Here is a 72,089-nt window from a genome sequence, read left to right on the forward strand (position 1 = left end):
TGAAAGTTTGGGAAGTAGATCTTCCAATCTAATTTGCTTTACCAATGCTCCAAATCATTACTGACTCAGCATCATCAAGCAAATAGGTAAGATCATTAAGGGTCATGTCGTGATCTGTCATAAGGGAGTGATGTGACATCCCCAAAATCACGGCCAGAAAAGACCGATTTGTTTATGCTTTATAAAAATCAGAGTACTTCTTTAATAAAAGTGTCGCGGAATTTGTCCCTAGAAAAACATGATAAATACGTTATTAAAACATTTTCGAAGAAACGTATTTTATTCATTTTAAAACGTTTGGGATGTCATCGTCAATACAGGAACATAAGCATAAACAGAACTTACATTCATTTACACTAATGATTTACATCTCCTTTATTCTCTCAGTGAATTATGTCTTCGTATTGATACCTGTGATAAAAAGAAAACTGAGTGGGTCAGGCTTGGGAGCCTGGTGAGCATATAAGGTTTTCAACCCACAATAATACATTTATTATATTCAATTACCAACAATCGACCCAAATACCCATCCCCATTATCTTCCTTAAGGTTTTACCCTAAGAATCGATTATACTTTCTTTATTCATTCCTAAGGGTTTACCTGAGGAACTGGCTCACAGTCCATTTGCTACCACGGTTCATACAATAGGTACTACGTCGCATAGTCACCAGGGTTCATACAATTGGCACTACGTCTCATAGTCACCAGGGCTTACACAATAGGCACTACGTCTCATAGTCACCTGGGTTCATACAATTGGCACTACGTCTCATAGTCACCTGGGTTCATACAATTGGCACTACGTCTCATAGTCACCTGGGTTCATACAATTGGCACTACGTCTCATAGTCACCTGGGTTCATGCAATTGGCACTACGTCTCATAGTCACCTGGGTTCATACAATTGGCACTATGTCTCATAGTCACCTGGGTTCATACAATTGACACATCGTCACCAGAGTTTATCAAATAGGCACAAAGTCACATCGTCACCAACTATTCCATCTACCCATGTTCTACCCAACATTTTTATAGATATAAATACAAACACAATTTAAATCTTTTAACACCCGTATAAAAACATCAATTCCAAATCTATCTCAAATAGATATATAACACCTAGCATGTATTTCATAGCTAATACTTTATATTTATGTATTAGAAGAAAGTGCTATGCACTCACGCATATAAACAACAATATATATATATATATATGTATACACATAACACGTATTTTATAAAATACTTCATATTTATGTGTAAGAGGAAAGTGACTATACACTCACTTGCTCAGAAGATGATCCGACAGCACTACGGCTTGCAGATGTAGCGCCTCTCCGCAGATCTGGAAGATCTTCACAAAAACCGGGCTCCTCGCGGGCAGGGCTTCGGCTCGGGAATAACGCTCTTCGGGATTCACGGGGCTTCGGATCTCGCTTCGGGGCTCGGGAATAATACCGGGCCTTCGGGGTATAAATGGTACGCAAATCGAGGCAAAAGATGAGAGAAGATGAAGAATTTGTAAAAGAAAAGAAGCTGGCCTCGCATCCCCTTTTATAGTTGCTGACCCTCGCACGTACGCGGGGCGTAACTTCGGGGTACGCGGGGCGTACTCTTCGGAGGTCGTCAGCGCTTACGTCATCGGCCCTCATACGTCATTGCATACGACTCTCGACTCCGTAGAACTCGAGTGCCCTACGCTGTACGCAGGGCGTACAGCAGTATGCGGTGCGTACTTCGGATGGACCGACTGATCTTCCTTCGGATAATATCGTATGTTAATTAAAAATAAATATTAAATATTTATTAAACTTCAAAAATTCATATCTCCTTCATAAGAACTCCGTTTTCAACGTTCTTTATATCCACGCGAAGGTGAGACTACGCTCTACAACTTTCATTTAGACTCCGTCGGCCAATTTTGACTTTTATTTTTATTAATTATTTTTAGGAGGTCGGGACAGAAAATTTCGTTATAAATTCATAACTTCTTCGTCCGACGTCCATTCTCGCCTAACTTTTCATCGTTTCGCTACTAACAACGAGATCTTCGATTCTCATTTAGATTGTTTCGGCTAAAAACCGCTCGATCTCAAATCGAGTATTCGGGCTGCATACTGCCACGTCGAAACTTCAGAAAATCATAACTTCCTCATACGAAGTCAGATTTGGGCGTTCCTTTTATGCACGCTCTCAGTTTAATGAAATCTACGACTTTCGTTTAGATCGCTAAGGCTAAATATCGCTCTAACTTAAATTCATATTTTACGTCACTCGGCGTCGTGCCCAATCTAGTCTTTGCTTAACTCTATGGCTTTCTTGACCGCAGAAGATGCCCAATCTAGTCTCTGCTTAGCATACTATGTTGTACTTTCAATCGTAACCTTCAAGTTACCAAATAAGTCCTTTATTGTGGACTCCTTCTTCTTCTCAGGATAAATACTTTCATTTATCTATTGTAACAAACCGATGGGTCGTGCTCTACTGACCTCTCATCGCACGATGCAACGCTTAGACTCGGTCTTTAGTAAAGTTATATTTCATTAATGGAATATACCTTCCTTCATATTCTAATGTGATATAATCACATTTCAGCATGTAGCATTTCTACCTGCAAACTTCTTTTAACAACGAGAGCGACACTATCAATCGCATTAACTTCAACCTTCTGACTTAAGTCAGATGTTACATCTAACTTGGTCCTCTAGACCACGTAACATACTCCTCGTAGTCGAACTCAAATTTAAATATGACCGCTAGGGTCGGAATAAGAACCATCTTACTAGTCATTACCGAAACAATGGTAATGACATACTAGAATAAAGTGGAATCAATCACTAGCTTCTTGGTAACCTTGTGACTTTCCCTGATCCAAGTGCGAGTCCTGTGCTTCCGGTAGTATATGCATCTACTACCTTTCACACCTACTCATACTCGTCCCAAGTATTGTCTCTTAGTCGAACCAAGTCACTATACAAAAAAAAAAATCACACAATCATTTAACACATCAGGTACTAAAACCATAAATATCACATAAATATCAAAACTAGGGTTTACAATATAACTTGAAATGATTACACAAAAGCTCAAGTTCACCCTATACTATGCCTTTAATTGGCTATATCATAAGTTGATCCTTGGATATAAATTCCTCATTCTTGATTTGCTTCGTCGAGGATCATGTGGAATGCCTTTGGCTGTGGTGGTGCGTTTTTCTTTGGGCAGTCTCTAGAAATATGCCCTTCCTCGTTACATCCGTAGCACACCCTTTTGTTGGATGCACACTTGTTGGCGTAATGCCCCGTCTTCCCACATTTGTAGCAAGTCATATCCTCGCTACACTTCCCGAAGTGTTTCTTTTTACACTTCTCGCACCACTTAGCTTCATCTCTCCCTCCATATTTCGAGAATTTGGTTTCTTTGTTGATTATTGAAGATCCTTCATGTTTCCTTTTCTCTCCAACTTCAGCTCTCTCCAGACCCTTTTCTTTTACTTGGGTTTCAATATTTTTGGCTGCCCAGATGGCGGCTTTCAAAGTGGTTGCTTGCTTGACTATCGGACCAAAGTCCGCTGGTAATCCATTGGCAAACTTGTTGAGCTTGGAAAGTTCAGTTGGAACTAGGTATGGAATAAGCTTCATCTTTTCCGTAAAGCTTGTAGCATATTCAGTGATGCTCAATTTTCCCTTCTTCAGATTCTGGAACTCGTTGTTGATTTCCAGGAGATCCTGCTCAGAGCAGTATTGCATTCTCAATTGTACCACGAACTCCTCCCAAGACATCTTGCTAGCTTCCCCCTTGGGCATCGAACCGGCCAGTAACTTCCACCAGCTCAGTACTCCAGATTTTAATAGTGGAATTGCAAGAGCGGTCTTCTGCTTGTTGCTGCATTCGCAACTTTCAAACATAGTCTCCATTTCGGAGACCCAGTCCATAACTCGCACCGGCGTCGGGCTTCCGGATAGACATGGTGGTTTGGATGCCATGAAATCCTTATACTTGCACCCACGACCATCATTTCCTTCATACTGGTTATTGCGTCTAACCACTGGTTGTTCGACTTGACCAACGATCCCACTAAAGTTTTCTCCTTCAGACTGCCCTCCATTCTCCTCGGGCTCTTCTGCTTGAATTGACGGTTCTTTACGATTCTGCCTAAGCAGGCGTCTTGTTTCTTCCATCTGACGATCCAACATCATTTGGATCATCATTTGTACACCAGCCATTGTTATCGGCTCAGGTGCATCAGCTACGACAGGTACTTGTTGAATTACAGGCGGTTGATTCCTGTTTTCATCAGCATTTCCAACTCCACTTCTTGTTCTCACCATTTTTGATCTACACACCGAATAATTTCACCTTATTACTCCCAACGATTACATGCTAGTTCTAATATCGTATACGTACGCTTAGAATCCTAAACACATAAACCTTTAGATCCGGTTGGCAGCAAACCGTAGATCCGAACAACAATATCATATATGGCAACATATAACATTTAGCACATAAAAGTATTTTAGGCAATTTTCCTAAAATAAACTAGTGCTCGTGTCTAAAATTTATCAGACACACATCTCACAATCTCCACTTAGCATCTTAAGTTTAAGTCTAGAAATCCTACAAATTCCTAGTTCGCTTAAACTAATGCTCTGATACCAACTGTGACATCCCCAAAATCACGGCCAGAAAAGACCGATTTGTTTATGCTTTATAAAAATCAGAGTACTTCTTTAATAAAAGTGTCGCGGAATTTGTCCCTAGAAAAACATGATAAATACGTTATTAAAACATTTTCGAAGAAACGTATTTTATTCATTTTAAAACGTTTGGGATGTCATCGTCAATACAGGAACATAAGCATAAACAGAACTTACATTCATTTACACTAATGATTTACATCTCCTTTATTCTCTCAGTGAATTATGTCTTCGTATTGATACCTGTGATAAAAAGAAAACTGAGTGGGTCAGGCTTGGGAGCCTGGTGAGCATATAGGGTTTTCAACCCACAATAATACATTTATTATATTCAGTTACCAACAATCGACCCAAATACCCATCCCCATTATCTTCCTTAAGGTTTTACCCTAAGAATCGATTATACTTTCTTTATTCATTCCTAAGGGTTTACCTGAGGAACTGGCTCACAGTCCATTTGCTACCACGGTTCATACAATAGGTACTACGTCGCATAGTCACCAGGGTTCATACAATTGGCACTACGTCTCATAGTCACCAGGGCTTACACAATAGGCACTACGTCTCATAGTCACCTGGGTTCATACAATTGGCACTACGTCTCATAGTCACCTGGGTTCATACAATTGGCACTACGTCTCATAGTCACCTGGGTTCATACAATTGGCACTACGTCTCATAGTCACCTGGGTTCATACAATTGGCACTACGTCTCATAGTCACCTGGGTTCATACAATTGGCACATCGTCACCAGAGTTTATCAAATAGGCACAAAGTCACATCGTCACCAACTATTCCATCTACCCATGTTCTACCCAACATTTTTATAGATATAAATACAAACACAATTTAAATCTTTTAACACCCGTATAAAAACATCAATTCCAAATCCATCTCAAATAGATATATAACACCTAGCACGTATTTCATAGCTAATACTTTATATTTATGTATTAGAAGAAAGTGCTATGCACTCACGCATATAAACAACAATATATATATGTATACACATAACACGTATTTTATAAAATACTTCATATTTATGTGTAAGATGAAAGTGACTATACACTCACTTGCTTAGAAGATGATCCGACAGCACTACGGCTTGCAGATGTAGCGCCTCTCCGCAGATCTGGAAGATCTTCACAAAAACCGGGCTCCTCGCGGGCAGGGCTTCGGCTCGGGAATAACGCTCTTCGGGATTCTCGGGGCTTCGGATCTCGCTTCGGGGCTCGGGAATAATACCGGGGCTTCGGGGTATAAATGGTACGCAAATCGAGGCAAAAGATGAGAGAAGATGAAGAATTTGTAAAAGAAAAGAAGCTGGCCTCGCATCCCCTTTTATAGTTGCTGACCCTCGCACGTACGCGGGGCGTACTCTTCGGAGGTCGTCAGCGCTTACGTCATCGGCCCTCATACGTCATTGCATACGACTCTCGACTCCGTAGAACTCGAGTGCCCTACGTTGTACGCGGGGCGTACAGCAGTACGCGGTGCGTACTTCGGATGGACCGACTGATCTTCCTTCGGATAATATCGTATGTTAATTAAAAATAAATATTAAATATTTATTAAACTTCAAAAATTCATATCTCCTTCATACGAACTCCGTTTTCGACGTTCTTTATATCCACGCGAAGGTGAGACTACGCTCTACAACTTTCATTTAGACTCCGTCGGCCAATTTTGACTTTTATTTTTATTAATTATTTTTAGGAGGCCGGGACAGGAAATTTCGTTATAAATTCATAACTTCTTCGTCCGACGTCCATTCTCGCCTAACTTTTCATCGTTTCGCTACTAACAACGAGATCTTCGATTCTCATTTAGATTGTTTCGGCTAAAAACCGCTCGATCTCAAATCGAGTATTCGGGCTGCATACTGCCACGTCGAAACTTCAGAAAAATCATAACTTCCTCATACGAAGTCAGATTTGGGCGTTCCTTTTATGCACGCTCTCAGTTTAACGAAATCTACGACTTTCGTTTAGATCGCTAAGGCTAAATATCGCTCTAACTTAAATTCATATTTTACGTCATTCGGCGTCGTGCCGGTTCTGTCGCGAAACTTCGACAGGTCATAACTTCTTCGTTATAACTCAGATTTTGGCGTTCTTTACATGTACGAAATCCTTGTAACATATACTATAACCTAGTTAAGATTATTCATTCTAAATAATCTTCTATCAGAAACTCATTTTTGACGCTTATCGTCTTTAAATTGACTAGCCCTGATCTACGGGCGTTACAATTCTAAAAGTGGGTTAGATCTGATCCCACATCGGCTCGGAAGGAGAACTAAGCATTCCTTATAAGGGGTGTGGATACCTTCCCTATCACAACGCGTTTTAAAGCCGTGAGGGCAGTAGATCCCATAAGAACTCTGCAGTTAAGCGTGCTCGGGCGGGAGTAGTACCAGGATGGGTGACCCCCTGGGAAGTCCTCGCGCCGAGTGGCCCAAAGCGGACAATATTGTGATACGTGCCAGAGGGGGATGTTACAAATGGTATCAGAGCCAGGGCACGGGTCGATGTGTTCGACGGGGACATCGAACCCTATAATGGGGGTGAAAGTGGGTTAGATCTGATCCCACATCGGCTCGGAAGGAGAACTAAGCATTCCTTATAAGGGGTGTGGATACCTTCCCTATCACAACGCGTTTTAAAGCCGTGAGGGCAGCAGATCCCATAAGAACTCTGCAGTTAAGCGTGCTCGGGCGGGAGTAGTACCAGGATAGGTGACCCCCTGGGAAGTCCTCGCGCCGAGTGGCCCAAAGCGGACAATATTGTGATACGTGCCAGAGGGGGATGTTACAAGTGACTGAAGAACTAAATCAACAGCCAGCTACCTCGAGACTTTGACACCCGACTCTCCCGGCTTGTCAATATGTGACTTAACCTCTAAGATGTAAGCACATATATACTTTGCTTGCCAATAGGGATTGAGTGACTTAGAACTTATCAAGTCTTGAAACTTGTGGGATAGAGAGAATTATTGAAGGAGGTTGAGGAAATGAAGTATGATTTCCAGTCCCATTAGTGCTCAATAAAGGGATTAGTCTTTCACCTTGATTGCCTTTTGGGATATCATCTTCATTAGGAAGCTTGTTCCTAAAGATTTGGGAAGACCATAGATGTCTGAAGGAGACATCCATAAGGGAGAAATTCAAGTTAGTTGATTTAAACTCCTTAACATAACACCTAATATGAGATATTAAGGATAGGACCCAACAAACTATTTTATAACTTGGATGAGGGATGCCGCAATCCAAGCTATAGAATATTTGAAGGTAGGTAAATGACGATTTACCAATTTCCACCATGAAAAACGAAATTACTCATTAAGTTTTAATTGGATTTGAAACTCCTAGATCTTTTGAGATACATTGAACTTTCAATGGCATGTTTGAATCTTGATTGTGCCCTCTCAAGTTTGTGACTGGGATGCCGAGGATCACAAACAAGGTGTGGATAACCATGCAAATTGACTTGGTACCCTTAATTTTATCACCTAATCGATGTTTCCGTTAACCACACACGCTCCACCGATCTATCATAAAACTGAAGTCACCCCCTTTGCCACACATTGTCAGTCCCATGTTAGTGTGCCGGTTAACCACACACGCTCCACTAACGACTTAACAAAGGTGCAAAATGTAATTTCATGGGTTAGCACCATTTCACATTTTCCTAAGTAACTAAGATTGGGAATTTATAAGTGTTTAGTTACTTAGTATTTATCATTATACTTTTAATGAAGGGAGAATTATAGTCCTTTCGTACCCGTTCGGCTAACGACCCTCCACCATGCAAATTAGTGTGGTACACTCAATGTTACAACCACCTAATCAATGTGTCGGTTAACCACACACACTCCACTGATCTATGATTAACATCAAGCTACCATTTTCCATGCACTATCAGTCCCAGATTAGTGTGTTGGTTAACCACACACGCTCCACTAACGACTTAACAAGGTGCAAAGTGCAATTTCATGGGGTAGCACCAAATTCACATTTTCCAAAGTAATTAAGATTGGGAATTTATAAGTGTTTAGTCACTTATTATTTCATTATAATATTCATGAGAATTTAAATGTCCTTTCAAACCCATTCGGCTAACAACCCTCCACCAGTCAAGGAAGCGGTGGGTGAGAGTGGACACTCATTAAACTGCCAGTTTATAGGCAGTAACCTTATACCCCCCTTATAGACTGGCTTCGTGAATGAGTATTACTAACGGTAAGATTGACTTTCTCTTATACATACATATATATATATATATATATATATATATATATATATATTATTAACTTATAATATTATAAAGTATAAGGGTTGAATTTTAACTTTTAAAATTTTAAGGGCGTAACTTGGAATTAAACTGTACATGGGGGGGTGACTTTACAAATTACAAAACTTGAGGGAAAGTTTTGAAGCTTTTCAAAACTATTCAATTTCATAACATATGAGTTTAATATAGGTTTTCAAAACTTTTAATGAAGAGACTCTTGGAAATCCATAACTTGAGGACAAGTTATGGAGGTCATAAAACAATTTATGGTGAAAAGACTTTTCAAGTTCATAACCTATGTTTTTTTAATAAAATTCATTAATGAGAACTTTCATGTAACTTGAGGACAAGTTACAAAAACACATTTTATGAATAAATTTTAGATCAATTTGGATCAAAAACAACTATCACAAACATATATAGCAATATTCATAATCTTGATTAAACTCATATGAACAAGACAATTCGAATCAAGCAATTTTCATGTAATTAGCCAAAACATTAAACTAATACAAAACATGAAACTTTTGACAATTATCTTAGAAATTTGATTAGAATGAACATTACCACATCAAAAACAGGTTTATAGGTTCAAAAACAGCTTAAGGTAATGATTCTAGTCCAATTACAACCTTAAAAGTTGAAAATATGATGTCTGGGGCTCCTACTCGTCGAGTGTATCAACCTACTCGACGAGTAGGATGATTTTGTTCATGGACTTGGCGAGTCCAGTGCCCAGATCGCCAGAAAAATCGATTTTTGCAGCATTTTTCAGCAATTTGCATCAAGTATAATTGAAAACAAGCCTAGGCTTTGATACCACTATTGGGTTTTGAGCATTCTAACACTCCTAAGTGTACATGCAACCCTAAATACCTTGGATCTATGTTTTCTCTATTATACATGAAAATATGATCTTTCCAAGGTATTCATCCTACCTAGCATAATAACATTGATTCATATGAATATATCAAGTTAGAATTACATACCTCTTTGATGTAGAGTGTCTTCATGAAGCTTGAGTGCCTAGTGCCCCAAGTGTGACACCTCAAATGGTTTACACAACATCAAGTGCATTTGGAATAACTTAGAGAGAAAATAGAACACTTCAAAATCGGCTTGCCCTCACTTGTTTAACTAGTGCCGATTTCTTCAATAATAAGATCATTATATAGTTAGTCACAATTAGGGTAAACCCTGATTGTCATGGCTTTCCATTTCCTTGGATCCATGGGTTCAAATGCACCATGGAGCATCCATGGAGAATCCTATGGGTTTTAGCCTAACTTGATAATCCATGGAGCATTAGCCCACTATATAAGTATGGATGATTTACACAATCAACCCATATATTTAATTAGTCTTCTTTTGAACACTTAATTAATTCTAGATTAATTCTTAATCAATAATAATTAAATAATCTTATTAATATATTAGAACTTATAATATATTAATAAACCTTAAGTGCCATTTCTCTCATTTTAGTCTATCCAAATGCATGATGCCATACAACCCAAATGGACCATGCCGGGTCGGGTCAAGTATATACCAATTATAGTTATGGAATTAGACACTAATCCAACAGTATGTTAGTTGTAGGTTTAATGCTTGGGAATCAATATTACATGTATAATTATAGAAAACATAGATCCAAAACATTTAGGGTTGTATGTGCAGCATAGGATGTTGTAGTATATTAAAACTCATCAGTGGTATTAGAGCCTAGGATTGTTTTCTATTATATTTTCTGCAAATGTGATTTTCAAAGTTAAAAAATTGATTTTCTGCATTCTGGACAGTGAACTCATCGAGTCCACTGGGGGACTCACCGAGTCCACTCAGAAAAAGTCCAACTCGACGAGCCCAGTTCATGTACTTGCCGAGTTGGTGCTCCAGTGGGCAGTTTTTCGAGTTTTTTTTGGCCTGTTTTGGATTAGAATTATTACCATAAAATATTTTAGTTCATAAAATTTGATTTTGTTTTTATGGTAATGATGATTCTCATCCAAATAAAAGATAATTTTCAAAGTTTCATTGTTTGTATTAGTTTATATGATTAGGCTAATTTCTTGAAACTTGTTTGATATGAATTATCTTAACTTATGAGTTTAATTAGATCATAGGCAAATTGTTTGATTTTGTTAGTCGGATTTTTTGATCTAATTGTTTTTGGTGAAATCCATAACTTGTCCTCAAGTTATGGAAAGTGAAAAGTCTCAATTTTAAATGTCATCATAAAATGGTTTTAAGTCTTCCATAACTTGTCCTCAAGTTGACATGTTATGGAGCTTGAAGAGTCTTTTACATAAATGTTTTGATGAACTCCATAACTTGTTCTCAATTTATGGAATGTCAAGAGTCTTTTCATAAAACCTATATTAAACTCATAAGTGATGGACACCAAAATTTTTTGAATAGTTCAAAACTTGTGCTCAAGTTTTGGAATTTGTAAATGCAAAGTCTCACTTTGAAACATTTAGTTCCAAACCTTAGCACTTTAAAAGTTTAAAATTTAACCCTTATACTATAATAATTTTATAGGTTTAATATATATATATATATATATATATATATATATATATATATATATATTGTGACATCCCCAAAATCTCGGCCAGAAAAGACCGATTTCATTTATGCTTTTTAAAATAATTTCAGAGTAAATCCTTTTGATTTAAAAGAGTTGCGGAATTTGTTCCCAAAACAAGATATGATAAAATAATATTTATCAAAGCATTTCATCAAGAGATGCATTTTCATTATATAATCAAAACTCGGGATGTCATGTTCCGATATAGACCATAAAGCATAAACGATAACATTACAAGTCATTCAACAAATATATACATATACAGACTTGTAAACAAAACAACTCGGTGATTCATCCATCTTATGCCCTTGCGCCACTTCCTGCAATCCAAATAAAAATGAGTGGGTCAGGCTTGGGGGCCTGGTGAGCATATAGGGTTTTCAGTCCACAATAAATAAATTATATTTAATTTCACCAACCAACAATAACCCGATTACCCATTCCCGTTTATACTCACTTTACGTCCCTAAAACAACATCTATCTAAAGGGACCTAATCTAGGATTTTCATCGGGACGGACATTACTGCTAAGGGGTTTCATCAACAATAGATATCCTAAAGGCAACCATGAGGGAGATAGAGTACACCGGTGAACACATCGTTCACAACACCTACAGGTTATGAACCTGTAAGCGTTCCACAGGACTGTCTAGAAAGAGTCTGTGGTCGTTATCCATACTCCGCTGAATAACTAGATCAACAACAACAACATCGAGGCCTCTCATCTGTTTATCACACATCAACTATCCACCCATGTTCTACCCAACATATTAGTAGATAAAAATATATATTTTTTTACATAGTTTAAAACCTGTAGAGCATTCTCATTCGATACATATTCCACATAACAGATGAGGCACACCCACATAACACGCATTTCATAGAGAATAAATCAGATCTATGAGATAGAAGAAAGTGAATATACATTCACACACATAACAACAAAATTATACACATAACACGTATTTCGTATAAAATACTTCATAATTATGCGTTACAAGAAAGTAACTACACACTCACTTGATCAGAAGATGATCAGACAACACTATGACTTGTTGAAGTAGTATTCTTCGGTAGATCTGGAAGATCTTCACAAAACTTGGCTTCTCGCGGGCAGAGCTTCGGCTCGGGAATCACACTTCTCAGGATCTTCGGGGCTTCGGGACTTGCTTCGGGGCTCGGGAATGATACCGGGGCTTCGGGATACTTCTAGCACGAAAAACGAGGCAAAACGGCAGAAAGAGAAGAGAATTTGGCAAATGGAGTCGGCTGCCCTCGCAACCCTTTTGTTGGAGGTTGAGGCCTCGCAGTACGCTGGGCGTACTGCCTTACGCGGGGGGTACTTCCTCCCAAATCGTCACTGCTTACGTATCCGAAGAACTCGAGTGCAAGCCGTGTCATGCTTCGCTGTACGCTGGGCGTACTTCGGATAAGTCCGGTGACTCCCCTTTGGATAATATCGGAATTAAAGATTAAATAATAAGTATTAATTATTTAAAAACTTCGGAAATTCATATCTTCTTCATACGAACTCCGTTTTCAACGTTCTTTATATCCAAGCGTAGATGAGACTATGCTCTACAACTTTCGTTTAGACTCCGTCGGCTAATTTTGATTTTATTTTTATTATTTATTTTTAGTAGGCCGGGACAGGAAAACTCCGTTATAAATTCATAACTTCTTCATCCGACGTCCGTTTTCGCCTATCTTTTTATCACTTTACTACTATTAACGAGATCTTTGATTCTCGTTTAGATTGTTTAGACCAACAATCACTTGATCTCGAATCGAGTATTTGGGCTGCATACTGCTAAGTCGAAACTTAGAAAAATCATAACTTCCTCATACGAAGTCAGATTTGGGCGTTCTCTTTATGCACGCTCTCGGTTTAATGAACTCTACAACTTTCACTTAGCTCACTAAGGCTAAATATCTCTCTATCTTAAATTTCACTTTTTACGTCATTCAGCGTTGCCGGTTCTGTCGCGAAACTTCGACAAGTCATAACTTCTTCGTTATAACTCGGATTTTGGCATTCTTTATATATTCGGAAACCTCATTTCAACTACTACAACGGTATACATAGATATCAGCTTTATCTAACATTTTATTTTGACGCTTATCTTTATCCTCAATTACATTAAGACACACAATTAAGCACAAACACATAATACTCAAATAATACACTTTTATTATTTCAAAACGGGTTACAAAGGTTAACCTGGACTATTATATCAACATTAATGACAAGCCTAGAAACACAGGCGTTACAATTCTCTCCACCTTAGAATGATTTCGTCCCCGGAATCACACATCAACAAACAAATGCGGATAGCGACCCATCATGTCATTCTCCGTCTCCCAGGCGAGATTCGGCTCATTCGTCTGTTTCCATTGGACAAGCACTAACTCGATCATCTTGCGTCGCAACTTCTTAGTCTTTCGGTCAACGATTGCCTCCGGTTCTTCAATCAACCTTTTTTTCTCATCGATTCTCAACTCCGAAAGTGGAATCATGTCGGGAACATCTCTTGTGAACTTCCTCAAATAACACACATGGAAAGTGTTATGAATTCCATTCAGTTCTTCTGGTAGTTTGAGCTTGTAAGCTTGGTTCCCAATCCTGCAAAGAACTTTAAACGGTCCAATAAACCATGGACTTAATTTTCCCATTTTACCAAATCTTATAAGTCCCTTCCACGGCAAGACTTTAAGCAAAACCGAATCTCCAACTACAAAAGTCATCGGTCTTCGCTTGTTGTCAGCATAGCTCTTTTGACGATCCTGAGCTGCTAACATTCTTTCCCTAATTATTTTCAACTTTTCAGTAGTTTGATGGACTATCTCCGGTCCCATAAACTGCTTTTCCCCAGCCTCAAGCCAACAAGACGGCGTACGACACTTCTGTCCATACAAAGCTTGATAAGGTGTCATCTTAATGCTCGAGTGGAAACTATTATTGTAGCAAAATTCTACCAAAGGTAAATGTTCATCCCAATTACCTTGGAATTCCAGGGTACATGCTCTCAGCATATCTTCAAGTGTTTGTATCGTTCGTTCGCTCTGACCATTAGTCTGTGGATGATAAGCTGTACTTAAACACAACTTGGTACCCAATTCCTCTTGTAGACTTTTCCAAAATCGTGAGGTGAAACGGCTGTCACGATCTGACACAATCGTTAACGGAACACCGTGAAGCCTCACAATTTCCTTCACGTAATAATTCGAAATCTTTTCCATAGACCATTTCTCATTGGCTGCTATGAAATACGCACTCTTAGTGAATCGATCAACGACCACCCAAATCATGCCGTGACCACTTTTTGTTCTGGGCAGTTTAGTGACAAAATCCATAACAATGGCTTCCCACTTACCCATAGGCACAGGCAATGGTTCTAAACTCCCGTACGGTTTCTGATGTTGTGTCTTGACTCTCGCACAAGTCACACACTCGGCCACATACTTTGCAACATGAAGCTTCATCGTCGGCCACCAGTAGTAGGGTTTCAGGTCCCTATACATTTTAGTGCTACTGGGATGAATCGAGTACATGGTCTTGTGAGCTTCTTCCATCAGAAGATCTCTGACTCCTCCTATCTTAGGTATCCAAATCCAATCTTGGAACACCTTCAGTCCATGACTATTTATACCGAACACCAACTTTTTGCCCAAACGTTCCTCCTTTCGGTCATTCTTCTCAGAAGCTTCCTCTTGAGCTTTCTTTATACTTTCCACAATGGTCGAGACAACTTCAATTCTCAACGCTCTTGGCCTTTTCCTTTCAAGATCGACTTTCCGACTGAGAGCATCAACAACAACATTTGCTTTACTAGGGTGGTAAAGTATCTCACAGTCGTAGTCCTTAAGTAACTCTAGCCAGCGTCGTTGCCTCATATTCAATTCTGTCTGATTAAAGAGATATTGGAGAATTTTATGATCAGTGAAAAGTTTTCACTTCGTGCCATAGAGGTAATGCCTCCATATCTTCAGAGCGAAAACTACCGCTGCCAACTCCAAATCATGAGTCGGGTAGTTCTTTTGATGCTCTTTCAATTGTCTAGACGCATATGCGATCACCTTATCTCTTTGGGTCAAAACACAACCCAATCCAACACCAGAAGCATCGCTATAAATAGAGAAGTCTTCAACTCCATCGGGTAGAGAAAGTATCGGTGCCTCGCATAGTTTCTTCTTTAGCTTCTTGAATGCTTCTTTATGCTTATCATTCCAAGCATAAGTAGCTCCTTTGTGGGTCAAAGCTGTTAACGGACTAGCGATCGAAGAAAAGCCTTGGATAAACCTTCGGTAATATCCGACTAATCCTAAAAAGCTCCGGATCTCCGTGGGACTTTTCGGTTGTTCCCACTTCATTACAGCTTCAATCTTTGTTGTATCAACCATTATACCTTCTTGGTTGACCACATGACCAAAGAATTGGACTTCTCAAATCCAAAAATCACATTTGGAGAACTTAGCATACAGCTTCTCCTTCTTCAAGACTTCTAACACTTCTCGCAAGTGTCTACCATGCTCTTCTTGGCTCTTTGAGTAAATCAGAATGTCATCTATGAACACTATCACAGATTTATCTAGGAACGGATTACAAACCCTGTTCATTAAATCCATGAATGCTGCTGGAGCATTGGTTAGTCCAAACGACATAACCAAAAACTCGTAGCGTCCATATCGTGTTTTGAATGCAGTCTTCTCTATATCCTGCTCTCTTACTTTCAGCTGATGATATCCTGACCTTAGATCGATTTTCGAGAAATAGCTCGAACCTTGCAATTGATCAAAAAGGTCATCAATCCTTGGCAACGGGTATCTATTCTTTATCGTTGCTTTATTCAGCTCTCTGTAATCAATGCACATCCTCATGCTCCCGTCTTTCTTCTTTACGAATAACACCGGAGCTCCCCAGGGCGACGGACTAGGTCTAATGAAACGTTTGTCCAATAACTCGTGAAGTTGCATCATCAGCTCCTTAATCTCCGTCGGTGCTAATCGATAAGGTGCTTTTGCTATTGGCTTCGTCCCTGGTAACAAGTCTATTCTAAACTCCACTTGTCTATCAGGAGGTAATCCGGGAAGATCTTCGGGAAATACTTCCGGATACTCACACACGATAGGAATGCTCTGCATCACCTTTTTCTCCTTCTTAGCATCGATCATGAATGCTAGATACGATGTACATCCTTTGGCTAAACACTTTCTGGCTTTCATCAATGAAATGATTCCAGAATTTACTCTGCGTTTATCTCCATACACCATAAACGACTCTTTCCTTGGCGGGTTTACCTTTACAATCTTCTTCTTGCATAATATTTCGGCGTCATTGGCGCTAAGCCAATCCATTCCAAGCACGATGTCAAAACCGTTTAGTTCAATAGGCAATAATTCCTCGTGGAACTTATTCCCATTCAAGTTAATTAAGATGTTTTTCATATGATGGCTAACAGGTACAAGCTTGCCACTAGCAACTTCGACTAATAAGGCATTATCTATTCTATCAACAGGCAAAGCTAGTTTCCTACCAAATTCATGCGAAATAAAGGAGTAGTTGGCTCCAGAATCAAATAAAATTTGGGCAGGCAATTCGTTTACGAGAAAGGTACCTGAAGCAACATCACCTTCATCTTTAGCAGCTTCCAGTGTCATCTGGAATGCTCTCGCCTTCGGCTTTGGCGGAATGTTGGGTCTAGCTGCCTCCTTCTTCTTCGGGCAGTCCCTCGACATGTGTCCCTCCTCACCACAACCATAACAAACTTTCTTAGTGAGGGTGCATTCATTGGCATAGTGCCCTGGCTTTCCACATTTAAAACATGTTGCCACTACCTCACATTTTCCATGATGCTTCTTCTTACATTTTTCGCACCATTTCGCTTCGCCTCCTCCTCCTCTCGAACTAGACTTCGAGAACTTGTTTTTCTTGTTGGACCCTGAAGTTCCATCAAACTTCCTCTTTTCACCAACTTCTATCCTTTCCAGACCCTTTTCCTTCTGCTGGGCCTCTACATTCTTAGCTGCTCGAACAGCTGTTTTCAGAGTGGTTGCCATCTTGACTGTCGGGCCAAAGTCGGCAGATAGTCCATTAGCGAACCTCTCAATCTTAGAGAGTTTCGTTGGTACTAGGTACGGAAATAACTTCATTTTCTCAGTGAATGCAGTAGCATAGTCATCTATGCTCATCCTCCCCTTCTTGAAGTTTTGGAACTCATTGTTCAGATCAATCAGATCTATCTCTGAACAATACTGCACCCTTAACTATTCCAAGAACTCCTCCCATGACATTTTTAGGGCTTCTCCTCGTCGCATAGTATCTGCTAACAACTTCCACCAACTCAAGACTACAGTCTTCAGTTGTCTAACTGCGAAGACAGTCTTCTGTTTGCTACTACAGTCGCAACTTTCAAATACCATCTCCATTTCGGAGATCCAATCCATAATCTCCACAGGCTTCGGGCTTCCAGAAAGACTTGGCGGCTTGGCGCCCATGAAATTCTTATACATTCTCCCATCCTTGTTTTTTCTCCTTTTCAGATCGTTCCTTCGTTCTCCTTGAGTCCCAACTTGACTCACCATGCGACTATGGTTCCCTTCCTCCGATTGCTCGAGAATTAATTCAGGTTCCTCAATAGGTATGATAGGTTCGTCCCTATTATCATGCAACATCTGTTGCATTTCATCCCTTTGTTTCATTAACATAGCCCGAATCATGGCTTGCACCCCAGCCATTGTTATTGGTTATGGTGCTGCTGCTACAACAAGTATTTGCTCAATCACTGGCAGTTGATTCCTGTTTTCATCCGCGTTTCTAACGCCACTCCTTGTTCTCACCATTTTTGATCTACACACCAAATAAGGTGAAATTAGATCCTCATCCATGATAGATATTCAAATCATCCTACATGTTAGTTCTAATACCGTAGACGTACGCTTAGAATCCTACAAACATATGGTTTCCAAATCCGGTCGGCAACAGACCATTGATCCGAAAAAATATTATCATATATGGAAACATATAACATTTAGCACATAAAAGCATTTTAGGCAACTTTCCTAAAATAAACTAGTGTTCGTGTCTAAAACATAACAGACACACATCTCACAATCTCCACTTCGCATTCTAAGTTGAAGTCTAGAAATCCTACAAATTCCTAGTTCGCTTAAACTAATGCTCTGATACCAACTATGACATCCCCAAAATCTCGGCCAGAAAAGACCAATTTCATTTATGCTTTTTAAAATAATTTCAGAGTAAATCCTTTTGATTTAAAGAGTTGCGGATTTTGTTCCCAAAACAAAATATGATAAAATAATATTTATCAAAGCATTTCATCAAGAGATGCATTTTCATTATATAATCAATACTCGGGATGTCATGTTCCGATACAGACCATAAAGCATAAACGATAACATTACAAGTCATTCAATAAATATATACATATACAGACTTGTAAACAAAACAACTCGATGATTCATTCATCTTATGCCCTTGCGCCACTTCCTGTAATACAAATAAAACTGAGTGGGCCAGGCTTGGGAGCCTGGTGAGCTTATAGGGTTTTCAACCCACAATAAATAAATTATATTTAATTTCACCAACCAACAGTAACCCGATTACCCATTCCCGTTATCCTCACTTTACGTCCCTAAAACAACATCTATCTCAAGGGACCTAATCTAGGATTTTCATCGGGACGGCCATTACTGCTAAGGGGTTTCCTCAACAATAGATATCCTAAAGGCAACCATGAGGGGGATAGAGTACACTGGTGAACACATCGTTCACAACACCTACAGGTTATGAACCTGCTAGTGCTCCACAGGACTGTCTAGAAAGAGTCTGTGGTCGTTATCCATACTCCGCTGAATTACTAGATCAACAACAACAACATCGAGGCCTCTCATCTGTTTATCACACATCAACTATCCACCCATGTTATACCCAACATATTAGTAGATAAAAATATATATTTTTATACATAGTTTAAAACCTATATAGCATTCTCATTCAATACATATTCCACATAAAAGATGAGGCACACCTACATAAGACGTATTTCATAAAGAATAAATCAGATCTATGAGATAGAAGAAAGTGAATATACATTCACACACATAACAACAAAATTATACACATAACACGTATTTCGTATAAATACTTCATAACTATGCGTTAGAAGAAAGTAACTACACACTCACTTGATCAGAAGATGATCGGACAGCACTACGACTTGTAGAAGTAGTATTCTTCGATAGATCTGGAAGATCTTCACAAAACTTGGCTTCTCGCGGGCAGAGCTTCGGCTCGGGAATCACAATTCTCGGGATCTTCGGGGCTACGGAACTTGCTTCGGGGCTAGGGAATGATACCGGGGCTTCGGGATACTTCTAGCACGAAAAATGAGGCAAAACGGGAGAAAGAGAAGAGAATTTGGCAAAAGGAGTCGGCTGCCCTCGCACCCCTTTTGTAGGAGGCTGAGGTCTCGCAGTACGTTGGGCATACTGCCTTACGCGGGGCATGTTGGATTAGTGTCTAAGTCCATAACTATTTTGGTATGTACTTGACCCGATGGTGCATGGTCCTTTTAGGTTTCCTTCACCCAAGCAACTTGATAGGATGGATAATGGAGAGAAAGGATTAAATATCATTTATTAATATATTATGGGAATAATATATTAAAGGATAAATCATATTGTTTAATTAATATTAGTCAAGAATTAATAAGAATTAAGTTTGTGGCTAAAAGAGATTAATTAAACTTAAGGGACTAGAACTGTCAATTGTATGATAGTTGAATATTGAGCTATTGGACTCCATATTAAAGGAGTGGACGAATTTTATGGGGAAACCCATTAGAAATCGTCCTAAGGCCTTTAAGGAGGGAGCCCATGGGTTGCTTAGGGCTTAAGCATCCAAATTAGGGTTTCCTTGTTAGATAACCCTAATAGCCTCACTATTTAAAGAACCCTTATGCTTTAAAAACGTGGTGAACTTGTTCTCTAGGGTTTCCACACGTTTTGGGCAGCCTCATTCTCTTCTCCTCTTCATCCTCTTGCTCTTGGTGTTTGTAAACCATTATAGGAGTGACATTTGTAACTCTAAGCTTTCTAAAGTCAATACAAGGAGGATTTGGGATTGTTATTGCTACATAACAATCAAGGTAATAACTTAAACCCATTCTTATGTTAATATGATTACTTGTATACTAGAACCAGGGTTTATAGTCTTGGATGAATTGCATGTACAATAGAGAAACCTAGATCCAAGCATTAGGGTTTGTATGAGCACATAGGATGTTCTTATGGCCAAAACTCATTAGTGGTATTAGAGCATTGATTGGTTTCTATTGTATTGATGCATATTTGATCGAAATCAACACTGAAAATCAAATTTTTTTAGGTTCTGAGTGTTTGACTCGCCGAGTCACTTGGTGCACTCGCCGAGTCAGGTGTACTCGACGAGTCCAAGTCCAGACTCGACGAGTCGAAACGTCTGACAGCTAATTTTCGCGATTTTCTATCTGTTTTGGGTTTGGATAATTACCATAAACATGTTTTTGTTATAAAATCCGAATTTTATCAATATTTGGTGATTATCCTTACCTAAATAGAAGATAATTGTCAAAATTTAGATAATCTTTTGTTTTATTAGATAAAATTTGATTATTTATAATTTAGATTTGAATTATCTTGTATGAAAAGTTTCAATTTCCCCCCTTTAGGTTTTATAGTTTAAATTTGAACTTAAAAGTTTTGTTTTGAAATTTAAATAGTTGAAACCCTAATGTTTTGAAAAGGTTTCAAAACTTGCCCTCAAGTTTTGGAATTTAAATTTTGATTAAAAGTTTAATTTTGATGTATATTTAAATTCTGAACCCTAATGTTTTGAAATGTTTCAAAACTTGCCCTCAAGTTTTGGAATTTAAAAGTTGATTAAAAAGTTTAATTTGGGAATGTTAAATTCTAAAACCCTAGTATTGTTTTGAAAAGTTCAAATCACACCCTTATGGTTTTATTAATTAATTAAGGTGTATAATTAAAAGAGGTTTAATAAATCCATAAAATTTGAATTAAAAGTATAATTATTAAATTAGACCACCTAGTATTTTAAAAGTGTAAAATACACCCTATACTATATATAACATTATTATATATATATATATATATATATATATATGTATGAGCAAAAGTCAGTCTTACCGTTAGTAGGCCTCATTCACGAAGCTAGTCTATAAGGGGTGTTTAAGGAAATTGCCTATAAAATGGCGATTGAATGGGTATCCACTCTTACCCACCGCACTCTTGACTAGTGGAGGGTCGTTAGCCGAACGGGTAGGATAGGACAAAACTTTCCATTATAAGTATATTGAAGTACAAAAGTAACTAAATTTTTACAAATTCCCAATCTTAGTTACTTTAGGCAAAAGTGAATTGATGCAATTGCATTAAATTACACTTTGTGCCCTTGCGAAGACGTTAGTGGAGCGTGTGTGGTTTACTGGCACGCTAAATGGTTCTAAGAAAAGGTAGCAAAGGGTGACTCAATGTTTGTCATAGTTCGGTGGACCGTGTGTGGTTTACCGGCACATCGAATAGGTGTCTGTAACATGTGGGGGCACCATGTAAGTTTGCATGGTTATTCACACCCGCTTTGTGATCCTCGGAATCCCAGTCACAAACTAGAGGGGCATATCGAGATTTAAACATGCCATTGAAAAGTTCAATGAATCTCAAAGTATCTAGGACTTTTCATAGATTTAAAACTTAAAATTTCTTTTTCGTTTTTTCATGGTGAAAATTAGTGAATCGTCATTCACTTACCTTCAAACATTCTGCAACTAGATTATGGCATCCCTTTTCTAGGTCGTAGCGTATTGTGTTGGGTCCTAGCCTTAATATCTCATTGGGGTGATTTATTAAGGACTCAATCAATCAACTAACTTGAATTTGTTTTCTCCTGTTTTGTAGATGTCAAAGTTCGACAACTATGGTCTTCCCAAATCCCGTGGAAGAAGCATTCCACATGAAGATGATATTCCACGATTCGATCGAGGAACAAGAAATCATGCTTCACTTCCTCCTCCTCCTCCAATTATTCTCCCTAACCCACAAGATCGAAGAATTGAAAGGTTCAATGTCACTAAAGCCCTATTGGAAATGAAACATGAAGATGGTAAACCCGTGTGTGGCCACGTTCTAGGAATGAAATCACACATCGATAGGTTGATTATGTTGGGTGCGTCATTCCCTGATGAGTTAGCTATAGGTTGGGTTCTACAATCATGTGACAACCCCAAATCTAATTCCGTTAAAAATCCCATTTTTCACTAACGGAACGTGTCACTATAAGTTATGTTATGTAATATTTGAAATCGTCAATATCCGAATGTTTAAATTTAAACATGGCTGGATATTATTCTAAGGAATATAACTCGTATGTGTAGACCCCGTTTAACCTAATAGAGTTATATTACCATTTCAACCACTTCACCCGGGTAAAAAGTTTTAACCCAGGTAACTTTAAACATCGGGTAGCCGTGTATCGGGTGCGATTCCCGAGACATATGCAATGGGTGTGCACAACATTTGAACACTCATTTGCTACACACTCACTCTCTCTCTCTACTTTCTCTCTCTAAACTCAAAAACGACCCCGATTCCGCTAATTTCCGACTTCCAAACGTAAGTATTCACCCTCTATCTTATTCTAGTCATACTTCATTTAATTTAGGGGCCAAAAACCATAAAAATCAAGGACCATAAAGGAGTTTACGGCCTAAGAAGCTCCTTAGGCCGTAAACCCCCAAATCCAAGCCAAAAACCAAGTTTTTCCTTCTTGTGAGTTAGTATACTAATTAAGACATATATCTAGAAGGGTTTGGACACTAAAACACAAGGAATTGATACTTAAAAAGGAGTTTACGGCCCAAGCATGTGCTTAGGCCGTAAACCCCTCAAACACCCCACAAATCCATGTTTTAAGCCCCAAAAACACTTCTAGGGTGTTTGGTGAATTAGACTTGACTCCAAGGAAGGCTTGAGTGCATTAAACATCAACATTTGAGGCCAAAAAGAGGAGTTTACGGCCTAACATAAGCTTGGGCCGTAAACACCCAAGAAATTGTGTCAAACAAGTCCCTAAACTACCCTAATGCATGAAAGGAATTAATCTAAGGCCTATGGAAGTGTGTTGTACCATTAAACACTTCATTTTGACACCAAATGAAGAGTTTACGGCCAAGGATGTTCTTGGGCCGTAAACTCCCCATAAATATGTACCAAATTGCTCCAAACTCACTATAGGACCTTCTAGGATTTTTCTAAGCCATTTGGGACCATGTTGTACAAGTAAAACCATCATCTTGAAGGACTTATGCAATTGTGATGATACTGTTCACTACGTCATCCACCCCGAAACGTATTCCGCCGTTATCGGTTTTGGGGTGTGACAGATTGGTATCAGAGCATTGTTTATAGTGAATCAAGTATATCAACCTATAAAAGATATACGAACTATAAAGACTTCGGGACTAAAACACTCTGACCAAGAATATATATACTGTTAAGTATCTAAAAGATCTAACTAAGTATATATACTCACATCACTATAAAACACAGGAATCAGTATCATCCTAGAATAAAACAAAAGTATTAAGATTTTTGGACAGCACAATTGGGTTTAGAGACATATAGTCACATTCAGGATGATGTAGCCTGATCAACTACGTTTTCCTGGGAGTGACTAGCATGTGCCTAAATTTAGTTGTGATGTCGCAACAAGTCTAAAACTTACCAACAATACCACAATAACGCTACCATAAGAATACTATAGGAGTATTCTGTATCTCTAGATTATACGTATGTGTTAACAAAAACGGTCATTTCTAGTAGGACAATAGTTGCTAAGTGGATACACCACGATTACATGTGATTAGGGCGCTATAGACTCAGAATCTGCAGCCTTTGCTTCATTCCCTGTTCTTGTTTGATTGGGGGTCTGAAGTTAGGGTGGTTTATTCGAAGGACTATCTTGCTTCGATTACATGTAATCGGTATGCACTACGCAAGTATTGGGTCAACTGGTAATGATTCCTTCTATAAGTATCTTAGAATAGTACGTCTATTAATCTCCCTCCCCCTTTCTCGTGTAGATAGCATGGCTGGCTTCCACCTACCCGGCGATCCGTACTTTCCGAACCAGGGCAATGGAGGATGGCTCGAAGAAGAGTCTGACGACGATCACCCTATTCCTTTGGATGATCATCATGCTGAAGGCTTCTCGGATAGCTCGAGCTCCGAGCCAGAAGTCAACAACCAACCTCCTGAAGCCCCGAACCCTAATCCCCGACCGGCATTTCAGGGCCCCACTCCTATGTGGGCAATATCCTTGCATCGATGGAGCGAGGAGCAGGGTCAGCCCTTGCCTTACAATGGGGACCGAAGCTTCTACAATATAAGCGAGGGAGGATCAGCAGATCAGGTTCTGCCCATCATGATCCGAAGAATTGCCAGGAATGTTGAGCAAAGTCAAGCTGCCATTGGTCGAGTGGTAGAAGTGGATGCCAACTCAAACCTCAACACTGTTCGCATCCGCCAACTCGAAGAAGCCATGGACAGGACAAGGAGGACCAACGAGGCCCTGCAGCATCAGCTGGCTGCATCCCGAGCCGAAGTTAGGGAACTCCGAGCACGCCAAAGGACTCAGGATCGACACCTTCAGGAAGTTATGCGTCAACTGGAGGATCTGAGGATTCGCCCGACAAGCAGCCGTCGCCAGTAGAAGACATCTAGTTACCTCACTCTTTTGTTTAAAGGACTAGCCTTTTATCTCTATGTTCCGTAGGTCCCTTGTCTGTAAACATTCCTAGTTTAAAAGTACTCTAGCTGAACCTCTAAACTGCCAACATTTTCTCTATGGTGTGTTGTAAGACCTACTGCTAGGTCAATTTTCATGAACTTGTGTTGCATCACTAATACTAGTATAATGGCAGTTGATCTCTCTATTGCTATAACTCTTACCCTGATCTTGGGTTATGATGATTTAATCCATGAGACACTCTATTCATGTTCGCAATAGGCTCTTACTATTGCTATCATTTCTATGATCTTCCAGTAAAGGATGCCTCCACGAAAGCGTCCCAGCAGAGGAAGACCTGAAACTCAAACCCCTCCTCCACCACCTCCTCCTCTGCAGTTCGATTCGGTGTTGTTCCAAGCGGCTGTGACTGCGGCTGTAACAGCAGCCATGGCCCAAATGAACTCGGGTGATGCGAGTGGTGGAAATTCTAGATTTGGTGAAGTCCACCAGCGAGTGCAGGGATGCACTTATAAGGACTTCATGAATTGTAAACCTGCTTTCTTTGATGGAACCGGAGGTATTCTGGCATTGTCCCAATGGTTCGAAAGAACCGAAGCTGTATTTGAGATGTGCTCTTGTCCCGAGGAGAGCAAAATCAAGTTCGCTGCTGCTACCCTCACTAACAGGGCTTTGTCATGGTGGAATGGCCATGTCAACGCACTCTCCTTGGTCACAGCCAACGCCATGGGCTGGGACACCCTCAAAGATCTTATGAGAAGAGAGTACTGCCCTAGGGGCGAAGTTCAGAAGCTTGAGGAAGAACTCTGGAACCTTAAGATGAAGGGGACCAACATAATGGCTTATACGGCCAGGTTTTGCGACTTGGCGGCTATGTGTCCCAACATGATCCCCTCTGAAAGCAAGAAGATTGAGCGTTACATCTGGGGTTTAGTGCCCCCGTATCGAGGAAATGTTCTGGCTTCACGCCCTACCACTTTCGACAGCGCCAAGGAATTGGCCCAGAGTCTGATCAATCACGAAATCTCCTCCACTCCAGCAACAACAACCACAACAACCACTGCACCATCCGGATCATCCGACAGGAAGAGGAAACGATGGGATAAGAAGAAAGGCAAGAAAACTCAAACCGCTTCCAAGGACCAGCAAATTGTGGCGGTCCATGCTGCCACCATCCCAGCCGCACCAGCTGCTCCAGCCCCACCGAAAGCTTACAGTGGGAACTTGCCTAAGTGTCCCAAGTGCCCTTTTCACCACAACGGTCCATGCCGTGAATTGCAGTGTTCCAACTGCGGTCGGAAGGGCCATACTGTCCGATTTTGCAAGGCCCCTCCCAAACCTATCACACAGGTTCCTGGTACGGGAGTGACCCCGACGTGTTATGGCTGCGGCGAAGCGGGCCATTTTAAGAAGAACTGTCCGAAGACTGCAAATGCTGGGGGAACTGGAAGGTTACTTGCTATCGGTCACAATGAAGCAGTAGCCGATCCCACTGTGGTCACGGGTACGTTTCTTCTCAACAACTCTTATGCATGTGTCTTATTCGATAGTGGTGCAGAAAGAAGCTTCATAAATCAGAACTTTAAACACTTACTCAAACAAACCCCTCAACCACTAAAAGAAACATTCGTTGTAGAAATGGCTAATGGGAAGACAGAAAGCTCTAATGAAATCTATATAGGTTGTACTCTCACGTTAGATGATCACCCCTTTTTAATCGATCTTATACCAGTCTCAATCAAAAATTTCGATGCCATTGTTGGTATGGATTGGCTAAGCCTTCACTACGTCGACATTCTGTGCTCCGAGAAAGCCATTCGCCTGAACTTTCCGAATCGAGAGGCCCTAGTGATATACGGAGATAAGCCAAGTACAAACCTTCGTATCATCTCTAATATTCAGGCTCAGAAATACTTGCGCAAGGAATATCGCGCCTTCCTTGCTCACGTCGTCGACACTAACCAGAAATCGAAGGATCCAAAAGACATTCCAGTAGTATGCGATTTTCCTGATGTCTTTCCGGAGGATCTCCCAGGCCTACCTCCTAAACGACAGATTGAATTCAGAATCGACCTAATTCCAGGAGCTACCCCCGTAGCTAAGTCGCCCTACCGCCTAGCGCCCGCCGAAATGCAAGAACTATCCGGTCAACTCAATGAACTGCTTAGCAAGGGTTTTATAAGACCGAGCTTCTCACCTTGGGGAGCTCCGGTCTTGTTCGTGAAGAAAAAGGATGGGTCGTTTCGGATGTGCATCGATTATAGGGAACTCAATAAACTCACGATCAAAAATCGCTATCCTCTCCCTCGTATCGACGACCTATTCGATCAACTCCAAGGAGCCAGTTACTTCTCCAAGATTGATCTTAGATCGGGGTACCATCAGTTGCGGGTGCTCGAGGAAGATGTACCAAAGACAGCTTTTCGAACCCGCTACGGGCATTTTGAGTTCGTGGTGATGCCCTTTGGACTGACTAACGCCCCCGCAGTATTCATGGACTTGATGAATAGGGTGTGTCGTCCATATCTAGATCAGTTCGTCATCGTCTTTATTGACGACATTCTTGTCTACTCTCGGAGCGAGGAAGAGCACAGAAGCCATTTACGATTAGTCCTGGAAACCCTGCGATCCGAGAAGTTGTATGCGAAGTTCTCTAAGTGCGAGTTTTGGATCCGAAGAGTTGAATTCTTAGGGCACGTGGTCAGCGAAGACGGAATCCACGTGGACCCCTCCAAAATCAAGGCTATTGAGAACTGGTCAGCACCAAAGACGCCTACGGAAATTCGTCAGTTTCTAGGCCTCGCTGGTCACTACCGTCGATTCATCCAAAATTTCTCTCGGATTGCGAAACCCCTCACCACGCTAACACAAAAGGGCGCGCCACTCGACTGGGAAGAGAAACAGGAGAAGGCATTCCAGACCCTGAAGCGAGCCCTGTGCACCGCACCAGTATTATCCCTTCCCGAAGGGACAGAAGATTTTGTTGTATACTGTGATGCATCCAATCAGGGGCTCGGTTGTGTCTTGATGCAACGAGGAAAGGTTATCGCCTATGCCTCGAGACAGCTAAAGAACCATGAGGTGAACTACACTACTCACGACCTCGAATTAGGAGTGGTCGTCTTCGCACTAAAAATCTGGAGACACTACTTGTATGGGACGAAGAGCGTGGTGTACACTGATCATAAAAGCCTCCAACATATACTGAACCAGAAGGAACTCAACATGAGACAACGCCGATGGGTCGAGTTACTTAACGATTACGACTGTGAAATTAGATATCATCCGGGGAAAGCCAACGTAGTAGCGGACGCCCTGAGCAGAAAAGAATATTCCGGACGAAGAACCAAGTCGCTAACCATGACCATACACTCACATCTATCCACGCAGATCAAAGAGGCTCAGCTGGAAGCTCTAAAGCCTGGAAACGTGACGGGAGAATCCCTGCGTGGAATGGATAAAAATCTGGAGGTTAAGGGTGACGGAGCCTATTACTTTATGGACCGAATCTGGACTCCACGCCATGGAGGTTTCAGAGATTTGGTTATGAGAGAAGCACACAACACTCGCTACTCCGTCCACCCGGGTTCAGATAAGATGTATCTGGATCTCAAAAAGCTTTACTGGTGGCCGAACATGAAAGCAGAGATCGCTACCTTTGTAGGTAAGTGCCTTACTTGCGCGAAGGTCAAAGTAGAATGTCAAAAGCCATCAGGACTCCTCCAACAACCAGAAATACCAGAATGGAAGTGGGAGCGAATCACAATGGACTTCATCACCAAGCTGCCCAAGACAGCAGGTGGATTAGATACCATTTGGGTCATCGTTGACAGGTTGACCAAGTCCGCCCACTTCCTACCCATCAAGGAGACGGATAAGATGGAAAAGCTCACTAGGACTTATATAAAAGAAATAGTGCGATTGCATGGCGTCCCTATATCTATTATATCAGACAGAGATAGTAGATTCACCTCTAGATTTTGGCAATCATTACAAGAGGCGCTAGGGACGAGGCTGGATATGAGTACAGCCTACCATCCGCAGACTGATGGACAAAGTGAGAGGACGATCCAAACATTAGAAGACATGTTGCGAGCTTGTGTGATCGACTTCGGGAAATCGTGGGATACACACTTACCTCTTGTGGAGTTTTCCTACAACAATAGTTATCACACGAGCATCAAGGCAGCTCCATTCGAAGCTCTCTACGGCCGAAAGTGCAGATCCCCGTTGTGCTGGGCCGAGGTGGGAGACACTCAGTTAGCTAAAGGACGAGTTCCTGATAGCGCCCTCACCGGTCCAGAAATCATTCGAGAGACGACTGAGAAGATTGTACAGATACGTGAACGACTAAAAGCCGCTAGGGATCGACAGAAGAGCTACGCCGACAAACGAAGGAAACCCTTGGAATTTCAGGTCGGAGACCGGGTTCTTCTGAAGGTCTCGCCCTGGAAAGGCACGATACGCTTTGGGAAGCGTGGAAAGTTGAATCCAAGGTACATAGGGCCTTTTGAGATTCTTGCCAGAATCGGCCCTGTAGCTTACAAACTAAACTTACCCCGCGAGCTAAGTAACATACATCCGACCTTCCACGTCTCAAACTTGAAGAAATGTCTGTCTGACGAGACCCTCGTGATTCCCCTCGACGAGATCGAGCTCAACGAGAGCCTCAACTTCGTGGAAGAGCCTGCGGAGGTATTGGATCGTGAAGTAAAGCGGACGAAACAAAGCCGCATCCCAATTGTGAAGGTTCGGTGGAACGCCAAGCGAGGACCGGAATTCACTTGGGAGCGCGAGGATCAAATGAAACTCAAATATCCCCACCTCTTCGCTTAGTAGCGTTGTAACATCATATCTGTTTGTATCCTAAATTTCGGGACGAAATCCCCCTAAGGGGGGGATGATGTGACAACCGCAAATCTAATTCCGTTAAAAATCCCATTTTTCACTAACGGAACGTGTCACTATAAGTTATGTTATGTAATATTTGAAATCGTCAATATCCGAATGTTTAAATTTAAACATGGCTGGATATTATTCTAAGGAATATAACTCGTATGTGTAGACCCCGTTTAACCTAATAGAGTTATATTACCATTTCAACCACTTCACCCGGGTAAAAAGTTTTAACCCAGGTAACTTTAAACATCGGGTAGCCGTGTATCGGGTGCGATTCCCGAGACATATGCAATGGGTGTGCACAACATTTGAACACTCATTTGCTACACACTCACTCTCTCTCTCTACTTTCTCTCTCTAAACTCAAAAACGACCCCGATTCCGCTAATTTCCGACTTCCAAACGTAAGTATTCACCCTCTATCTTATTCTAGTCATACTTCATTTAATTTAGGGGCCAAAAACCATAAAAATCAAGGACCATAAAGGAGTTTACGGCCTAAGAAGCTCCTTAGGCCGTAAACCCCCAAATCCAAGCCAAAAACCAAGTTTTTCCTTCTTGTGAGTTAGTATACTAATTAAGACATATATCTAGAAGGGTTTGGACACTAAAACACAAGGAATTGATACTTAAAAAGGAGTTTACGGCCCAAGCATGTGCTTAGGCCGTAAACCCCTCAAACACCCCACAAATCCATGTTTTAAGCCCCAAAAACACTTCTAGGGTGTTTGGTGAATTAGACTTGACTCCAAGGAAGGCTTGAGTGCATTAAACATCAACATTTGAGGCCAAAAAGAGGAGTTTACGGCCTAGCATAAGCTTGGGCCGTAAACACCCAAGAAATTGTGTCAAACAAGTCCCTAAACTACCCTAATGCATGAAAGGAATTAATCTAAGGCCTATGGAAGTGTGTTGTACCATTAAACACTTCATTTTGACACCAAATGAAGAGTTTACGGCCAAGGATGTTCTTGGGCTGTAAACTCCCCATAAATATGTACCAAATTGCTCCAAACTCACTATAGGACCTTCTAGGATTTTTCTAAGCCATTTGGGACCATGTTGTACAAGTAAAACCATCATCTTGAAGGACTTATGAGAGTTTACGGCCCAAGAACAAGTCTTGGCCGTAAACTCCCCTAAAATATCACAAATTTAGATGTTTAATCCTTCCCTCTTGGTCCAAAACACACACCACTAAATCAAGGAAGTGAGATAAGGCCTTAAACACACATTTTGGAGTGTCACAAGAGTTTACGGCCAAGCCTAGGGGGCTTACGGCCGTAAACTCCCAATGGATGGCTTTTAGGCCATAAACTCTAAGAGAGTGAACTTAAGGACCCTCCCGTAAATCATTCATCGCCTTGTACCACTCCCGGGAAACCCTTTCTAGGCCTTAAAACCCCGAAAACGACACTAGAATGTCCAAATACTATAATGAGAAGCATAAGATGATTAACCTCTTGTAAAATACATATTTCATATGACATTAGGGTCCTAAAAGGTGCTCAAGTGGTTATTTGGTACCAAACGCTCAATCGACACTATTACCCGATTTACCCGATTCACCCGATTTCCGCGATTTCAGGTGAGTTCATACCCCTTTAATGAACCTTTCAAGTGTTTTATATGTTTTAGGGGGGAGATACAAGTTGCTTACAAATGTTTATGTAAAGTTTTACAGAACGAATTCCGAGTTACAAGGATTAACCACATGTGATTCGCCACTCTGAGTTCAAATCACATGTGATTTGCCCCTATGCCTAAAACACGGGTTTTACCCTTTTCAAACTATTTTTAAACATTGAACCAGAATTTAAATATTCATTTGACAAAATACTTTTATTTAATCAATTTGCTTATAAAATGTAACCACTCTGATATATTTATATAAATAAGACTTGGAGGACTTAGGACCGATATCTCGCCTTATTTCCTGTTCTTGTTTGATTGTGGGCTTAGGGTAGTAGTTATCCGTCCGACTGTCGTTGATTTCTTACTTGTATAAAATCTGTATATCAGTGTGGGATACGAATATTACTACTTTCACTTAATGCTAAAGTCACTAACGTGCTAAGAAACATCCCCACTAAGATAACCATAATAAGTATGGTTAGGGTCGCTACCGCTACTACTAGCTAAAGCTATTACTAACTACACTATAATACTCACTATCACTAGACGATACACTAGTAAGAGAATACACTATGATCAATACTAAAAGATTACTACACTATAACAACAGAGAAAAACACTAAACAAACAATAATACACTAAACCACTACGAGATACTCTATTCGCTATTCACTACGCCCAGAGTGTTCCAGCAGGAGACGACTCTACATGTATAGATCTATACGGGGGCAGACGCTATTACATCCCGACTGTTAACTCAGTCCGCGCCGTACAGGCCCAGGGATGCCACTACTTCACTACACTGTGCATGACCGGGAAGGTCATGGGATTTTCTATTATTCTCACTAATGGTAAATTACAAGGAATACCCTACAACTACACTAAAATACTACACTAAATGTTAATCCACATCCCGAAGTAAGTAAGTATCTATCACTAAAGGAAGCTCGCACCTCTATCATGGATCACGGGCTTAACTTATCCTGTCACATTTGTTATTTGGAGATTTGCCAAAGAATTTTTACAATAAATTGTTTTCAAAGAGATAAAGAACGCATACTTTTCACAGATGGTCACTTACAATGAAATTCTTGGAAACTATGGGATTTTCTAAATTTCTACTACTTATGAACATAAAGGACACATTTTAACACTAATGCTTTGTATACAAAACTCACACTAAACACTTATGAACTCACCAGCTTTATGCTGATAATTGTTTTCAAAATAACTTGTATCTTCAGGTCAAAGATAGACAGGTACAGACGCAGCATTTTGGAGAAGGTGGAGTACACAAGACCCATCTCTTATTTTTGAATTACTTTTGAGTGATTGTTAAACATTACAAAACACGCATGTAATTAAATTCACTATGTAATACTATGGTTGTATGATTCTTGTTTCTACTATTATGCAATTGTGATGATACTGTTCACTACGTCATCCACCCCGAAACGTATTCCGCCGTTATCGGTTTTGGGGTGTGACAAATCACTCCCTGAATCATATAATGAGTTCAAAAGAAAGTATTATATGATGGATCATGACGATAACCTCACTGACCTAACTTACATGCTCATTGCTGCTGAATCAGAAATGATTTGGCAAAGCAATGGAGCATATTTGTTGGGAAAGTCAACCAACCATGCTTTCGAGGACATTCTAGGAGAACCGACCTGCGTTTGCTGCCAAGAGAAAGGGCATTGGATACAAGCCTGCCCTAAGAGCCTGAAGAGTCCAGAAGATGGGAGAGTCAAAAAGTATGGTTGTGCTTCAGTTAAAATCCACTATCTAATTCCATTAAGTTCCTATTCGTTGATTCTTAATACATGATGTGATAAGATTGCATTTGAATGTTTTGCAGGATCAGTGAAAAGAGAGGAAGCTTGATGAAAGAACAAGATGAATCTAATCACGAAGAAATGGATCTCTATCACATGGATTTGAAGATTAGATTTTCAGCTTAGAAAGTTATGATAGAGTTGTTAGGAATTTTCTTTTGACTACATAGTTTTCAGTTGATTTTGCATTGTAAGGACAAATGTTTTCCACTGCTTTTATGAATAAAATAAATTTTGGTTTAACTCATTTATTTATTTACTTATTTCCTTGCAATGAAGTCGTTATGAAAAGTTGATGTTTGCATATTTCTACAACGAATGGATAAGATTCTTAATTATGTTAATAGTGGAAATGTCAAGAATTTACCAAATAGGGAGAGTTTCTCATCGCCCAAGTTTCAATTGGACAGAAACTTGGAATCATGCAACTTGGTTGCACGATGAATGAGAAATTTCATATTTGGAAATTAGACTAATTCGTTGACAAAGTGTCAAGTGAAGGACTAGGAGATCGAGTACACAGAGTTGCGTGTTGATCAAGTCCACCACAAGGGTAACAAAGATATTCGTCATGATTTACTAAAGGATTAGTAAATATGATTATACTTATAACAATAAGTGTAATTCTGAATTGATTAAAAAGGTTTAAATCAATAGCAGAACGAATAAGAAGAATCAAACAGGCAGAAAGATAAAAGTTTCTTTATTCTAAGAAGAAGGGATAGTACCTTTTATGCTTTATGATATGACTTAATGATTCAGAACCATATCTCAATTGATCCTCTAAATAAATCTTAGTACAAGTGTATGTATAAGAAGAGGAATCAAGAATTGAAGAAATTGTTAAATTAAGAAGTCAATCATACTTCATTCCAAAACAAGTCTTAGACTTAAGATTGTGACATTAAGTGACAAGTCTTAGGAAGGTTTATAACATTCAGCAAATGTAGAATTTGGAAAAAGGATTTCCTATTCTCACACATTTGAAATTGGAAAGTTGTGATGTCTTGGATAAGACAAAGACCAACTAGGACCAATTTTATGAAATGTTTTGTCTTGATAAAGGCTACACTAACTCTTGAATATTTGTTTGTCAAGAAAATGTTTATTAACAAGAGAATCTTATATGTCAAGGAGTCAGTGGGAGTCTTAATGGTCTTGAAAGGTTTCAAGAACAAATCAAGAATAAACCTTATCGATCATCACTAGCACACGAGTAGAGGTTTACAACCTATCGTGTTGACATTACCTTGTTTCTGTGCCATTCTAATTGAGTTAATTATGCATGTGAGCCCTATGAGTTCTCATTTGAATGCACAAAAGGCAAGGACCTTGATCAATTGAAAGTACATTGATAGGAAAGGGTGAGCTGCTTAACTACTTGGAAGACATGGTGGGCAGCTGTGTTACCATAAGGCAAGAAATCAAGATTAAGAAAGTTCAGTCCATATGAGTTTGAATTTGTCGTAAACTTTGGTTTTGAAAAATTCACATGGATAGGAACACATACACCATTAAAATCTAAGTGTCATAAGATTCCCTCCTTCATGAAAATGATTGTGAGGAAATACTTTCACTAAGGAAGATTATAAGAAGATAATGATTGTGAAAATTGTATTCTCGAATTCGATTATGGTTACGGTATCCCTTTCCATGATTCGAATTATGAGATTTGGCAATTAGTCTAAATTGTTTAGACACACATATGATCTATCTAAAGGAAAGGTGTATAAGCTTAGATAAAGGATTATCAAAGCATTAAGTATTAAAAACATGAACTTAAGAAATTCAATAAGTATTGTTTTTCTGAAAGTTAAGCTGTTTCTGAATACATGTCAAAGCTAGTGGGAGCATAAGTATTATGTTTATAATAATCATCGTGATAGTGGGAGCATAAATGTTATGATTGTATGATTATTAAGGCAAGTATTGCAAGTTAAGCAATATTAATTATAGAAAACAAGAGTCATACTTTGCAAGGTCGCAATGATTGTAAAGTTGTTTTTCTATAATTAAGGGAGAGAATATTATGCTTCATTTCAAATCTAAAGGCTTAGGTTATGGAAGGTTAATAAATTTAGTCAATGAAACATAGTGCGTTCTTAAAATTCGATTATGATTACGACATTCCTCTTCACATTTCGAATTGAGAGAACGTAGCACATAAAATATTATGGCAGAAGTTTGATAAAGTATTAAATCTTCATGTAAGACATTATGCATCGTGTACCATACGCTTCGGGTATAGGATCGATTGCAAATGCTATAATATTTGACCATTCTAAAATTTTCCAAATGTCTAGTGCATTTAGAGGGAAAAGGACAAGAATTGGTTTTGACTAAGATAATTAGACAACTATCAAAGGACAATCCAAAGTTCGCCGAGGATTGGTCGCTTGTGAGTAGTTGGAAGCATGATATTGGATGGACCATATCGACATTATTATGAATAGATAAGATTCTATTGAGAATGAGTTGTCATATGGTAAGTATGGAAAGGTTTCCATATTGGGAATTGGATATTGAGAATCAATGTCTAGATTAGAAATTTTATGCAAAATGATGTTCAAAGGAATGTACTTTGAGTGAGAGAAATCACATCTATGGAATTGTCTTGTAACAATCTCCGATAGAGGACTTTGTAATTTCATTGGCAATAGTCATTGTGACTTTAGTGCAGTGACATTACAAAAGGATCATTGCATAAAATGTTAGAATCTAACATATTCCATAAGTGGCAAGAATTTGATATTCTTTCACTTATGAAAATGGATTAGGAGTTGTGAAATGAGTATAATTGGAAATGTGTTCATTTGATCTATTTCACAAAGTAAGAACCATAGGTAAACATTGTGTGCATGCTAAGAGCATGGTACAAGTGTTGTAATTCAAGTAAGAAGTTGATTACGCGAAACAACAAATAATGAGTAATCGATATGGTGATATATAAAAGGTGTTTTATTTATACTCAAAGGTTTGAGGCGATATGGGATTAGTATTATTCTTGTGTTTCACTTTGCATGTTTTGACTTCCTGAATAATTTAATTGGTTAAGAACAGTCAAACGGGACACAGTCGTTCATATGTTGGAAGTAGATATGAATGAAGATTGTCATGAATTGGTGTGTGGATTGTCTAAAGAGAATTAGACATAAGCAAATGTTTGCTGCAACGTTCATGAGTGCTTATGAATATGATTTGAGAATTGGATTAAACCCACGCTCACTTGGATCACTTCATGGATTTGTATCACGAGTGATTGGTGAGACGATAATATCTTATATTCTTGAAACCGAGATGTGTGAGTTGTATCTTGCGAGTTGGTTGCACATTGATAATATGTAAACGCACCAGTAACTTGGTGTTATAAAACATATTGTTGTGTGTGATTCGGTGAGTGAGTGCAAGCGAGCATTGAGTCAAAGTTTATCCGTTCCTTTTATCCAAAGTAGGATAAAAGCGATATATGTGGGCCCCTCGATGATTTAGTGATGGAACCTAAGTGCTTGGCCAAGCCGAGACTAATTTGATGTGTTCAAATTGTAGTCTGTTGTCAGTCGTCATAAATCTGAATTCAGGAAACATCACATAGACAAAGAGAATGATTTAGATCCATGTCTAAGTCTATACGATATCTAGAATGGAGGAATATATGATCCCTTATCTTAAGGACATGCGTATCTGATAAGATCAGAGTTGACAGTGGCTTTGGAAAGCTACAATTGCAGATTGGGATCTAAAGTCATACGCATAATAGTTATTAGACTTATCCAAGTGGGAGACTGTTGGATTAGTGTCTAAGTCCATAACTATTTTGGTATGTACTTGACCCGATGGTGCATGGTCCTTTTGGGTTGCCTTCACCAAAGCAACTTGATAGGATGGATAATGGAGAGAAAGGATTAAATATGATTTATTAATATATTATGGGAATAATGTATTAAAGGAGAAATCATATTGTTTAATTAATATTAGTCAAGAATTAATAAGAATTAAGTTTGTGGCTAAAAGAGATTAATTAAACTTAAGGGACAAGAACTGTCAATTGTATGATAGTTGATGTAAGTCCCTAATCTGCCCGTGTATCAGTCAGATCCGTTTGATGGTGCGGAATCCCAATAAAACGGATGATGTAAGATCAACAATAGAAGACAAGGAGAAGAAGAATTAATATGAATCTTGTATGTATTGATATGAATTATAATCCGGATACAAAAGATTCACACACACGATTTCTCTCTCTGGCCGTAAACTCTCTAGGGTTCATCAATCATTACTCCTCACCCTAACACCTCTATTTATACATGTTGGATATGGGCCGGAAACAAATGGGCCGTAAATGAGTTTACGGCCGTAAAGTGTTTACGACCGTAAACTCAGCCGTAAACTAGGCCATAAATTCATAAAATATTACACAAAAATATAATTGCCCAGAAAAGTAAAGTATAAACCATATTTTGACCCAACAATCTCCCCCTTGGTTTATAGCTTTCTTTTCTTAATGACCCAACAAGTTCCCCTAAAAGGTAGCTGACTCTTCTTGTCAATCTTCAATGAGAGCTTGGCTCCAGCTTTAACCTTCGATTTCTTCACAGCATCAAGATGAACATATGAATCTTCAATGAATGGCTTCATCTTGAGCACTTGAGGTTTTCTTCAGAATTTCGCATTGAACACACATTGGGTGAGGAGGCTCGACGTACTGATTCTTGAAAGATGGCGCTTTCAGCTTGAGAATCTTCAGAGAGAACAAATCTTCTGGATCACTTCAGCAGGTACAACGATAGCAGTAGACTGATTTAGGAGGCTTCAATGCAATCCGTCACATAATCTTCAATTTCAGCTTCACCTTGCTTTTGGGGTTGAAAGATTGAATGTTGAAAGAATGATCTTCATTTCTTGCTCCTTCGAATGAGAATTCTTCGATGCTCACGGACAAGGCTTTGGCTCAGAAATCTTCAACACAAACTCCATGAGTCTTATCTATACTTGAAATAACTTTTCAAGACAAAAGAAAACTTAGCACACAAATTAAAACAGAAAGAAAAATAGTTTTGGATTTTTTTTTGTTTTTTCTGAACAAGAAATAAAACATAAATAACACTATTTTTGGATTTTTAAATTTTTATTTTTCTTTGATTTTTTTTATTTTTAATTTTTAATTCTCCCCTAATATTTAAAATAGAAGAAACTATGACAAATTTAACAAAAATAAAAATGATATCTAACTTTAAGAGTGATTTGGGATCAAAGTTTTTAGACAGCCTTTATCCACTTGTCGGTACCTTTCATATTCACATCTTTGTCTGGTCGATCGTCGGTATTGTTGTCCACTTAAACACGAAAAATCATGACAAATTTAGGACATACTATTTGTTACAAGACAGGGTGAACTTAAAAACCTAAAATTTATATCTGATCCTAATTTCTTAGATACTATATCTTAAGGACCATTCATCTGACGACGACCAGGGATATTGTTGTCCACCTAAATTGAGCAGCGAGATCTATAGACAATCTGTATGAGTTCAATTTTAAGTGTACTAGAATGTGTTTCCCGCTTCCTGATATGCCCCAACCATCAAGAACTTCCAGAGTACTCCTTACACCGGGTGAGCAGACAACCATTCAGAGAGAGAAGAGACTCAGAATTCTATTGCTAACTACTTTAGAGGGGTTGAGTAGAAGAAGGTTGCATATGCTGTGTACCAGGTTGGATTAGAATTCGCGCAAAGGAGACATCATATGGCTAACAGATGAGAAGTATTTCACACATATATTCCACACACATGTATATATCCTACAGAGAAATAGAGTTGCATATGTTGTGTACCAGGTCGGATTGGAAGTCGCGCAAAGGAGACAACATATGACTAACAGACGGAAAGAAAGAAAATGATATTCTACAGACCTAATTTATCGGAATTTACCAGTTGCCCCATCCAACCAGAATTAAGGACAGAATCCGCACATCGAGGAAAAGTTAAGCCACGGTTCCAAGTACGGGTTCAATTAATGTGACTGGTAGATTCTCATGTATATCTCCCTGCTCAACCTATCCGAGCGTCGTATTGTCAGGCTGAATGGATCTAACTAGGTCAAGATTTGTCAAGTCTATAAATTTCCTAAGTTGAACTCTCCCTAGTCATGTTCATTTAAAAAAATTTGTGCCTACCGACACATCAAACTAGAGCATAGACCCTTCAACTTTGGGTACATTACGCAGACTCAGGTTGCCTGTTATCACTTGATGATATCACTTCCCAATTATTTTCTGATTTTCTAATGTTTTTGGATTTTTTAATTTTTTAATTTTTGTTTTGTTTTTATTTCTCCCCCTAAATTTGTGCATAGGAGAGAAACGAAAGTAAATGCGCAAATTTAAACTATCCTAAAACAAAAATTAGTCTTTAAAGCGAATCAGCTTAAGAAAAACTCAGGAGTAGAGAAGAAAACGCAAACCGTAAGTCACCGATTGAATCTGCATTCAGAAGGTCTGAGAACAGCAAGCATAATCTCAGAACAGATCCGAATATTCTTCATATCATTAAGCACTAACCCCGTTTGATCCCTTCTTTTCTTCCTTTCCCGCAAAAGGACACATACACTCAAACAATGTTCTGAGTGTTGTACAGTTGAGAGATGTCTCCTATCATGTGCCTAGAACAGCCACTACCAGCAAACCGAAGTCTGATGATATGCCTCCATAGCTGCTCCGACACAGAGCGGAACTAGTTGGTCTTTGGAACCCAGTCCATTTTGAAACTGGGTCGACCTTTGTCATCAACGCATGATACTCTCTCCCATGACATATCCTGCTTATCACAAACAGAAGATATAGAAACGTTAGAAGCATTAGGAGATTTGGGAGTTTTCACCTTTGGTACCCATCTATATTCGGGTTTAACCCATTTCTTGTTCGACCCGATGGGTGCCTCGACACTTGCTTTGGAACTTGAAGTCGGCTGCCAAGATGACTTTGACGTAGTCGGTCTTGGTTTTACAGGAGCATCTCTTGAACTGGACTTCTTGGCCAACATTCCCTTATTGCCCTTGCCATTTAGATTCTTGCCCTAATGGGATTGATTCTTGGCCTTCTGCGCGTTCCAATCAGCATTGTCTGAACGTGACCTTGAGGGGTTTCTTTTGGATTATCTCCCTCTTGGCGCGTTCTGCCACCCTTGTGCATAGTAGGGAACGTATGCGCGATTAGGACAATTTCTGGCAATGTGTCCAGGTGTTCCACAATGAAAACAAGTCTTTTTCTTCACTGTGAAGTTATCTCTTCCTGCCCCTGGTGGCGTATCCTTGCCTCGTTTCTTGTTGTTCCCACATGCACACCTACAACAGGCACTTTGTTGCGCTGGAATTGGAGGCCTGTATTTACCAACAGCAGGTTGATTAGAAGCAACAGATTTAGAGTTCAAGGGGTCGTTTGTTTGTTCAGAAGAACTCTCATTGTTCTCATCCTCTGCTACTTTACCTGCACATGTAACAGAAACATCAGTATTTTCAACATTAATAACTCCTCCTGACACAAATCCAGCTCGTTTGTCATATTGAAGATGTGCCTCCCTGTCAGTTTCGTCCTGTGTCATAGGGATGGATGTGTAGTTATGATTATAAGGAGGAGGTACACTATCATACCCTAGACCCTTGTTTTGATTTTCTTTGAATTTTAACTAGGTTTCATATAAGGACTCGACTGTCTGACTTGACGCAGTATAATTTTTGAAACTGACATCAGTTTTTCCACACTTAATTTTTAACGCGTCAAGTTCTTCAGTTACCGCAGCAAGTTGTCTCTTAACATAATCATAATTTTCACACTTGTTGTTGTACTCTTCCTGAAGTTTCCTAAAGTCCTTGGTTTTAGCTTCTAACTCAGCCTTCAGGGGTTTCTGTCCTTTCCTGAGTTGATATCTTTCATATCTCAGGTCCTCAACTTCTCTTTTAAATACATCAATTTGTTCCCGAAGAAATTTAATCGTGGCTTCACAAGCTGGAGAACATGTAACTTCAGTGCCCGGAATATTTTCAGAACTCATTGTTTCTCTACACTTCAAAACATCAAGTTCTTGAATAACATCAACAAGACTAAGATGATTGAGATCTTTTGTCTTCTTGATGATAGCCACGTTCATATCCCACAATTTTGGAAGTGAATTTAGCAGCTTTTTGTTGATCTCGGACTTAGTCAAGAAGATCCCGACTATATTCATCTCAGTAGTGAGTGTAGTGAATCGCTGCAACTGAGTTTCAAGGGTTTCTCCAGGTATAAAATCGAAAAAATTAAAATTTTGTCTTAACATATCCTGACGATTCTCTTTCATGTCTTCAAATCCCTTGTAGACCTTAAAATCAACAAAAAAAACACAACTAGAAGCTAAGATAAAAATTAAACGTCAAATTTAAAATGCGTTTTTTTTAAAGTCAACCTTAAAAGTCAAATTTTAAAAAAAATCAAACTCAAAAGTCAAACCGAAAAGCTAAATTTGAAATTTTAAAAGGTAAACGAGAAAGTCAAAGTTTTTAAAGTCAAAGGTCAAATTTTCAAGGTCAAAGTCAAAAATTTAAGTAAAAAGTCAAAATTTAAAAACTAAAATTTCTGGATTGAAAAAGGATTTTAAAAATAAAATTTTGAATTTTTGGGCTGATTTTGTCAAATTGCGAAAATGGGAACCGAGAAAGACAGGTTTTGAACTAAATTTCAAAGAGAAGTAACGTGAGGGAAGTCAGCTCAGTTGGTAAGTCGCTTGGTTCCTCAACTAGAGGTCCCGGGTTCGATTCCTGTCCGTTGCAAAATCGTTCCCTCCTTTTTATTTGAAGCTGCAATGCGAGTTGCTGTAGTCCACTGCCGAGCCGAGCCGCGATTCGAGCCGTGATCCGAGCCGAGCCGCAAATACCGGAAACCCTAGCCGTAAACGCGAACTCCGCCGCCGGCCGTAAACTCCGGCCGTGAACTGTTTCCGGCAGTAAGCTCCGGCCGAAAACCCTTCAAGATTACGTGAAAAACAGCGATTTTTCGACTTTGAAGCTCCAAAACTCGATCAAAAACCCCTTTTTATGAAAAACAAAAAGAACAAACCCCCTTATTTTTGTGAGATCTATCCAAAAACGCAAAAATATTTCGAAAATAATATCAAAGATTGCTCCAAAATAGAGTTTACGGCCCAAGAACTCGGAGTTTACGGCCGTAAGCTTGGACCGTAAACACCAATTATTCAGATTCCAGACGAAACAATAATCCTTTTGACTGATACAACTAGGCTCTGATACCAATTGTAAGTCCCTAATCTGCCCGTATATCAGTCAGATCCGTTTGATGGTGCGGAATCCCAATCAAACGGATGATGTAAGATCAAAAATAGAAGAGAAGGAGAAGAAGAATTAATATGAATCTTGTATGTATTGATATGAATTATAATCCGGATACATAAGATTCACACACACGATTTCTCTCTCTGACCGTAAACTCTCTAGGGTTGATCAATCATTACTCCTCACCCTAACACCTCTATTTATACATGTTGGATATGGGCCGGAAACAAATGGGCCGTAAATGAGTTTACGGTCGTAAGGTGTTTACGGCCGTAAACTCAGCCGTAAACTAGGCCATAAATTCATAAAATATTACACAAAAATATAACTGCCCAGAAAAGTAAAGTATAAACCATATTTTGACCCAACAATTGAATATTGAGCTATTGGACTCCATATTAAAGGAGTGGACGAATTCTATGGGGAAACCCATTAGAAATCGTCCTAAGGCCTTTAAGGAGGGAGCCCATGGGTTGCTTAGGGCTTAAGCATCCAAATTAGGGTTTCCTTGTTAGATAACCCTAATAGCCTCTCTATTTAAAGAACCCTTATGCCCCAAAAACGTGGTGAACTTGTTCTCTAGGGTTTCCACACATTTTGGGAAGCCTCCTTCTCTTCTCCTCTTCATCCTCTTGCTTTGGGTGTTTGTAAACCATTAGAGGAGTGACATTTGTGACTCTAAGCTTTCTAAAGTCAATACAAGGAGGATTTGGGATTGTTATTGCTACATAACAATCAAGGTAATAACTTAAACCCATTCTTATGTTAATATGATTACTTGTATGCTACAACTAGGGTTTATAGTCTTGGATGAATTGCATGTACAATAGAGAAACCGAGATCCAAGCATTAGGGTTTGTACGAGCACATAGGATGTTCTTATGGCCAAAACCCGTCAGGGCGTACTGCCTCCGAAATCGTCACTGCTTATGTATCCGAAGAACTCGAGTGCAAGCCGTGTCATGCTTCGCTGTACGCTGGGCGTACTTCGGATAAGTCCGGTGACTTCCCTTCGGATAATATCGGAATTAAAGATTAAATAATAAATATTAATTATTTAAAAACTTTGGAAATTCATATCTTCTTCATACGAACTCCGTTTTCGACGTTCTTTATATCCAAGCGTAGATGAGACTATGCTCTACAACTTTCGTTTAGACTCCGTCGGCTAATTTTGATTTTATTTTGATTATTTATTTTTAGTAGGCCGGGACAGGAAAACTCCGTTATAAATTCATAACTTCTTCATCCGACGTCCGTTTTCGCCTATCTTTTTATCACTTTACTACTATTAACGAGATCTTTGATTCTCGTTTACATTGTTTAGACCAACAATCACTTGATCTCGAATTGAGTATTCAGGCTGCATACTGCTAAGTCAAAACTTAGAAAAATCATAACTTCCTCATACGAAGTCAGATTTGGGCGTTCTCTTTATGCACGCTCTCGGTTTAACGAACTCTACGACTTTCGTTTAGCTCACTAAGGCTAAATATCACTCTAACGTAAATTTCACTTTTTACGTCATTCAGCGTTGCCGGTTCTGTCGCGAAACTTCGACAGGTCATAACTTCTTCGTTATAACTCGGATTTTGGCATTCTTTATATATTCATAAACATCATTTCAAATACTACAACATTATACATAGATATCAGCTTTATCTAACATTTTATTTTGACACTTATCTTTATCCTCAATTACATTAAGACACACCATTGAGCACAAAACACATAATACTCAAATAATACACTTTTATTATTTCACAACGGGTTACAAAGGTTAACCTAGACTATTATATCAACATTAATGACAAGCCCAGAAACACAGGCGTTACATATATATATATATATATATATATATATATATATATATATATATATATATATATATACGTATGTATGTATGTATGTATAAGAGTAAAGTCAGTCTTCCCGTTAGTAGTTGTCATTCACGAAGCCGGTCTATAAGGGGGGTATAAGGTTACTGCCTATAAAATGGCAGTTTAATGGGTGTCCACTCTCACCCACCGCTTCCTTGACTGGTGGAGGGTTGTTAGCCGAACGGGTTTGACAGGACATTTAAATTCTCATTAAAAGTATAATGAAATAATAAGTAACTAAACAATTATAAATTCCTAATCTTAATTACTTTGGAAAATGTGAATTTGGTGCTAACCCATGAAATTTCGCTTTGCACCTTGTTAAGTCGTTAGTAAAGCATGTGTGGTTAACCAACACACTAATCTGGGACTGATAGTGCATGGAAAAGGGTAGCTTGATGTTAATCATAGATCAGTGGAGCGTATGTGGTTAACCGACACATTGATTAGGTGGTTGTAACATTGAGTGTACCACGCTAATTTGCATGGTTGTTCACATCTTGATTGTGATCCTCAACATCCCAGTCACAAACTTGAACGGAACAATCGAGATTTAAACATGCCATTGAAAAATTCAATGAATCTCAAAGGATCTAGGAATTTCAATCCATTTAAAATTTAATAATCAATTTCATTTTTCATGGTGGAAATTGGTAAATCGTCATTTACCTACCTTCAAATATTTGGCTATTTGATTACCACATCCCTCTTCCGAATTGTAAAATATTGTGTTGGGTCCTAGCCTTAATATTTTGTTTGGGTGTTATATTAAGGACTTAAATCAACTAACTTGAATTTCTCCCATTGTAGATGTCTAGTTCAGACAACTATGGTCTTCCCAAATCTTTTGGAACAAACATTCCTCTTAAATATGATATCCCACGTGATGATCAAGGTGAAAGATTAAACCCTTTGTCGTGCATTAGTGGAAATGGAAATCATACTTCACGTCCTCCACCTCCTCCACTTATGCTCCCTAACCCACAAGTTCAAAGACTTGAAAAGTTCAAGATCACTCAAGCCCTATTGGATAGCAAACACATGGATGGAAAGTCTGTGTGTGCACATGTCTTGGATATGAAGTCACACATTGATGGGCTGAGAATGTTGGGTGTTGTGTTCCCAAGGAAGTTGGTTGTTGACTGGGTTCTTCACTCACTTCCCGAGTCATATAGTGAGTTCATTAAGGACTACTATATGACAGACCACGACATGACCCTTATTGATCTTACCTATTTGCTTGTTGCTGTTGAATCAACAATGATTTTGTGCACTGTAAAAACAAATTTGATTGGAAGATCTACTTATCAAACTTCCATGGACATTGAAAATCGTAACATTGGAAGTCCAGAAAAGATTTCTCTTCCCAATGGAAAGGGATCAACCATAGTCAACCAGGTTGACCAAATGGTAAAGAGAAAGGATAAGTCTATGATTGTCTCATGTGCCAACGCAAAAGAAGCCATTTGTTTCTACTGCCATTTGAAGTGACATTGGAAGCGAAGCTGCTTTGACTACCTGAAAGATCTGAGAGAAGGTAGAATCAAAAAGGTTTGACTCTGCTTCAGGTAAGTCTACTATCTGACTCTATTAAGTTCCTAATTGTTGATTCTTAATACATGATGTGACAAGGTTTCATTTTGATGTTTTGTGGGATCATGCAAAAGGGAGGAAGCTTAAAGGAAGAGTATGCTGAGTCTGGTCGCGAAGATGGATTTCAATCGCATGGTTCGATGATCGGATTTTCAGCTGCTGCTTAATAGTTATGATAGATTTCTTAGAAATTTGTAATAACATAGTTTTTCAATTGTAATTGCATTGTAAGGAAAAGTTTTTCCGCATTTTATAAATAATTTTTTTTATTTTATTATATCTCTTTGCAATGACATTTGTGAAAATTGATGTTTCTATGTATCTATGTTAGCAATATGAATTTGATTCTTTCGTTTGTGGTAGTGTCAAAATTTACCAAATAAGGAAAGATTCTCATCACCCAAGTTTCAATTGGATAGAAACTTAGAATCATGTAACTTGTAGTGTGTGATGAATGAGAACCTTTGCCTTTAGGAAATTAAGACTAATTCCTTGTTCACATGAATATGTGGCTCAAGTGAAGGACTAGGAGATTGGGTACACTTGGTTGTGTACTGGTCGAGGTCCACCACAAAGATCGATAAAACTATTCGTCATGATTTACTGAAAGTAAGTAAATATGGTTATGCTTACAAGTTTAAGTATAATTCTGAAACATTGGAAAAGTTCCAATGTATGGCAGAACGAATGAGAAGAATCAAATTAGGCAGAAAGATAAAAGTTTCTCCAATCTGAAAAGATTGGAGAGTACTTGATTATCGTGTTTTATGATTATCTTAGTGATTATGAAACCATATCACAATTGATTCTTTAAGGACATCTTAGTGCATTTGTATGGTTAAGAAGAGGAATCGTGAATTGTTGAAATGGTTAAATCTAGAAGATGAGCCATACTTCGTTCCAAAACAAGTCTTAGAGTCATGCTCCAAGATTGTAACTTGAGTGACATAATCTTAAGAAAGGTTTATAACACTTGTCAAATGTAGAGTAAAATGTTTTCTACTCTTGTACATTTGAAATTGGTAATTTGTGATGTCTTGGTAAGGACAAAGGCCAAGTAAGACCAATTATGTGAAGTTTTTATCTTGATAAGAATTTGCACTAACTCTTGAATATTTTCTTGTCAAGGAATGGTTCATGACAAGAGAATCTTATATGTCAATAGGTCAGCGGGAGTTTTATAGATCTTGACAAGTTTCAAGAACTAATCAAGAATAAACCTATTGTTAATCACTAGCACACGACTTGAGGTTTGTAACCTATCGTGTTGACGTATTCTTGTTTATATGCCCATTTCAGTTAATTTGACTATGCATGTGATTTCTATGAGTTCTCAGTTGTTTGCCTAACAACTTGGAAGTAATGATAGGCCCTTGTGCTGCGAGGTGGCAAGAAATTAAGATTGAACAAGTTCAGTCCATATGAGTTTGGATTTGTCACTAACCTTGTCTTGTGATTATGGTTATGACAAAGTCACATGGATAGGAACACATATACCATAAAATATAAGTTTCATAAGGTTTCTCTCCAATTCATGAAAATGATTGTGAGCAAACACTTTCAATAAATGGATTTTAAGGAGATAGCAATTGTGATATTTTCATTCTCAAATTCGATTATGATTACGGAATCCCTCTTCATAGTTCAAATTGTGAGAAATGGCAAAAGGTCTAAGCATTTGAGACTTATTGTTGTAAGTTCTAAAATTGTTTAGACACACGTGTGAGCTATCTATGGAAAGGTGTATGATTTTGAGAAGCCTAGATAAGGTCTTATCGTAGCATCTCGTATCAGAAATCTGAACTTCGGAATGAAAGTCAATAAGTATTGATTTCTAGAAGTCCAACTGATTTTTGGGTACATGTCAAAGCTAGTTGGAGCATAAGTGTTATGCTAGGAAGATAATAATTATTATGCTAGTGGGAGCATAATTATTATAAGTGTTGCGAGTTAGCATTGTTAATTATAGAAAACAAAAGTTTCAATTTGCAAAGATGCAGGGTGCTCCCATTACCACTTCTTTTTCTTATGTCTTTTTTTTTTTTTTTAATTCACGCATTCCGTAAAATAGTTGACGGCTTCATGCATATTACTCGATTGATTAACATAAGAGTTTGAAAAGTTGTTTTGCTATAATTAAGGGAGAAAAATTTATACTTCATTTCAATTCTAAAAGCTTAGATTGAGATTTTTTCATCAAATTTAGTCAAATATATATGAATTTTATGTTAGAATGGTCCAACATAAGGAAATTCTATATATGGAAATGTTAATTGCGTTCTCAAAATTTGATTATGATTACGGAATCCCTCTTCATAATTCAAATTATGAGAACATGGAAAATAAAAATATTGTAGCAAAACACTGATCAAGTATCGTGTATTTATGTTAGACATTATGAATTGTATCCCATATGCTTTGGGTATAGGATCGATTGAATATGCTATAATATTCTCGTGTTCTAATTTTTCAAGTGCCTAGGGCGTTAAGAGGGAACAAGGAATAGAACCGGATATGACTAAAATGGTTAAATAACTGTTAAGGACAACCTAAGGTTTGCCAAGGATTGGTCGATTAAGGACAGTTGGAAGTATAGTAATGGATGGTCCATATTGACATTATTATGAATAGACAAGAGTCTATTAATAATGAGTTGTCGTATGGCAAATATTGAATGTTTCCATATTGGGATTTGAAGAATAGATGAGGAAGTTAGAAACTTTTATGCAAGAAGGATGTTCAAAGGAATGTACTTTGAATTTGAGACTTCACTTCCATGGAATTCTCTTGTAACATTCTCCAAAGGAACATTTTGTAATATCGTTGGTCAAGTCTCTGTGACTTTTGGTTCCTAGACATTACAAAAAAATCATTGCATGAGAGTTTAGAATCTAACACTTTCTAGCAGTGACAAGAATTTGTAATTCTTACACTTGCAATAAGGATTTGGAATTGTGAAATAAGCATCATTGAAATGTTTTTCAATTGATCTATTTCACAAAGTCAGGACCATAGACAAACATAGTGTGTATGCTTGGAGCATGGCATAGCTATTATTTTAATTCAAGTATTAAGTTGATAAATCGAAACATTATACAATGAATAATGAGTAATCAATATGGCATTCAAAAGTTTTGGGGCCATATACGATTAGTATTGTACTTGTGTTTCACTTAGCATGTTTTGACTTCCCGAATAACTAGGTTATTCAAACCATCCACAGTCGATCATACTTTGGAAGTAGGTGTTTGTCTAGGTGTTTTAGACATAGTTGCAGTGTTCATAAGTACTCCTGGAATAAGATTCAAGTATAGGATTCAACCCACGCTCATCTGAATCAATTCAGGGATTTTATCACAAGTGATTGTGAGACGCTATATATTCTTGAAATGGAGAGATGTGAATTGTAGTTGCGCTTCAATTGCACATTGACATATGTAAACGCACTAGTAACTTGGATATTATAAAACATATTGTTGTGTGTAATTTGATGAGTAAGTACAAGCAAACATTTGGGTCGAAGTTTATCCGTTCCTTTTACCCCATGTAGATAAAAGCGATATATGTAGGCCCCTCGATGATTTAGTGATGACAAACCTAAGTGCTTGGCCAAGCCTAAAATGATTTGATTTGTTCAATTAGTTTATCGTCAAAAATCGGAAATCAGGAAACCACAGATGGACAGAGAGAATGATTATAATCCATGTCTCAGTCCATACGATATCTAGAATGGAGGAATATATGATCCCTTATCTAATGGACACGTCATTGACTAGGTCAGAGTTCAACATCGGCTTTTAAGAGCTACGATTGCTAGTCGGGTTGTGGAGTCGTACTTGCAATATTAGTTATTAGACATTTTCCAAGTGGGAGACTGTTGATTAGATGTCTAAGCCCATAAATATAATTGGTATGTACTTGACCCGAGAGTAGCATGGTCCATTTGGGTTGCATGGCACTAGAACAATTTGTAAAGATGGACTTTTGAGAAGAGGATATTCATGATTTATTAATATATTATAAGTTCTAATATATTAATATGAAATCATTTTATTTAATTAGTATTGATCAAGAATTAATTTGGAATTAATTTTGTGATCAAAAGAGACTAATTAAATATAAGGGATTGATTTGATAAAATCATTAATTCTTATGGTGTGGATCAATGATCCATGATTCCTTAGGTTGGGCTAAACCCATATGACAACCCATGGATGATCCATGGAGGTTTATACCCATCGATTCTAGAAATCCTACAAATTTCCAAATTATTGAGAGTGAATTCAAATCCTACCGAATTCAAATGATAGAGAGAGAAGTTTGGAGACTATTGAATGATCGATTGGGAACTATAGGTTTATTTGTAACTACAGTAACAGAGCTATTGGTTCTTTGTTCTTCTTCATGTTTTGGTGAGCTAGGAAGATCTGAACGTTATCCCAGATTTTTAAGTATTTAAAATGTATACATTGTTTTGGGGTTGATATATGGCTTCTAAGGTACTAGGTTTCTGCAGCGAATCTTGAGAACATCCTTCAATCTCTAAAAGTTTCAATCATTGTAGTATGTCAAACTCCTTGCTCAAGGTTGGTTATGCACCAACCCGACCATAAATAACACAGGTTTGTATTAAAAGGGATACCATATGTAAATCCATACTTAAAATAGTTTTGAAAACAACCAAGCCCATGGTTTGTATATATATATATATATATATATATATATATATATATATATATATATATATATATAGAGAGAGAGAGAGAGAGAGAGAGTGATTCTAGTTAATGTTTATAGTGAGTCCAATAACCGAGCTATTGACTGAATGTACCCTTACAACGCTTAATTGTACGTTATAGTAACGATAGTAGACATTTATCACCTGCTTCGATTGATCAGTCGAGGTTGTAGCTAGCAACCATAGGTGAGGATGTCAACCACGTATTAATCTATTAATACATATCTCGCTTTGAAGATTAATGGTTATAGTAGTATGGCTATGCTAAGTGTTTAGACTTAGCTAATGAATATAGTCTCACTAAACAACCCTTAACTAAGGTATGTGAATAGCTCTCAACCCTAAATTATTTGTGGATAAGTCACTAGGCATAATGAATTTCATTATATGAAGTTTATAAAATCTGAGTATGTTTGTTATGTATGTAAAAGTGTAATGTACTCGATTTTATAAAGAGGTACGTTCCAACGTAATGAACATATCTACATGTATAAGCTTTATGTATTTAAACATATAAATATACATGCATAGTAATAGCTTAAACCTTTGAAATACTACAAAGTTTTATGACGTGATTTTTATGACATTCAATGTCACACAACATCATATATTTTTTTAACCATGTAGCATTTGTTGTGTGGACTAGTTATTTCGCGATAAATTAACTATAATATGTATATGAGAAGTTTAAACTAGTTTATTTGTAACAATATGTTTCACTGTCAAATAACATTTTTATAAACTAGACTTGTTGTATTTTCGCATAAAATATTAATTTGCTTGCATAAACAAACTATATAGGCACATGTATACGGTATGCCCTCCCCCCCCCCCCCCCCCCCCCCCCCGGGAAATAATTAAAAATATTAGAGAGGGGTTGTGAGAACTCACCCTTGAAGCGGGGATTTGATTTGTTCAGATTTAGTTTATTTTGATAAGCTTGACATGATAAACCGAAAAAACACAATTCTTGAACTTTGAAATACTTTCGGGACCATTTTGTAACGAATTTATATTATTGGGGTTGTTTGGTAATTTAACTAACCAAAGTAGGACTGCTTTGGTTAAAATAAATCAAGGAAAGGACTGATTTTGTTGTAACTTAAACAAGGGAGGGACTTAAATGGTTTATAAGGAATTAATGTTTGAGAACTGGACTGATATTGATAAGAAATCTCCATGGAGGGGCTGTTTTGTTTTAAATAAAACGAAGTTTTAGGGAAGGGACTCAATTTGAATAAACGGTTCAACAGGAGGGTTATTAGGTCATTTCTTAAAAATATAAAGGATTTAGGGCTTTTTGGCTCTCGTATACAAAAAGATTCGGGGCTTTTGTGCCCTCCATCGTCATTTGTATGATCGATCAGAGGAGCACGAAACGAATGAAAACAGATAGAACACATGAACGAACAACGGCTGGCAAGAAAGAAGCACGAAGGCTCGCAGGCAGATAAGGGATCCGATGCTTGTCGATCTATCGTAAGGAGGGGAGCATCTCCGGTGGTCGACAAGGCCGAAGAAACGGACGGGAACAAGCAGCGAGGCTGCTCTCTTCCTGCTTTAATAATGAGGTGCGAAGGGGGGAGGGGTGAGGTGGTCTGATGGATCGTCGCGAGCAGCAACAGCAACGCAGGCGAGGTTTTCGGAGATATTTACTCGACCGGAGAATGTGTGGGATGCGAGGTTCAATAAGTAGGAAGGAGAGGTTCCGATGGGAGGAAGACGAACAGCTGTAGAAGCTCAAGTGGGAGTGTTTGGCTGCGGTCTTCGATAGGAGGAAGAAGAGGAGGGTGCGACGAGGGCTGCCCTGGTAGCCTCCTTGAAGCTTCTTGATTTTTTTTTTTGAACAGGAACCGTTGAAGGGAAAGGAGGTGTTTTGGTTTGCTGTTTGACAGGGCAAGAGGCAAAGATTGAGAGGCTGTTTTTGGGTTGCTTATTCGACAAAAAGAAGAAGAAACAAATGGAGTTGCTGCCGTTCTTGCTTGCTGGGAAAACACATGAGCAACACCTCCGATTAAGGTTCTTTTGGCTGGAAATCGAGATAGACAAAGGGAGAGAAAAAAGAGTATTTTAGATGTAATTTGAAGTTGTCTCATTTTCATTTAAGAAGCTCCAATGGCTGCCCATTTTTATTTCTAAATTAAGTGTACTTTGGATGAAAAACACAAGAAAAGTCTTGACTTTTTGTAATATTATGAGTGGAGAGGTAGGAAAATGTGCAAGCTATCTATAACTTGGTTGTCACCTGAAACAAAAGGAGTTGTGTGTAATGTTGGGTAAGGTTGAAATGTGGAAGAAACTAATAGTGTCAATTTGTTTTTTTCCCCATAATTGTGTATATATTTGGTAAATTCTTATATAATCTTATTTGTATAACAAAATCAAATATAAAGACATTGCATTAGTTATACACACAAGTATAAGTATTTGAGTTATAAGATGCATACCGTACATGTATTTTGGTATATATTGATATATAGATTTAATTGGCTATGTATTTGTGAGTATTTTGAAAATTAGATGGTTTAGAAAGGGATAAAAATTATGTGAAAAGAATAGGCCGTAATACATGGCGGAATATTTGTGTCAAAATGTATGACTTATGACATTAAATGGGTAATGTCACACTTGTGTCATTAAAATATTACAATAATGTTATTCTTGATTTATGTGCCAGCGATCCTAATATTAAATAATTCTTCTGAAAATGGAAAATGATAGAGTTTAGTTAAAGGATTTCAGAAACCCAAACGGATTAATTTTTCAAGTTGCAGAAATTCAGGAAAATCGCCTTTAAAGATTTGTGTTTAATTAACCTGAAACGTTCGATATTTCGTGTAACAGTCCGGATCTCCAGGTATCTTTTATGCTTATATTTTTAGAGTTTTGTGAGGGGACTCGGCGAGTTGGAGCTCAAACTCGCCGAGTAGGATCGCAGTTCAGGACACGGGTTCGCGGCCGGACTCGACGAGTCCAAGGGATGGACTCGGCGAGTCCTCGCTTTTTAATGAAACCCTAATTTCCCGGTCCTAAGCCCTATTTAAAGGACCTTATGGCCCTTCATTGCGGCTACCTTTATCTTGAGAGCACCAAAGCAGCTGAGGGATTCGTGTGAGTGAGATAAGAGGCTATTGTTCACCAAATTTGTGTGTTTTTGCAAGAAAGGAAGAGGAAAGTCAAGCTAGAGCAGTTTGGGAGCTTGGATCTTCTTTAATTTCATCAGAGGAGGCTTCTTGAGGTATCTTTCAGAGCTTATTTTCTGTATTTTGTTGATATGGTCAAATCTAGGGTTTCTTCATGCCTTATTTGCTTTGTATTGGAAGTGTGAGAGGTCCCATGGGGATATGGTGCTTAGATCTGGACCTTAGCAGGTCCAGAGAGTCCCTAATGTCATGCTTTATGCCCTCTCTTTTGGGTTAGAGGCTAGGGTTGCCATTTTAGAGGTTATTTCTCCAAAAAGAGCCTTGTAAGTGTGTTATGAGCACCAAGATATAGACTTTACGTGGTAAATAAGCTTAGGAGGGCCAGATCTATGGGTGGATGGTGCGGATCTGACCTCAGAAGCTAGTTTGAGTAGATGCATGGCATGGACTCGCCGAGTCTGAAGAACAGACTCGACGAGTAGCATGAAGATTGTCCTTGACCACTCAGTGAGTGGTCCAGCCGAGTTATGAGTTGACTCACTGAGTCAGGGAGAGTTAGCGAGGGTTGACAGGTGGACTGAGTCGAGCTGGGACTCGCCGAGTTGTTCTTAAGACTCGGCGAGTTGAGTCGTGGTGGCCCCGCGATTCATGCCAGGTGGAACCCGTCGAGTCAGGGGTGTACTAGACGTGTCAAAAAAGGAATCCTAGAGAGTTGAAGAATACGTATAGACTCGCCGAGTCGCCCTAGTGCACTCGCCGAGTCCGGTCAAAGTTGACCGTTGACCGTTGACCAGAGTGGACCAGTGTTGACTTGATAGGGATAGTCAACCTTAGTGGTAAAAGTGTTAACTAGAGACATCTGATGTTATAGGAGGATTATAGCTCGGAGGATCGAGCACGAGTGATTTCCAGGATTCGCGAGTTATCGAGATACACAAGGTGAGTCTTCTCCCTATACTTTACCCTGAGTAGGTAATCAGAGTTATGTGTCAGAGTATGTGTATGTTATGTGTATGCTATGTGTTGTACTGCATGATGTCTATGTGATTTATGCTGTGCATGTTTATAGAGTTGGAACCGGAAGGTTCCCAGAGTTAGAACCTGAGGGTTCACAAAGCTTGGGTGCACGGACCCATAGAGTTATAGCCTCAAGTGGCTAATATATGTTTATGTGGTATTTTGGGGAACTCACTAAGCTTAGTGCTTACAGTGTTAGTGTTGTTGTTTCAGGTACTAGCAATGACCGTGGGAAGGCGCCGGCTTGATCTATACACACGCATGGGATTTTTGATATATATGTGAACTTGGGATTTTGTATGATGTGAATTGGGATTTAAACTTGATGTTTTTATGAAAATTAAATGAGAAATGTTTTTATAATTTGCGAAAAATTATTTTGAAATTCACAGTGTTACAAGTTGATATCAGAGCCTTGGTTTGAGGGATTCGAGTACACCTTCGGGCGTATTTGAACTCAAACTGAGGATTTGAGAAGTATTTTCAAAAAGAATAAAAGATTTTGAAAATGCAGAGCAGAGTTGTGTGTACGATCAGTCCGCGCCCGAACGGTGATTTCCCAAAATACCCTTATGTTATGTGATATTGATACTGGTATGATGTATTCGCATGCTAGAGTAGGCTAGGTATTCCTATTAGGACTAGAGTGGCCTGATTTGTGATGCCTTAGCCTAGGAAGAGGTGAGCTGCTATGAGATGCTTGAGAGTGGGTAGGTAGCAGCGAGGGGCTTATGAGAGATCTATTACAGGGAGGTCTATGCATGATAAAGTACTTGGAATTTGGGATCCGAAGAGGAGGACTGGGGTGTATTCTGATACGGTGTGGACAGTAGTATTGGGCCCGTACTACTGAAAGCGCCGGAGCGGTGTACAACCCAAGTAAGAATCTTTGGAATACCAAGAATCAAGGAGGAAAGAGTTGACGAGTGTGAGTATGCTCGTATGGGTTCTAATTTATCGTATGTTGTATTTTAGAGGTAGATCATGGTGAGGACACGCTTGATGCCCGAGAGCAGTGGTACCAGTGATGAGGAGATCCGCCGGATCATCCATGAGGAGGTGGCTGCGGCCATCAGGGCAGAGATACCAGAGATGTTTGGGTCTATAAAGACCACGCTGATCGAGACTTTTGACGAGCGTTATGCCGCTCTTTCTGAAGCTGCTGTTGCAGCGGCTACCGCAACGATTCCTGCTGCGAGGCCACAAGGTGGTGATGCGTTGCTGTTCCGGGAGTTCAGCAACACGAAACCACCAGAATTTGATGGGACCCAGGATCCGGTGGCAGCGATGAGGTGGATATCTGATATTGAGGGGTGCTTCTTCACTTGCTCATCTCCTGAGAATTTGAAGGTTCGGTTCGTGTTGAACCAGCTTCGCTTGGGAGCGAAGGACTGGTGGAAGTTTGTGACGGCGCATTATACGCCTGCTGAGCTTGTGGCAGTGACCTGGGAGAGGTTCACTGTCATGTTCCGAGATGAGTACGTTCCCCAGGTGGAGAGGGATTGTTTGGCACAAGAGTTTCTGACCATCAAGCAGGGTACTGAGTCAGTTACAGCGATCACGAGGATGTTTCATGAGAGGGCGATGTTCTGCCCTAAGCACGTGTCCACTGAGTAGGCACGTATGAGCCGTTATTTGAGCGTTTTGAGGCGGGATATTCGGGAGTTCGCGGCGAACTCCTCGTACCGGACATTTGCTAAGCTTCAGGCAAATGCCCGGAAGAGGGATATTGAGCTAGAGACTCAGGCTAGGGAAGATGCGGAGTCTCAGGGGAGGGATCGGGGACCGGCACAGTCTCAGCCGGCAGCCAAGCGGGCCAAGCCCGCTGATCCCAAACCTGGGAGCCAGAAGGGCCGCACTTGTGGGAAGTGTGGCAAGGGTCACAATGGAGTCTGCAGAGCGGGATCTTGCTACAAATGTGGCAAGGAGGGGCATATGGCCAAGGATTGCCCCAAGGGGTTTGCAGTGTGCTTCCACTGCAATCAGACCGGACACCGGAAGGCAGAGTGTCCGCAGTTGCGAGGGTCATCTCAGGGAGCACCTCAGGGATCTGCCCCTGCCGCCATCAGAGCTACAGAGAGTCGGCCAGTGAAGGCCGAGGCGCCGAGGGCACGAGGGAGAGCTTTTCAGCTGACCACGGAGGAGGTCCGCGCAGCGCCCGATGTCGTGGCTGGTATGTATTCTTTCATGTATTTATTTTGATGATGAGATATTATGCTTATGTTGTGTTATGCGTAGGTACTTTTCTTGTGAATTTTGTACCTGCCTTGGTGTTATTTGACTCGGGTGCGAGTCGGTCTTTTGTATCTTTGGCTTTTAGTCAGCATCTCAGTGTTAGTCGTGAGGCGTTGAGTCGGCCTCTAAGAGTTTCCATAGCTGATGAGAGAGTGATATATGCCACGGAGTTTCTCTGAGGTTGCGTAGTTGAAATTTTTGGTGTTGAGTTCCCGATTGATCTGATTCCTATTGTGATGGGTGATGTCTGTGTCATTGTGGGCATGGATTGGTTGAGCAGATTTGGTGCGGTTATCGACTGCGAGCGTCAGCTGGTGACCATACGAGACCCTAGCGGGGGAGTTCTTTCGGTGTAAGGCGAGGGTACACGTTCAGGATCAGCGTTTTGTTCGGACGCCAGAGCGAGGCAATGTCTACAGCAGGGCTGTAAGGGTTTTGTGGCGTATGTGATGGATGTGCGGGTGGATTCCGAGAGGCCGAGTTCAGTTGAGGAGGTCCCGGTGGTGCGTGAGTTCCCGGATGTGTTTCCCGAGGAGTTGCCGGGTGTGCCTCCTGTGAGGCAAGTGGAGTTCAGCATAGATTTGGTTCCGGGGGCCGCGCCTATCGCCAAGGTGCCTTATCGCCTTGCACCTCCAGAGATGCAAGAGTTATCCTCGCAGCTTCAGGAGCTGCTGGGGAAGGGGTTTATTCGGCCGAGCAGCTCGCCGTGAGGAGCACCTATCCTGTTTGTCAAAAAGAAGGATGGTTCACACTGGATGTGTATTGATTACCGGGAGTTGAACAAGCTGACGGTCAAGAACCGTTACCCGTTGCCGAGGATCGACGATCTGTTCGATCAGTTGCAGGGAGCATCTTGGTTCTCCAAGATCGATTTGTGGTCTGGGTATCATCAGGCGAGGGTGCGGGATGAGGACGTCCCGAAGACAGCGTTCAGGACGCGTTATGGGCATTACGAGTTTGTGGTGATGCCTTTCGGGCTCACCAATGCCCCGACAGTGTTCATGGATCTCATGAACCGAGTATGTAGGCCGATGCTGGATCGGTCAGTGATTGTATTTATCGATGATATCCTGGTATATTCGAGATCTAGAGAGTAGCATGAGGAGCATTTGTGAGAGGTTCTCGGAGTTCTGAGGTTGGAGAGGCTTTATGCCAAATTCTCCAAGTGTGATTTCTGGTTGCGGGAGGTCCAGTTCTTAGGACATCTCGTTAATCAGAAAGGGATATTGGTCGATCCGGCTAAGGTTGAGGCAGTGATGAGTTGGGAGGTGCCGAGGTCACCCTCCGAGATCAGGAGTTTTCTAGGGTTGGCAGGGTATTATCGGAGGTTTATCAGGGATTTCTCTAAGATCGCAGTGCCACTCACCAGATTGACCCGGAAGGGTGTTGCTTTTTCATGGGGCCCCGAGCAACAGGCCTCCTTTGAGACACTTCGCCAGAGGTTGTGCAAAGCTCCGGTGTTAGCTCTCCGGAAGGGATGGAGGACTTCGTGGTATACTGTGATGCATCGATTTTGGGATTGGGAGCGGTGCTGATGCAGAGGGGGCATGTGATAGCATATGCATCGAGGCAGCTGAAGCCTCATGAGTCGAGATATCCCACCCATGATCTAGAGTTGGGGGCAGTGGTGTTCGCCCTCAAGATTTGGCGTCACTACTTGTATGGGGTTCGGTGTATGATATACACGGACCATAAGAGTTTGAAGTATTTGATGGATCAGCCCAACCTAAATATGCGTCAGAGAAGGTGGTTGGATGTGGTCAAGGATTATGATTGTGAGATCCTGTACCACCCGGGCACGGCTAATGTGGTAGCCGATGCATTGAGCCGCAGGGCAGAGAGCACCCCGCTGCGGGAGGTATGCTTGAGATTGGCAGTGATAGCTCCGGTATTGGACGCCATTCGTGGGGCACAGGCTCAGGCTGTGCAACCTGAGATGCAGAAGAGGGAATGGGTTGTTGGTTCGGTTTCAGAGTTCGTTACCGATGGTCGGGGGCTTATGACATTTCAGGAGCGTATCTGGGTACCGTTTGTGGGAGGAACGCGTACCACTTTGATGGAGGAGGCTCATCGGTCGAAATTTTCGATCCATCCGGGGGCCACTAAGACGTATTTGGATTTGAGAAAGGAGTATTGGTGGCCCTGTATGAAGAGGGATGTTGCGTAGTTTGTTGAGAGGTGCTTGACCTGCCGTAGGGTTAAGGCCGAGCATCAGAGGCCGCATGGCAAGTTGCAGCCATTGGAGGTTCCCGAGTGGAAGTGGGAACAGATCACTATGGATTTCATCACCAAATTGTCGAGGACTGCCAGAGGAGTTGACGCAATTTGGGTGATTGTGGACAGGTTGACGAAGAGCACTCACTTCCTTGCCATCAGTGAGAGTTCTTCAGCAGAGAAATTGGCGCAGGTGTATGTGAGGGAAGTGGTATCTCAGCATGGGGTGCCGATCTCGATTGTCTCAGACCGTGATGTGCGCTTCGCTTCCAGATTCTGGAAGAAATTTCATGAGGAGTTGGGTACTAGACTGCATTTTAGTACCGCATATCATCCCCAGACACACGGTCAGAGTGAGCGGACGATTCAGATGCTTGAGGACATGCTCCGGGCATGTGTGTTGGATTTCGGGGGTAGCTGGGATGCGTATTTACCCTTGGCAGAGTTTTCCTACAACAACAACTATCATTCGAGCATTGGTGTGCCACCCTTTGAGCTGTTGTATGGGAGGAGGTGTCGGACCCCTATTTGTTGGGGAGAGGTCAGTCAGCGGGTGATGGGCAGTACAGAGATCGTGCTTCAGACGACAGAGCAGATTCAGCAGGTCAGACAGAGATTTTTGACCGCTCAGAGCCGACAGAAGAGTTATGCGGACAGGCGCCGGTCCGAGCCTGAGTTTCAGGTCGGCGACTTTGTTCTCCTGAAGGTCTCTCCTTGGAAAGGAGTGATTTGATTCAGGAAGAGGGGCAAGTTGGGACCCCGGTATATTGGTCCATTCCGTGTGATCGCGAGGGTAGGCCGAGTCGCCTATCGTTTGGATTTTCCAGCAAAGTTGGGGCAGATTCACGACACTTTTCATGTGTCGCAGCTGAGGAAGTGTATAGCCAATGAGTCGGCAGTGGTTCCATTAGAGGATATTCAGGTGGATGTGAGCCTGAATTATGCCGAGAGACCAGTGGCCATCAGAGATCGGAAAATCAAGGTTTTGAGGAACAAGGAAGTACCTCTGGTGTTGGTTCAGTGGCAGCATCGGAGGGGATCGGAGATGACCTGGGAGCCGGAGCGTGAGATGCGTGAGCAGCATCCTGAGCTATTTGCGGAGCGAGACTTCGAGGGCGAAGTCTAGTTCTAGTGGGGGAGAATTGTAACAGCCTGGATCTCCAGGTATCTTTTATGCTTATATTTTTAGAGTTTTGTGAGGGGACTCGGCGAGTTGGAGCTCAAACTCGCCGAGTAGGATCGCAGTTCAGGACACGGGTTCGCGGCCGGACTCGACGAGTCCAAGGGATGGACTCGGCGAGTCCTCGCTTTTTAATGAAACCCTAATTTCCCGGTCCTAAGCCCTATTTAAAGGACCTTATGGCCCTTCATTGCGGCTACCTTTATCTTGAGAGCACCAAAGCAGCTGAGGGATTCGTGTGAGTGAGATAAGAGGCTATTGTTCACCAAATTTGTGTGTTTTTGCAAGAAAGGAAGAGGAAAGTCAAGCTAGAGCAGTTTGGGAGCTTGGATCTTCTTTCATTTCATCAGAGGAGGCTTCTTGAGGTATCTTTCAGAGCTTATTTTCTGTATTTTGTTGATATGGTCAAATCTAGGGTTTCTTCATGCCTTATTTGCTTTGTATTGGAAGTGTGAGAGGTCCCATGGGGATATGGTGCTTAGATCTGGACCTTAGCAGGTCCAGAGAGTCCCTAATGTCATGCTTTATGCCCTCTCTTTTGGGTTAGAGGCTAGGGTTGCCATTTTAGAGGTTATTTCTCCAAAAAGAGCCTTGTAAGTGTGTTATGAGCACCAAGATATAGACTTTACGTGGTAAATAAGCTTAGGAGGGCCAGATCTATGGGTGGATGGTGCGGATCTGACCTCAGAAGCTAGTTTGAGTAGATGCATGGCATGGACTCGCCGAGTCTGAAGAACAGACTCGACGAGTAGCATGAAGATTATCCTTGACCACTCAGTGAGTGGTCCAGCCGAGTTATGAGTTGACTCACTGAGTCAGGGAGAGTTAGCGAGGGTTGACAGGTGGACTGAGTCGAGCTGGGACTCGCCGAGTTGTTCTTAAGACTCGGCGAGTTGAGTCGTGGTGGCCCCGCGATTCATGCCAGGTGGAACCCGTCGAGTCAGGGGTGTACTAGACGTGTCAAAAAAGGAATCCTAGAGAGTTGAAGAATACGTATAGACTCGCCGAGTCGCCCTAGTGCACTCGCCGAGTCCGGTCAAAGTTGACCGTTGACCGTTGACCAGAGTGGACCAGTGTTGACTTGATAGGGATAGTCAACCTTAGTGGTAAAAGTGTTAACTAGAGACATCTGATGTTATAGGAGGATTATAGCTCGGAGGATCGAGCACGAGTGATTTCCAGGATTCGCGAGTTATCGAGATACACAAGGTGAGTCTTCTCCCTATACTTTACCCTGAGTAGGTAATCAGAGTTATGTGTCAGAGTATGTGTATGTTATGTGTATGCTATGTGTTGTACTGCATGATGTCTATGTGATTTATGCAGTGCATGTTTATAGAGTTGGAACCGGAAGTTTCCCAGAGTTAGAACCTGAGGGTTCACAAAGCTTGGGTGCACGGACCCATAGAGTTATAGCCTCGAGTGGCTAATATATGTTTATGTGGTATTTTGGGGAACTCACTAAGCTTTATGCGTACAGTGTAAGTGTTGTTGTTTCAGGTACTAGCGATGACCGTGGGAAGGCGCTGGCTTGATCTGTACACATGCATGGGATTTTTGATATATATGTGATCTTGGGATTTTGTATGATGTGAATTGGGATTTAAACTTGATGTTTTTATTAAAATTAAATGAGAAATGTTTTTATAATTTGCGAAAAACTATTTTGAAATTCACGGTGTTACATTTCGGCTTCTGCAGATATTTTTGCTAAAAATATTTCGATTATGAAATTAAATATTAGACCATAGTCTGAGTCCAAAAACGCTCTCAGAGTTTCCATCTGAGGTGTTTAAGTCCCTCAACGGATAGAAACTGTTTTAATAGTTTTAAGAAAATCAGTATTATACTGGTTCAAATTCTTAAAATTGTTGTATCTTTTGCATATGAACTCAGTTTTGGATGTTTTTTATATTTTCAGAAATAAGGAAACATTTACTACGATATTAGAGTGTTCGCCTCGCTCACAACTGCTGAATACGAAATTTTTAGCTTCTCATACGCATTAACTAGGGTTGCAGTTTGAGCTATTTGATTTGTTTGCCAGTTTACATATTTGGAAGTAAGATACCATCAAAAATTGTATAATAGTTCAAATGAACTCATTTATTTTACAAAAGATGCACTAAAACTCAATGAGTCAAATTACCAAGATGTTTACTATGAATTGACTGTCCACAGTCTTTAACCTAAACTCTAGGATGTCACAATAGTGTTGTTGAAAATGAAAGTGTAGTGTAACCACCAATTTTATATAAGTATCCTGATAATTATAAGTATGTTGGTAATGATAATATATGTACACATCTTAATGATTTGGGTGAACACAAACCCTAATTTTTGGTGAATATGGTCAATAATGAAACTAGAAATGAAAAGGTTCCATTTCTAAATGATGACAATCTATATGGATACATGGGTTTACAGATGGATGTTGAGATATATCCAACCCAGATAGTAATTCTAATGGAGAAGAGTTTGATGATGAAACTTAACATATGTATTCAGATACCATATTGCATGGTATGCCCTCTTTGTGTTCATGCCCAGTCACTGATAATATCAACAATCCATCATAGAGTGTAGACCAAGTCAAAAGATCGAGCATCTACATATATTCTCAAGAAAATGTGAGCTTAAGGTGGCCATTGGACAAAAATACCTTGAGGGGGGTTCAATACAAGACAAACAGATCGAATAAAGAAGGGTTCAAGGTTGTTTGTTTTTACAAAAAGTTCTTCTTGGTTAATAAGGGAAATGACAATCAAATATTAATATGATCTTTTCCAAGTCACAAAAAATGTTGACTAACACACACGTTCTTAAAGATACTTGCAGCCTCACCATCGACAAGCACACAAAAAGGTGCTCGCTCACTTGATTGTTAAGTTATAGTTGGAGATTATAAAAGATTATATGAGGGAGATGAGATTATAAGAGATATGAAATCCATAAAAAAATTAATATCACATACCAAGAGACTTGGTAGAGAAATTAATATTGAATCCTCAAACAGTATATTTTAGCACCTTATATGTATTTTCTTTTACATAGTCATTGATTTTTGTAACTATCATACTCAATTCTCCATAAATATGGTGTCATAAATAACTACCCCAAGCAAAACTATAATATAAAATATTAAATATTAAATACTAAAATAAATTAGTTACTATTTAATCAATAAATAAATAGCCTTATTGGTTGGATTCTTAGGAACCTGGTTGCTGGGCTAGGTGTGAGACTGGTAGTCTCAGCGGTAGTTCAGGGATATTTATATCCCAGTTTAGTGATTAGATGCAGTGAATCAGAAGGTTTTGGGTGAAATGCAAGTGTTAATCCTTGGATCTCAGGTTATGAGTTATGTATCGAGTTGGCTTATGGTCGAGAATCTTGTGATTATGTTTCAGATTGGTTCCACATATGTAGAGGTTAGGCGAGTGACAGGATTTCAGAATTTTAGTAGTATCGTGTTGGATCGGCAGTTTTGGGATCAATGTTTTATTTGGCTCTAGAAGGTTTTGGTCGAAGATTTGGTTTCCAGGAAGGTGGTAAGGAATGATTTCGAGGAAAAAAAATCTAATTTAAGTGGGGGGGGGGGTGGGGGAGTTGTTGTAACGACCCAAAATCATGACACCAATTTTTTTTTTAAATAAATAAATCGTTAATACAGATTGTTTTAATAAAACCAAAGTAACCAATATTTAGCGAACATCAATTAACCAGAGTAATTCACAATATCCGAAAACATGTGGTATTTGAAAATTGGAGTACCTGAAACATAAACTGAAAACCGTAAGCATAAAGCTTAGTGAGTTCTCCAAAATACCATACCACATACAATCACAGACTATCACACACATACATATAGGTGCCATGGGCTCCCCCATGGTCTTTATCTATTATGCCATGGGCTCCGCCATTGTCTTTACTTGGAATGCCATGGGATTTCCCCTCATGGTCTTGTTGGAATAGTGTCTAAGGCTGCAACTATATTAGGCAAGTAATTGACCCGGTTGTGCATGGTCCTTTTGGGTTGCCTTCACCATAGCAACTTGATAGGATGATTTATTATGAGAGAGTAAATATTATTAGTATATTATGAGAATAATATAAAGAATAATATATTGTTATTTGATTAATATAAGTCATAGAATTAATTGGAATTAATTTGGTGACTTAAAGAAATTAATTAAATAAGAGGGTATAAATTGTCAATTGTTTGATAGTTAAACTTTAGAGTGTAAATCCATATAGATATGGATTGGACGGATTCTAGAAGCTAAAGGATAGCTTGAATCGTCCATTGCTTACCTAAGGAATGGATTTGGATAGCCTTAAGAGAAGATTATCCAATTAGGGTTTAGGTTGTAACCCTTAAGGAGTCTACAAGTATAAATAGACCCTATGGCAAAGGGAAATCGGTACTTCATCAAAAGTAAGAGAACCCTGGCTGATTTCCTCCCCTCTCCTCTCTCTCAAATCATCCTCCTTGCTATTTGGTGTTTGTAAGCCATTAGAGGAGTGACAATTGTGACTCTAGAAGCTCCAAGACAACAAGATCAACAAGGAATTCAAAGGTATGATTCTAGATCTGTTTCAATATTGTTATTACACCTAAATAGTCATTAGAAGTCTTGGATTCAAAACATGTTTAATTAGAAAGCCTAGATCCAAGCATTAGGGTTTTGCATGCGCACATAGGAAAGTTCTTATGGCTAAAACCCATCAGGTCTGACATCCAATTGCTATGGGCTCCCTCTTGGGTCTTCCATGCATGTATCATAGAGACAACTATCATACCACATAACACCTAATGGGCCGGCATTGGTGCCTTCGACCCATGGATATAGTGAGAAGACTCAACTCGATAGCAGAAGCTTACCTAAAGAAATCCCTAGCTGCTGCCATGACAACACCTCCGAGCTATCAGTTCAAAATAACTCCCAATTAGCAATTGGGTTCCATTCTAAGGCCCACCATCCATACTTCGGGTAAACTGACCATTTTACCCCTGACCTAACATGCATCACAACTAAGGCCCAAATCCAAAAGATCCATAAAGCCCCACTAATGGCCCAATTTTCCAAATTGAGCCCAACCCCATATGGGCCTTATCCTAAGCCCATAATACCCTTAATTACAATTCTGATTTCCACAAGTACCTCTTAGAATAACTTGGTCAAAGATAGGGTTAAAAGTTAAGGTCAATGGCCTGAGTTTACCCAACTCGCCGAGTTATCCATCGACTCGCCGAGTTCCTCTCTCAATCCGCAAAGTTGGGGAAAAACCGAGCCAACTCGCCTAGTTAGTCCATAAACTCGCCGGGTTCGCCAGAAACCCACGTCTTAATACATTAAGCACTTAATCCATAAGGACATGGCCCTAAAACATAGATCTGACTTCCTTGAGCTGGAAAACCACGTAAAGTTGCCAAATTTACGTTCGTGCATGTCTAAATGAAGCTCTTAAGCTTAAAATGGACTTAACAATTGACTTCATGCATGTATGAACCCAAAATCCTCATAAAGTTTGCACCTTTAAGCTCAAGGGTACCAAAACCAACTCAGATCTGAAAGAAAAACCCCTTAAGTGACTTCACTCCATCATCATCCCCTAAAAGAGGCCAAAACACAACAAAACCCAAAATGAGGAGATCTAATCATCTACAAATCAAGGTATGAACTTGATACCTTAAAGTGACTACAAGAAATGGAGGGATTCTACATCCAAGACTTCCTTCTCCAAGCTAGAAACTTCTAGATCTTCTCACAATGCACAAAATGGACACCAAACTTCGTTCCAAGGCTCAAAAACTTGACAATGGAGGCTATAACTCGTTTTAGGGTTTTGATAACAATGGGGGATGATAAGGAGGACAGAAAAAAAAAACTTAAGGCCTTTAAATAGGGTGCAAGATCCTAAAAATTAGGGTTTCCTTCCCAGCTGCCAACTCGCCGATTTTAAGCACCTCAACTCGTCGAGCTGGTTCATTAACTTCCGCAGCTAACGCCGTCTCGATACGACGAGTTAGAGCTTCCAACTCGCCTAGTCCCAAAGGAAGATACAACCAATTTGAAGAATAATCTCATACCTGAACCAAGCGTATCTCCCACACTTGAACTAGACTTCATCCTCGAAGTCTGTACTTACTTGTCTTAACATGCCAAATAATTTGAGCAACACTACCACAACCCGAGAATACTATAGCCTTCCAAGGGCAGCTGAAACCAACCTTAGTAGAACTCACCAAGCCTGAAGAAGAAAGAACCTTAAACCCTTATAGAAAAACCACCTCTACCTTCCCTGAAACACGAAACCTCAAATTGATCTGACTTCCTGACAGACCACCCACTCTGATTCACTATCAAACCAATTCCATAAGAAGTCGAAGCTGAACAATATACATCAAACCCATATTATCTTGACGCTGAAAGGAACGAAATCATTGATCATATACAACTATAGATCATTTACACTTAAATTAGATTTCATCACCGAAATCGCTCCTTACTAAAACACATAACAAAACAAAAACTTGAGGAACACACCTGAAAATTCAGTACATAAAATGACCTTCCCAAGACAACCGAACCCAAACAGAAACTGCCAACCTGAAGAAGAATAATCCATTAATCTCATGCGGAAATCCAACCCTACCTTACCCGAAACCTGAATCTTGAATTCTCGAATTGGTCTGACTCCCTGACAGACTGCCCATACTGAAAGATCACTAAATGAAATCCATGTAGAATACCAAGCTAAGACTAAAACACTTCCAGTCCTGATTATCTTGATTTTAGCAACCGAACAAGGTCACTGACCATAACCAGATACAGAACACCTATGCTTGACAGAAGGCTCAGATAATCCTTCAAGTAGAAAATTCATCCCTGCAACGGTTAGACTCAGACGAGAGCTGCACAAAAGAGTCAAATCAACCACTCTGATATTATTTAATCTACTGGAAGCGACTTAGCGTTTCCTGAATAGCAAGCTACTTTACATACACGAAAACTGAATCACTAATACTACTCGAAACATCACAATGCCCTAGATGCTCTCCAAAAGCGACTGAGACCTACCTTGTCCCAACTTGTCTACTAATTATCTGAGACACCAGATTCCTACCCGATTGACGAGTCAAAAGACACCTGCACAGTCACCCCACGTGACTTCAGAACGAAAGCCTCAACTGATCAAAATTACCCGATATGTATTGACACCAAATCCACTGCTAAAAGAATGCCACGAGACTAACTGTAATCTCATAACATAGCCGGTCTCCAATGACCTACCTTCTCCTGATTCCAAACACATTGTGGCCCTCTCGCAGACAGAACAAACCCAAGATACAATGTGGCATCCCCATTTTCACGGGTAGAAAAGACCGATTTGTTTATGCTTTGTATTAAAATCAGAGTAATCTTTTAAAGAAAACAGTTGCATAATTTGTTCCCAAAACAAAATGTGATAAGAATTTATCAAAGCATTTCTTTAAAGAAATGTATTTTCATTAAATAACAAAAATCTCGAGATGTCATGTTCCGATACAGACCAAAAGCATAAAAAGTATAAAACCGCCCTTACAATAGTTATTTATAACTACTGATCTATAATCCAAAATTTCTCGTCATGTCAAGCAACTTATGCTCTTGTGCCACTACCTGTGATACAAAGAAAACTGAGTGGGTCAGGCTTGGGAGCCTGGTGAGCATATAGGGTTTTCAACCCACAATAAATAATTATATTATTTAATCATCAAATAATCAACAAATTACCCAACCCCATTATCTCATTTATTTCTTAAGGATTTACCCTAAGAATCAACTATCCTTCATTCATTCATTCCTAAGGATTGACCTAAGGAATTTATCCAAAGTCCATGGCTACCAAGGTTCATACAATAGGCACTATGTAACATAGTCGCCAGGGTTTATACAATAGGCACTACGTCTCATAGTCACCAGGGTTTATATAATAGGCACTACATCTCATAGTCACCAGGGTTTATACAATAGACACTGCGTCTCATAGTCACCAGGGTTTATACAATAGGCACTAGGTCTCATAGTCGCCAGGGTTTATACAATAGGCACTACGTCTCATAGTCACCAGGGTTTATACAATAGGCACTACCTCTCATAGTCGCCAGGGTTTATACAATAGGCACTACGTCTCATAGTCGCCAGGGTTTATACAATAGGCACTATGTCTCATAGTCACCAGGTTTTATACAATAGGCACTACGTCTCATAGTCACTAGGGTTTATACAATAGGCACTACGTTGCATAGTCACCAAGGTTTATACAATAGGCACTACATCGCATAGTTTCCAGGTTTATACTATAGGCACTACGTCTCATAGTCACCAGGGTTTATACAATAGGCATTATGTCGCATAGTCGCCAGGGTTTATACAATAGGCACTACATCGCATAGTCGCCAGAGTTATACTATAGGCACTATGTCTCATAGTCACCAGGTTCACTCATAATATCTTTCTTCTCACACCAACTTTTTTCATCTACCCATGTTCTACCCAATATTTATCTTGTAGATATCAAATACACATACAGTTTTAATCATTTAAAACCTATATAAAACATCAAATCCATACCCATCTCAAATAAACAAACAATATATAACACATAACACGTATTTCATAGCAAACACTTCATATTTATGTGTTAGAAGAAAGTAACTACACTCTCACTTGTTAAGACGATTGTCGGACAACTCTACGACTCTTAAAATAATATTATTCGATGAAACCGGGAGATCTTCACAAAAACCGGGCTTCTTGCGGGCAGAGTTTCGGCTCGACAACTCTATTTCTAGGGATCTTCGGGGCTTCGGGACTTGCTTCGGGTCTCGGGATGATACCGGGGCTTCGGGGGTATAACTTGCCAAGTAAAAGAAAGTTTAAGGGGTTGAAAGGAAGGAAATTAGCAAACAACTTCGGTTGGCCTCACATTCTATTTATAAGGTGAGACTGGCCTCCAAACACAGCGTGTTCCTTGGACGAACGCAGCTCATTCCGTCGTGCGTCATGGCTTACTAACTTCAGACTTGACATGCAACGGGACAGGCTTTGGGCTCTGAACGTGGGGCGTTCCCCCTTTGGTAAGCGTGCCTAGTACTTCAGAAATTCATATCTTACGCATACGAGCTCCATCTTCGACGTTCTTTATATCCACGGGAATATGAGATTATGCTCTACCACTCTCGTTTAGACTCCGTTGGCAAATTTTGACTTTATATTTATTATATTACTTTTAGTAGGCCGGGACAGGAAAACTCCGTTAGAAATTCATAACTTCTTTATCTGACGTCCATTTTTGTCTGTCTTTCTTCCGTTGCACTACTATCGATGAGATCTTCAATTCTCGTTTGGATTGTTTCGGCTAGAAATCACTCGATCTCATATTCGAACTTTGGGCTGCATACCGCTAAGTCGAAACTTCGAAAAATCATAACTTCCTCATACGAGGTCAGATTTAGACGTTCCTTTTATGCATGCTCTCGGTTTAACGTATTCTACGACCTTCGTTTAGATCACTTAGGCCAAATATTGTTCGATCGTAAATTCACTATTTACGTCGCGCTGTGTCGTGCCGGCTTTGTTGGGAAATTTCGACAGGTCATAACTTCTTCGTTATAACTCGGATCTCATCGTTCTTTATATGTACGGAATCCTTGTAAGATATACTACAACTTAGTTAAGATTACTCCTTCTAAATAATCTTCCATCAAAAATTCACTTTTGATGCTAATTGTCTCTAGATTAACTAGCCCAGATCTGCGGGCGTTACACACAACACAACGGCTCAATTGCTATCAAAAGTAAACCCATTCATTTCCCTTGAACCCTGTAATTGATTCACTTGGCATTTGGATACCACAGTTCTTATTTTACTGAAACGAAATCCTGCACAAAACACGGGTGAGATTCGACTCGAGATCATGCCCAAAATCAATTCAATACTCCACTCACAACCCAAGATTCACGAATTTGCACTTGCAATTCACAGCACAATCTTCCAATTCCTGATGGACCCTAAACTGACTAAAAAATAATTACCCCCAAACCATTTCTGAGACTACCAGTCTTTCACTTGGTCCAACGACCAGGTTCCCAAGAGTCCAAACAGTAAGGCTACCCAGCCTAAAAACCCCTCTGCACCACACATTGATCCCCCACATGACCCTGCAACTCAAAATTTGATACTTTGACCCAACGGTCTCTACTAGGACCCGCCTAATCTATCATCACCACATGGGCCTCGCCCATGGTTCCTACCCATCTGAAGCTATACAGGCTCGAATCCGACCCGGACCCCAACGGTCATCAACCCAAACTGAGAATACTCTTCAACAATTATGACCGACGTACCTAAGGCACGAACTGATTCCACATCACACTCGACCATTTTTAACAAAAGTCTACCTCGATCTGGTGATTGCTACGATCCCATCACAGTCGTACAACACCACCAACCCACCATGGTTACCGCTCATGGTCTTACCATACTCAAACCGACACAATAGCACACGTCCTGAACTGAATCATGCAACCGATCAAGAGTTCAGGTCACGTATTCGAATCCCACATCCTAACATGAATAAAAATGATGATGCCGACTACATGCGGCCTTTAATCATTCGTTTATCTGAAAAATCTTCGTTATTGTCTCATGAATTATCTCAGGACCAATGAGTAGAGTATCTCCAAAATGCTTTTTAGCTAATTGAGTATCTCCAACTTCTGCCCAGCATATCGGTGAATGACATCTACGTCTGTGCAAGTCCTCAAATGGATTGTCATTTATGCTAATGTAATAACTATTGTTGTATGAAAACTTAATTAGTGGTAAGTGAGTGTCATATGCATTACCAAAGTCTATCACTCAAGAGCAGAGCATGTCTTCCAAAGTTTGTAATGTTCTTTCGCTCTGGCCATTCGTCTGCGAATGATACATAATATTC

The sequence above is a fragment of the Lactuca serriola genome, chromosome 7 (genome assembly GCF_051521515.1).
Source record: "Lactuca serriola cultivar US96UC23 chromosome 7, Lser_US96UC23_V15, whole genome shotgun sequence".
Taxonomy (NCBI): domain Eukaryota; kingdom Viridiplantae; phylum Streptophyta; class Magnoliopsida; order Asterales; family Asteraceae; genus Lactuca; species Lactuca serriola.